This window comes from Phyllopteryx taeniolatus, chromosome 6 (genome assembly GCF_024500385.1).
Source record: "Phyllopteryx taeniolatus isolate TA_2022b chromosome 6, UOR_Ptae_1.2, whole genome shotgun sequence".
Lineage (NCBI taxonomy): Eukaryota > Metazoa > Chordata > Actinopteri > Syngnathiformes > Syngnathidae > Phyllopteryx > Phyllopteryx taeniolatus.
Window position 1 is genome coordinate 10,202,387 of NC_084507.1, and position 72,089 is coordinate 10,274,475.

General features: G+C 42.4%; 2 protein-coding genes across 2 annotated transcripts; both read right to left on the reverse strand.

The window, feature by feature from the left end:
- Positions 1–639: 639 nt before the first annotated feature.
- Positions 640–9,804, reverse strand: slc50a1 (solute carrier family 50 member 1). Its single transcript, XM_061776290.1, has 6 exons — positions 9,575–9,804; positions 9,194–9,271; positions 6,774–6,897; positions 6,541–6,702; positions 4,110–4,229; positions 640–3,513 (listed from the first exon to the last, which is right to left on the reverse strand). Exons 1-6 carry the CDS (start codon positions 9,640–9,642, stop codon positions 3,415–3,417), a joined length of 651 nt encoding a protein of 216 aa, XP_061632274.1. The 5' UTR covers positions 9,643–9,804; the 3' UTR covers positions 640–3,414.
- Positions 9,805–11,626: 1,822 nt separating this feature from the next.
- efna1b (ephrin-A1b) lies at positions 11,627–23,694 on the reverse strand. Its single transcript, XM_061776289.1, has 4 exons — positions 23,471–23,694; positions 13,610–13,905; positions 12,637–12,822; positions 11,627–12,548 (listed from the first exon to the last, which is right to left on the reverse strand). The coding sequence occupies exons 1-4, from the start codon at positions 23,566–23,568 to the stop codon at positions 12,427–12,429; spliced, it is 702 nt and encodes a 233-aa protein (XP_061632273.1). The 5' UTR covers positions 23,569–23,694; the 3' UTR covers positions 11,627–12,426.
- Between the last annotated feature and the right edge of the window lie 48,395 nt (positions 23,695–72,089).

Sequence of the window (72,089 nt, forward strand, 5' to 3'; positions counted from 1 at the left end):
GTGATTTATAGACCAGTAGCAGAACTTTAAAATCTATTCTAAAGCTGACTGGGAGCCAGTGTAAAGACTTTAGAATTGGAGTAATATGCTCTGACGTCTTTGTTCTGGTCAGAACCCGAGCTCCAGCATTCTGAATGAGCTGCAGCTATTTAATGGTCTTTTAGGGAGTCCAGTCAGAAGACCATTACAATAGTCAAGTCTACTTGAGATGAAAGCATGGATGAGCTTCTCCTGGTCAGCTTGACACATGCTTGACACATCCTGGTCTGCTTGACACATGCAAGCTATTTAAGGACTGTTCCATTTAGTACTACCCACGTTTCCAACCTGTTCAGCAGTATATTATGATCTACCGTATTAAAAGCCACACTGAGGTCCAACAAGACCGGAATTGACACCTTTCCCGAGTCAGTATTCAAACATATCATTTAGCACTTTGATAAGAGCAGATTCTGTACTGTGATGAGATCGGAAACCTAATTTAAATTTCTCGGGGAGAACATGCAAACTCTACACAGGCGGTGCCGGGATTTGAACCCCATCCCCAGAACTGTGAAGCAGATGTGCTCACCAGTCGTCCACCCTGACAGCAGTTTGGTTACAATTTAAATAAATAAATAAACAAACAAAAACACTTGGCACTTTGTCATCCTTTATTGGCAACAGCTTTCATTTATTCTTAGGTCCATTTGCACATTTTAAAAAAGTTTAAAAAAAACAAAACAAAACAAAAAAAAAGCTTGCAAAAACAGCCAATGTTAACAGTCAGCAATTAGAAAACAACAAAAAAAACAACTTATTGCCACTGATATGCATTGATATGTTGTCTAATAAGGACAGGCACAAGAGGTAATAGAGTAGAAAACTATTTTTCCGACAGAAGACAGAAGAAAGACAATGCTCCACACGAGTACCCTATATTCAAAATAGCAGCCTGTAAACAACAAAGTCTTTGGATTGTAGAAAACAATTCAATGAAATCTCATTAGATAGTAATATTAGAAAATGTTGGCGGCTCAGAAAATGTCACTTTTTTAACAACAACCACTACGAAGGAGTATTGAAAACAGATTGAAAAGAAAAATTATGCAAGAGAAAGAAAACGTAATGTTACGAGAAAATGCCCTAATGTTAGGTGAAAAGAAGTTGTATTTTTCTGAGAATAAAACTGTAATTTCTGGGCACAAAAGTTGTCATTTTACTAAAATAAATTCCTGTTGTCGTACGAGAGCAACTTCAACGACCGGAGACAAATTGCTTGTATGTTTTTTGGACATACTTGGCAAAATAAAGATGATTCTGTTTCTGATAAAATACAGTTTGATTTTTTAAAAAGAAAACAAAATTATATTTATATATATATATTTCAGTCCTCATGCATATACATTCATTAAACACTTGAGAAAATGCTTTTTTAGAGAATTTCTTAATTAAAAATTATTTTCACAGTTTATTGATTGTGAATGAATGAATTGAACTACCTTACCAAATAAAGCTTTTGACACAATTCTAATTTATTGAAATGTACCTTTTATATGATTTCTACTGCTACAGCGTGCAGTTAGCAAGCTAACTATGGCTAAACCCTGAAAGGGCATCTTGCATGGATGCCACAATTTACAACCCCAATTCCAATGAAGTTGGGATGTTGTCCATCCATCCATCCATCCATTTTCTGAACCGCTTCTCCTCACTAGGGTCGCGGGGGTGCTGGAGCCTATCCCAGCTATCATCGGGCAGGAGGCGGGGTACACCCTGAACTGGTTGCCAGCCAACCGCAGGGCACACATAAACAAACAACCATTCGCACTCACAGTCACACCTACGGACAATTTAGAGTCTCCAATTACTGCATCTTTTTGGGATGTGGGAGGAAACCGGAGTGCCCGGAGAAAACCCACGCAGGCACGGGAAGAACATGCAAACTCCACACAGGCGGGGCCGGGGATTGAACCCCGGCCCGCAGAACTGTGAGGCTGACGCTCTAACCAGTCGCCCACCGTGCTGCTCGTTGGGATGTTGTGTTAAACATAAATAAAAACAGAACCTCGCCCCATCTTTGCTTGTGAATGACTGAGCAATTCATGGAAGCTCCTTTTATACCCAATCATGGCACCCACCTGTTCCCAATTAGCCTGTTCACCTGTGGGATGTTCCAAACAGGTGTTTGATGAGCATTCCTCAACTTTCTCAGTCTTTTTTGCCACCTGTCCCAGCTTTTTTGGAACGTGTTACAGCCATAAAATTCTAAGTTAATGATTATTTGCTAAAAACAAAAAGGTTTATCAGATTGAACATTAAATATCTTGTCTTTGTAGTGTATTCAATTAAATATAGGTTGAACATGATTTGCAAATCATTGTATTCTGTTTGTATTTATGTTTAACACAACGTCCCAACTTCATTGGAATTGGGGTTGCACAGAACAGCTTGGTGTCGTTATTTAAATTCCCATGTGTTTTGTATTTTGTTTTACGCAAAGCATTGTGGGTAGATACAGTATGCAACTAGCAGGAAGTATGTGCTCAAACTTCTGTCATTTTGTGTGAGCCACAGGCTAACGTGTGCCGCTGTGTAAATAAACGGCTGACTTTCACTGAAGTGTCAGCTCCGAGGAGGCTCCGGTAGCCCGTTAGCTCCCGAGCTAGCTGATGGCTAGCCTCTCGTCAGGGTGCAGAAAGCCCTTCAACGACTCGCTGGGATGTATTCCAGCCACTAGAGGCTTTAAGTAGATATATTTTAGCAGCGCAAACATTCAGTGGAGACGCTGAACGAATGGCCTGATTTTTCATGATTTGGAAGTGTCACAAGTCATTTTATAGACCTGACAATTTTTTAAATCATTTAAATATGACAGGGTTGTTAACAACACTCTTCTTAGTGGTGTGTCAAATTTACAAGCTATACTGCCATTTATTTTAACTTTACAGAAACTGGAAGAAAGTCATAATTTTACATTAAGTATGAAATTTGCGTGAGAATTGGCATTCATTTGTTAAAATGTACACCTTATTTTCATAGAACTATGGCTAGTTTTTTCATAAAAACAAGAATTCCTACTGGTAATATGACATCTTGTGAGATTCCATCTTTTTCTCAAGACTCGTAACATTGTGACATTATTCCCGTAACAAGTTTTTCCTTTTCTCAGGTTTACTGTGAAAATTTCTTTTCAGTGTGTCCCTAGTACTCCCTCGTACCCAAAAGAAGGCACTTGAAGGGAAGTTTTATTTAAAAAAAAAAAAAAAAAAAAAAACACACCTGAAGATTTTTTTTTTTCCTATGTATTCTTGAATACATCCTTGTAAAATAAATGTTTTTCATGTAACTTTATGACATGTAGACATTGTTGCCACCTGTTACACAGTGGCACTTACTCTTAGTGTAACATGCACATTACTGTATATGATGTGGTCATATCAGCATGGATTTATAGGAAGGGCTGACGGAGGCATATCTCCAAAACAAGTAAAATCTGATGACGCTTGTGAAGATTCCAGGAAGGTTAGGGAGCTAAAATGCAAACACACAAAAAAAATAGGAATAATACACTCCAGTGGTACCTCAATTAACAATCATTAACTAATTTTTTGCCTTGATGCGAACAATGACGAGTTACGAGTGAGCTTCAGGCTCTCGAGAGCTCCAACGAATTGAAAAAAAAATAGAGCGATGAAGTGGAACCTCTTTGTGGAACCATGGGTTACTAACACATCGGTTTACAAACTTATTTTTAGGCTTTACATGATCAGGATTTTTGGGGCCGATCAGCGAGTTAAAAAAAAACGATAGCCGATCACTGATCCGATCACAAGATGGAGGAATGTGTCTATTTAAATGACCTGTTCATTTACTGTATATACTCGTGTACTTAATTGCTCAAAAAATTATATTTACGGATGGAACGGATTAAGCATTACGCATTTCCATTCATTTCAATGAGAAAATGAGGTTGATTTGAGAGACGAGTAATTTGCGTTACAAGCATGGTCAAGGAATGAATTAAACTAAACTTAAAACTTATTCTAAACTTAAGTCGTGGCACCACTGTAATAATAATAGATAGAGGTAAATAATTGTGTGTGTGGCATGGTGCAAGTGTTTCATACCATGATATAATTATCGTTCAACTGGAAGCCGTAGAAGAACCAGGAAGTGGAGGTGAAGAACGTGGCTACTGTCAAAGGGAAGGACAAGCGCTCCACGTTACCACTACGCACTATGGCCACCTAAATGAGAGGACCACATAAAATATAATCACCAACACTTCTTGCAATAGAAGGAGTAACCTTAACAAAGACTTCAAAGAAGAAGATAAACAAGTTAAACAATTAAACAAGTGACATGAAGCAAGCAGAATCAAAGCAGTGAGATATGAATAACCAGATGTTTCTTGACAGAAACGTTGTAATCTTTAAAGTAGTGCTGCGTAATTAATGGAATTTTAATCGTGATCGCGGTTTTGGCTTGACATGGTTAAATGAGCCTGATAGTCTGCAATTTTTTCCCCCACCTAAAATGCGGGCACTGCTGCATATGAAAAGTGCTTCAATTTGCAGCAGTGCCCACAACCTAGTTAGCCAACCGCCAAGGGGCGAATTCATAGTTAAGACTTCATTAAGCTCAGCCAACTTCAAAATGAAAGCCTCAGATACAATTGCATTCATGTCCAATGTAGTAATATATGAAGCTTTTATTTTGAAGTTGGGCCTCTCAGCACGTTGGCGAAAAGGTGGCATGTCACGGTAAGACACTTTTAACGATCGTTGTAGCAGCTGCCTTGACTTCAACTTTTCAGCTGGCCTGACCAACCACAACGAAGAATTGCTGTGAGTAAATGGAGAGGGAAATCACAACTGCTGACTTCTTTGCAGTTTGTGACCGTGCGACTGACCAGTGGTCAAGCAGAACAAAGGAGATTTACCATCCTTGACAAGTCACTATATTGACGATGGGGATTTTCAAATGAAAAGCCAGTGCTTCCAGCCCAAAGCTATTGCCTTCTATGCATTAACTGTATTTGGTCCATTAAGTTGCAATTCGTGATTGCACTTTGTAAAAGCACATTTTCTAGCTAGCCCTTGCTAAAGTAGAATTTTTTGGGGTAAATTGTTTCAATTATCTTTCAAATAGTCCTATTTAAAGATTCATTTTGAACTGAAAATGGTTACATATTGTTTGTGAAAAATTCGTGCCATAAAAAATAAAGAAAGAGAAAAAGTCTAAATATGACAGCATTTAACATGAAAAAAATCTACTAAGAATTTTTGTTCATTTTATGTTTTAACATTAACCATGGTTAACCACTGTCTGCACCATTAATAAGGCTTTTAATTTTCATTTAGATTTTTTTTCCAATGGGAAAAATATTCAACTCAGCAATAAACACAAAATTTCAATATTCCATCCATCCATTTTCTGAGCCGCTTCTCCTCACTAGGGTCGCGGGCGTGCTGGAGTCTATACCAGCTATCATCGGGCAGGAGGCGGGGTACACCCTGAACTGGTTGCCAGCCAATCGCAGGGCACGTACAAACAAACAACCATTCGCACCTACGGGCAATTTAGAGTCTCCAATTCATGCATGTTTTTGGTATGTGGGAGGAAACCGGAGTGCCCGGAGAAAACGCACGCAGGCACGGGGAGAACATGCAAACTCCACACAGGCAGGGCCGGGAATTGAACCCCGGTCCTCAGAACTGTGAGGCTGACACTCTAACCAGTCGCCCACCGTGTCGCCCAAAATTTCAATATTCGTTTATTATTTTAAAATAATCTAAATTATTGAAATTATATAATAATAATCTAAATTATTGGTATTTGAAATAGACTTTCTGCGTGTTAAGGATTAATTGTGGCAGTTTATGCTGCTGAGTATTTCTTTCTACTACCGCAAGTAATAAGAAGCACCAAAAGTATCCTTACTTATAAGTATTTTAGACACTCAAATAAGGAAAGGATTTCTCACTAATCAAGGGGTGCTAAGTGGCAACACATCACGAGGCCGACTTTAACAAGTCAACCTGCCGTCTCTGAGCGGATAGGGGCCCAATGGTGAGGGAATAACAGGAAGATGCAGATGAGGAGAAGAATGGCAGGAAAGTGACCGGCTCGTTTCTGAATGTGAGGCAGATGGAGGAAAGGAGACAAACAGGATCAGAGACAAACACAACCGGAAAGAAGACATCTGATGGGCCCCATGACACCTGACTCTTCTCTGCTAAATAAATACAAACACTCCGTGAGCTCTTACTCAACAATATCTTAATACTAGGGTGGTGGAAAACACACTGCAAACTACAGCCACAATAAAGTTCAGAAATGCTTTTTTTTTTTAAACGGTCTTTCTCTATCACATCATATCGGATTTTCACCTATTGGAGGTGGATTTAGAATGCACCCCTGCATATAGTGGGGTTCACTATACTGTATTTGCGCCACAGCATATCACGCGTCTATTTCAACGGTGAATGACGCACGATACGACTAGGTCCATATGTCACTCTTGGACATTCCTTCACTTAAGTATAAGTTTCTTACCAGGTCGGCAAGCGGTGACAGGTACACGCTGACGGTGGCCACGCTACAGACGAGGCCGAGCTGGTTGAGTTGCACGTCGCCCGGAGGGAGAAACATTGTGAAGTACAACCCAGCGCTGGTCGCCACCACTCCGACTGCAACTATTCGTAACAGTACCTTTCTCTGACAAAACAAAACACAGCTGTAAGGCACACATAGAGACACACAAACATGATGACAGCTACCATGCTGACCTTCTGTTTTGTGTACTTCAAGTATACGATGATGTAGAGGGCCTGCAGTAAAGCGCCAATAAGATTGACCACAATAAGTGTACGGTCTCTCTTCAGCATCCCATAGCATAACCATCCGAGGTTACTGTGAGAAAAAAAAAATATTAAGAGGGAAGGTACACTTGTACACATGTAAGCCCTGTCATGTCTGTGTTACAACACACAGTTTAGGCTTTGTTGCCTTTTTTGTGATGAAATTGTTGTTAGGCTAATAGCATAGTTGCCTAAGTCATATTTGAAAGTTTTGAGAAAACGAGAAAAGCTATTTTTCACAAGTACTTTGGTATTTTTTACTGATTTGGAAAAATTAAGTTTTAAATGACTTAAGCAATTACTGTATGCTATTAGGCTAACAATTTTTTACTGCCACCTCAACTGCAATGATCGTTTTGACATTTTCAGGCGAAAAAAAAATCATGTTTTGGGGTCATTGTGCCATCATATGAGGACAGACTGACAAAATAATAACAGATCTGGAAATATGAGTCGATGTGGTTTGCTGCGTATTGATTTTTTTTTTTTTTTTTTTTTTAAACAAAAAAGTGAAAAAAAACATTTTAAAGAAAACTTTTTTGGGCCATTATGAGGACATATTGACAAAATCAATCCAAGTCTGGAAAGCACAGATAAAGCCATTTAATATATGATGCTGGTATAGTGTATAGTTTTTTTTGTTTTTTTGCACATGCCTTTTTCACTCTGTCAATGGGTGCATTTTAATTGTTTTTTGATAATAGCAATGTTTTGATCACCTTGTCATCATATATGGACAGATTAAACATGATTATGATGTAGAATGTGCTGTGAGGGACTTTCATGCGATGTTTTATTTATCAATGATTTGTGACCTTGTTACTAGTGAACTAATGAGGTCTCCAGAACATGAACATGAAAGCACACAACATAATGGATCATGTCCACAAAATTAACATAATTTTTGATACTGCGCAGGGAACTCATTTACAACAACATTACACACACTAGCCCCCCCTTTTTTTAATGCACTACATACATTGATTTTTTCAGGTGCTAGGGGTGAGGGCTCCTCTCTCGGGCCCCGTGGCTGACCATCTGGGTGCCCCCTTATCGTCCTCCTGTTGGGCGCCCCAATCCACCCTCTGGCTGGACGGGAGCGGACTACAGTGGAGGGGCCCGCGGGTTTGGGGGGCCCCTGCGCTTTTGCATGCTTCTGTGGCGCCACCGGGTGGACCGCCATGGGTCCCTTGATATGGGTGGTGTCTTGTCCGCTGGTCCGTTCTCAGGTGGGGCAGTGGGACCACCCTCCCACCCCCTCGGCGGGGTGGGGTGGGGTCCTCACTCCCCGTTGTGCTGGCACAACAATTCCAGGTCACTTCTGACGTTTATCGTGCTTGCGAGATGGTGTCAATTCAATTGCATGTGTCCGAAGACACACACCCCTGTGACTCAGTTGCTTGGTGTGGGACTACTTTCTAATTGCTATAAATAACTCTGATGACCATGTCTTGGAAGGTCCCCTCACTTGCACTCAGCTGATATTGAAGTTTAGAATTTACATAGCCACTCTCACCACCTTCCAGTTGTACAGCCAAGTCCATTACCCTTGTTTTGTTCACTTCCCTCCTGTCCTATATAACCTGGTTCTTCCTTAACAGGTTGTAGCACTACTGCCCCGTACAATACTCGAACCCAATACGACATTGTATTTTGCCTAGAAGGATTTATTTTGGGCGGCACGGTGAGCAACTGGTTAGAGCGTCAGCCTTACAGTTCTGAGGACCCGGGTTCAATCCCCGGCCCCGCCTGTGTGGAGTTTGCATGTTCTCCCCGTGCCTGCGTGGGTTTTCTCCGAGCACTCCGGTTTCCTCCCACATCCCAAAAACATGCATTAATTGGAGACTCTAAATTGCCCGTAGGTGCGAATGGTTGTTTGTTTGTACGTGCACATTCGAGTTGGGATAGGCTCCAGCACGCCCGCGACCCTAGTGAGGAGAAGCGGTTCAGAAAATGGATAGATGGATGGATTTATTTTGCTTATCGTGTTTACTAGTGTCTTTTGTTGTTGTTTTTTTCCCTGTCATCTCCTTTTCTTTCTGTCACTCTGCTTTAAAACCTCATTCTGAAGTTTTTGTTAAACATCCATCATAATACAAAAGAAAAAAAACCAGTGGCAGTCTAAAAAAAAACTCCACTGTTGCACAGTAAAACTGATCCGGCATAAAAGAGATACAGAATCGCCATTCTGCTTGACCTAACAGCCAAATAGGACAAGTCAAGACATTAAAATAAATAAATAAATAAATAAGCAGCAAGACTCCACACTTTAATCCATCATCGTGACTGTTTACATGTATCGGTAGGTGCTCTTGTTTTGATTAGAAAATTGCTCAAATCGTACATACTTGACACATGTGGTGAGGAAAGGCAGAAATTGGATGTTGTCTGTGCTCTTGGATGTTTGCATCTTGTTTAGGTCGACTCTGCGCACACACAAACACACACACACACACACACACACACACACACACACACACACACACACACACACACACACAAATAAGGTAACGTCAATGTCGAAGGGATTTGTGTCATCGTTAATCTAGTAAATATTCATCACTGCAAATGACAGCTACTCCAGTTCAAAAAGTTTTCAACGCGTTTAATCCATGAAATAAATCCATGTCATCTGGCAGACGCAATGTTAAAAACATTTGCACAAAATTATCATTCGTATGGAAACGAATTTAAAGTTTGCCACGCCGCAAAAACAGAATTCCACTTACAATCCAGTCGAGAACATCCCGAGTGTGAACACGATGCACGCCCATGATAAAAGCTGCAGCAAATCCATAAAACGGACAAAAAAATAAATAAATATTCTAGATATTTGAAGTGTAATGTCTGCTTTTTTTGTCTTTTTTTTAAATTTTGTCTTAACAAGCAGAATTCTGTAGGCTTCTCTTCCGTCTGGATTTCCGTGTTTGCAATCAATTGATCGGTGACTCTGCGCTGCGATTGGCTCTTTGCCGAATCACGAGGTGTGAAGTCGGTCCAATGAATGGGTTGCTGACACGGATCCGCCTGACGTCACCGTGTTGACAAATCCGCGAGGATGAGTTTTGATTTGGTGGACGAACGGTAATATTTAACTAAGCAAGTTTAAACAGTGTAATACGATCAAAATAACAGTTTCCAGTTTTAGTAAACATATTATAGAAAAAATATAAATTTGTGGAGGTTTAACTGAAATATTTCTGACATGTTTAGCGGACAGTTCATTAGGTACACCTACTGCATGAAATCCAGTACAAGAGCTACCGTGTAGTTAAAAATGCTCCTTTCACAAATAATATTTTGTACAGTAAATCTATTTTTGTGTCATGTAAGCCTGCAGTTTTGATGGACACTGTCCAAAATGTATTCATTCATCATGTTTATTATGGTGTTACATTTTAATTGCACTGCATTTTACTGATACAGTCTACAGTATTTAGGAAAAAAGCTTTATTTTAGTATCAAATAAATGAATAAATGAATCATCAGCTGTTAGTAGTACTTAATTACAATGTAGAGTACAATGCTCGTTGCCCTGACAACACTCTTGAACAACTCTCAAGTTTGACATTTACCTCCAGCCCTTGAAATATAATTTCCACTCCCTAACTGTCTTTGCTTAATTTTTACATTTTATTTGACATTTTATTATTGTGTCCCCTTTAGTGTCTTTGTGTTATCATGCTATTTGGAAAAAACCCCATTTGGAGATTGTAGTATCTAAAAATATATATATTTGAGAGTTCTTGTAAAACCCAAGCATTCAATCCTGTTTAAAAATTTTTATTTTTGTTTGACTTTATGGCACCGCGGTGGAATAGAGGTTAGCACATCTGCCTCGAGTCGAGAGGGCCTGTCTTCGAATGTGGCTCAGGCCCTCCTCCTTCTCCTCTTGCTTGTGTGGGTTTGTGGGTTTTCTCTGCATAGGCTACTCCAGTTATCTCCTACATTCCGAAAATATGCATATACAGTAGGTTCATATATGACACTAAATTACCTATTAGTGTGAATTTGGCTATATGTGTATGTGCCCTGCAATTGGCTGGCGACCAGTCCAGAGTGTACTTTGGCTGGGATAGGGGCCAGCTGCACCGCCACCCTAAATGACGACAAGCACGATAGAAAATGCATGGAATTTGGACATTATGGGAGACTGGCATCTGCTCGGTGATGTCATTGTTGCTTTCACACATAGCGTGGACATGAGTGTTACATTGTACAATGTATCTGAGACTTAGCTCATCTCTGGTGAGTACGTATCAAGCAAATATGCCATGATGGTGGGAAAGCGTCTTTATATTCTGGTTTGGGATGTACAGTATATGTTGCATGGTTTTACAGAGGATAGCGACTTTTGACAGTTTTCAGGCAATTCTGAGGTTTTTGACGGCTTGTTTGCCATCCCTCTTTTTCACTCCTATATGTGGGCACGTTCTCATCTTTCGTCTGCAGAGAGGATGTATGGAGCAGTAAAAGAAAGAGGTGAAAAAGGGACAAAAAAAAAGGGTGCAAGTGAGGAGGCGAGAGTGACACCTTCACACCCGCTTGCTAGTGTGCTCGCAGGCCTCTCGTCCTGCACCGTCCGCGACATCGCACCCCTTCATCATCCCCCCCATCCATGTTTGGTTTGCAGTCTGTGAAATTGAAGCCAGCGCAAACTGCGGCAGACGGGATGAAAGTCGTGGAAAGCCGAGGCTGTGAGAGGTTGGGAAAGACCTGTGGGCGGACTTGGATCGCATAGGTGGGGATAACTTTGCCATAACGGGGGCAAAAACAAGACATTTATATTACAACACTTTCTTTTATTCCACAAATTTTTCACATCTTAATACAATATCTTATAGTTTATCTATGTACACATTTACATATTAAACACATAGAAAATGACTTTACAGTGTATGTTTTTCAAGAAGTCCCTTCAGTCTGAGGTTTGACAAGTGGGGGGGTCACATCTGTAAGCATGTACCATGAGAAGACTGACTAAACAACAATGCACTAATAAGGTTGCATTATTTGACCATTTTGCTCCCATTCTTGGGTCTCAAGGACTCATGACCATTTGGCAGGGACTGAAATTAAACATTTTTACATTTTTTGTTTAGCTGATTTAGGTTCTAGTAAATCTAATGAAAAATGTAAAACATCGTAATTGCAGAATTCACTTGTGTTTAATGCAGTACCGGAATGAGAATGTTGTCGTAGTGAACAGTGGTACACGGATTTGAGGCTTGCGGAGATGAGTGCTACACAATAACGTCACAAAATAAAACATCCTAAATAACACAGTGACAGCGGCTGACACAGGAACTGGAGGTGTACCTACTGAGTGGTATGGAAAAAACAACCTTAAATTGCTCCCCCCAAAAAAATGCTGCTTCATCAAAAAACAAAATGGAGGTCCTCTTCTTTGGAGTGATCCACACTCCACATTCACATCACAACACACACACACACACACACACACACACACTCTTGTCTTTGTATAAAAGGTCTGTATTCATTATATATAAAAAAAAAAAAAAAAAAAAAGTGTCCGTGACCCCGGTGACCAGCACTGGGCTGTTTCGCAATGTTTTTTTGTTCAGTGTAGCATCGCCCCTAACAAAACCGGAAGGAGCGTCAAGACGAGCGAGCAGGAGACGAGCCGCGTTACTGAATTTCCGATGCTCCTCTGGACGTTGGGCTCCATCGCGGTCGGGTCGTCTGAGAACACGAGAGAGATAGTAAGTGAGCGTGTGACTTCATGACTCGGTAATGTGAAAACGTGTGCAGCAGCCCGTAGATTCCTCACCTGCCGGGAGACGATTGGAGAGGTTGTGAACGCTGCCGGAAGAGACAGACTTGACTTTTGACGCGTCCAAGCTCTTCTCCGTCTCTGCCTTGGATTTGCCCGTGTGAGTCTTTGCCGAGCCTTTCTGTCCAGCCACGGCCACTTTGAGCCTCAGACAGTCCTGGCCGTGGTGATGCATCGGCTTGGCTGTTGGGAGCACACACAGAGGGAACGTTGATTAATATTATTATTATTATTTTTTTTTTTAAACACGATAAAACAGTGGAACCTCAAAAATTGTACAATTCAGAATTTGAAAGACCCAGCACATGCATTGCTTCTTGTGGCTTATTTCTGTTTATGGCTTCAAATGGTGAGTAGTTTTACTTAATTTTAGTATGAGACAGCGGTTAACTTCTTTTTCACGCTTGTATGGAAATAAGAATGTTAAAATTTTACATTTGTACCAATTCTTAACGAACCAGAGAAGATGACCATATATGGTTAACTATTCTCTCTCCAATATGTGTCTTCTCAGGTGCCTTCAAAGAGTGAGTAGTTTTACTTTACTTTAGCTGTATGAGATATCTATTAACTTGTTTTTATACTTTTATGGCTTAATTTTGTTTTAAATGTTACTTAAAACACTTTATAGCAATTATACTAGACACAGATGTGTGCCATAAATATTTGAATGACTGTTAAGAATGTCACAATGTTACATTTCTACCAATTTTACTAAGCAGTGAAGCTTTCTATTAACGGTTTCCTTTTCCCTCTCTATTATGTGTATGTCAAGGCTTCGAAGAGTGAGTAGTGTTATTTTATTTTTGTTTAACTTGTATGCCAGTTAAGAATTTGTACCTCAAACTTTGCACAGTTAATAAAGGTTTGGTTTCATTTGGACTTTTTATGTGTTTTTCACGACCATCGTGAACCGTGACCGACCTAAAGGATTGCTCTGTACTCATTAATATTTACGTTAAATACTTACAGATATAATAATAGCTCTCTCCCTGCCTGAACTCCTTGCCCAGGGTGAAGGGGGTGAAGCGCTGGAACTTCTCAGAGAACTTCTCGGGGGCGTGAGGGGCGAAGGGCCGCGAGCACTCCCAGCGCAGCTGGTCGAAGGAGTGCGGCTTGCACACGTCGTAGTCCTCCCTCTCCACCATGTAGAGCACGTAGCGCTCGGCCGAGTGCGGTGGCACCTCGCCGTGGGCGTAGTGCGGGCAGATGATGTCCAGGTAGTCGTTAATGCGGACTTCCACCGTGTAGTCGTCCCAGAGGAAGCTGAGGGGAGATGAGAAAGAGCTGTTTAATGACCAGGGGCCTCACAAATGTTTTTATTGCAAGCAACCACGTTGACACTAATAATTAGGTTTAATTAGTCGTGTCGCAATGCAACGCACACCTGTTTACCCTCTGGTGCACGTGCAGAGTGTTTGTGTGGTTCAGTGTTGTAGCATTAAGCGCTAATTAGTGTGACAAGTCAAAAGAGGCCAGTCAGGCCGGACTTGTTCAGCCTTGGCGCCGTTCCGCTCACACACCTTACACTTACTCTCGCTACCAAAACACCACTGCAACACTTTTCTTTTTTACAGTCTCAATGTTTTCCTCCACTTTGCTTCCATCAAAGACAGAGACAAAAGGGGCGTGGTTCCGTCAGACTGACGCCCTTCTGCTCTCTTTTCATCTTTATTCCTCCTTTAAGTTTTATGGCGCTTTTCAAGCCTCACCGTCTCCACTTTGCTCACTTCCTCCGATGTGCTGCGATTTCTGTTGCTCTCCGGCAATGTGTGCGCGTGTTTCTGCTAGAAAGGCAAACTCTTAAGGCGCTATTTTGTCATTCAGTAAATGTGGACGAGGGTTTTGCAGCGAGTGAAAGCGACAAGAGCTCCTGTGTGTCGTTTGAGTGTCAGTCGGCATCAAAGTGCAGGACGTGGTGCCTCTTTACCCCCCTTCCCAAACCCCTCCTGTTGTTGTGGCTCCTGCTCAGACCCCGTGGCCAAAGCACAGACACAGTGGCTCCAATCACGGGCCTTTAACCCCTCCTTCCTGCCCCTGCGTTTGTGTATATACATCTGTATGTGTGTGTGTGAGCACTAACCCACTAGTCAAAACATGCTTTGTTACCCAAGCACAGTTCTAAACTTGTTAGGCAGGCCTAATAGGCTGATCAGCCCCCCACCCCTCCTCTATGCTATGCCTCAAAACATATTTCACATTTATTCAATATCAGCCTCAGCTCCATCGACTACTACGCTTTCTGTCCTCACGAGTAAGACAATTCAGCGAACTAGTAGAATGACTAGGGTGCATACTAGTAACATGTAGTTGTTCTATTAGTGCACAGGAATGTCATACTGTAGTTGAAAAAAACCTTACTGGTAAGTCTTTCTACTAGTGCGCCCTCGTCACTCTACTAGTGTGTGGGACTGTCTTACTAGTGAGGACAAGGACTGTATAAATACATGTACCTTAAGCTGGATATCATAGCTGGAATAAATGCTGTTTTAGCAAAGGCATAAATTGAGACTCTAATTGGCTAAACAAGCTTTGTTTTCCAACTATAGACTTCTATATAGTGGTGTGCCCAAAGAGGACTAAATGGATAGTGTTGCCAATTCCATTCACACCATTCATCATTGGGGGGAGGGGGTCTCCTTTTATTTAACTCCTCCGCAGCACATCCAATGGCCAGGCTAATTAAAAGCTGTTAAGCGGTCTGGGGCCAATGTGTTGACTAGAAAAGGAAGGGAGGAGAAATGAAAAGGGCGTAATTCAACCCTTCCCCTCCCTGTAGACTGGAGGCCTTCGGGGCCCCTCCAACCTCTGTACCTTACCCCCTGTGGAGCTTTCACTTTACCATGATTGGAGCGGATGTGTCGATCGTATGAGCTCATCCAGAGTGCTTTTCTCGCAATTAAACCAGACTTCAGTCAGTGTTGCGGTTGTTTTGGAATTTAGCAGAAGGGCCATACGATGCAACAAACAAACACGTTTATTCTGATGTATTATGAGCATTCATGGGTTCAATATTTCTCCTTGGGGGATGGATAGATGGTTTCATTTGTTTTTGAAATTCGGATCAAATGTTCTCAAGCCCTTAGGTTTCCCGGGCCGTTACATCTGGCCCATCAAAGCGCTCTCGGCTGCTGTGTCTCTCGCTGCCACAGGCTGACACTTCTCACGGGGGTGAGAGTCGCGTTAACGTGATACTGAAGCTGCGTCGTCTGTATGTGGGGCCAGGTGTGTGTATGTGTGTGGGCTCACTTTGTTGCAAAAACAATTTTGCTCAGGATTCCCGTGTGCGATTCTCACGAGAAAGCGCTCTGAAGATCCACATTCATACATTAACAGAGAGGCCCACACTTCAGTCTGGTTGCATTTTCACTCATGACAATTAAACATTAATAAGGAACATTGCAACAAGTAACTAGGGATGCAGTTATTGAATATTTTTAGACGCTGTGGTGGTACACATTGCACATTATCTTCTTTGTTGAGTGTGAAATATCCCAAACTTTAGACATTCTGTCTTTTATGGACTCTTTGCTCCTAACTAGCTGTGATGACGCCAACTTATTTCCATAAAGAGTGTGGTGGGTGCCACTGCGATAACATTACCCCATGTTGGAAAATTTCCCCTGTGACGCATCAAGGCAGAGATTTTGCTTCAACCCTTTTTTGTTATCTAATTATTTGAGTTCTTTGAATAATTGTCGCAGCCCTACTGGTAACACCGAAGAAACAGAACTCGGTCATTAACTGAGGACCCCATTACAATGCAAAGTTTGAAAAAAAGTGTACAGGTAGTAATGCTTGATGGAAACAGGAGAGTGTGCTCTCAAAGAATAAGTTAGAGAATGCAATGCACTGAAGTGAAGTGTAGGGCCTGGTGCAAACCTGGCTATTGAGGGCAACTCATGCCGCCGGCTCATGAACGCATCTGTTTATTAAGGTCGGCTGTCTGTTTGTGGCAGAGGTAGGTCAATTCTCACTAATGAGATTTCTCGCCAGGCACTTTTTGCACACAAGTGTCTATAACATTTGTAGGAAGCAGCCGAGCTTGTTTCGCCATTGTCACATTCTGCCGCCACATTTTTTTTTTTACTTTAAACCCAACCCCCCACCACCCCAACCCCCGAAAAAAAGCCACCCTTTCCCCGTTTCACCCTGACCGTGCTACAGTGCCTCCATTTGTCTCTGGAGCACTTGGCTGGCCGGTTTGGGTCAAACAACTGACACGCTCTTTCACTGGGGAACACGTGGGTCAGGAGGTCAGAGTTCACGGTTGCTGTGCTTCACACACACACACACACACACACATACACACACACCAGCGTCAGAGTCAGCAGCAGCACACATATCTGTTTCACACGCGCAGAACCGCAGTCAGCAACAGTGAAACACTAAACAGATGAACCTACGATGCACCCTGCCACTGCCATTTGCTACTCAGATGATCTGAAGTGTGTGCGCACGTACTGGAATGTTACGACAACGGGGTTGTGGTTTGGACGGTTTAGTGCCAAGGACCCATACTCGGATGTGCTCATTTAATACCCTATTAATTCACTGTGGTGGGTCAGATTTCTGCCTCTTTAGCGCCAGCAAAGGAGCTGTCAGTGGTTCTTCCACTATTGGATCATTCCATTACAGCCAACTGACATTAGTGTATTCAGCTTCCAACAGTATGCAGTAAGGGTGGGCATAATAATAGTTGATTAATGCATCATTACTCATTGTGTCACTCAGGTGGAGCTAATTGAGTCTTTTTTGAAATGATTGTGACAAAATGGAGTGCACAGCAGAGTTGTCTAAAACTAGCTTTGCTGTCAAAAGAACAACATGATGTGAACAAACCTTGAAAACAGTGATTCCCAACAATTTATTGATTGCAATTATTATTTATTGACTACAAATTGGTCATCTATCTATGCCAGCTACATACAGCGACAGGCAGAACAATTGTTGTTCCACTAGACCAGGGGTGGCCAACTAGTCAGAGACTAAGAGCCACTTTTCTTCCTGTGTTACTGCAAAGAGCCACATACACGGGTACACATGAACATCATCTTTTAATCATGTATGCACGCATACACAGACCTCTGCTCAGCCAGATCTAATGAAAATAACCACACCAACATGATAATATCAGTAATTTTCAACAGTTAACATTGTGTCTCACACACACAAACTCTCAGTTCAAGCAAGTCCACAAACAATAAAAGAATAATTTTCAATAACATCTTTCTCTTACTATGCTGCTTAGTGAGACTTCTGGCATTCCTTATCTTGAACAATCCTCTTCAAATCTGGCTTGTATTCTGTTGTTGCCACTCTAAGCAATTCTTTCAAATGAGTGTCAGTCAGAAGAGATCGATGCTTTGATTTCACATGTTTCAGGGTAGAAAACACAGACTCGCAGACGTACGTTGACCCAAACATGGACAGTATCTTAAGCGCAGCTCGTTTGATGTTGGGGTATTTTTCAATTGGCACACTTTTCCAGAACTCAACGGTCCCTTCCCTTAAAACAGTTTTCAGTTGATCCTCCTCACAAAGGTCGATCATCTCCAACTCAGCCGCAGCCTCATCTGTGACGAGCGGGGCTTTCAAACAGTCTGGCTTCCAAGCCAGCTGATATGATGCAAGCGTTACGGTCTCTGAGTGTTTTGTAATTTTTTTGAAAAACTGCACCTGCTTTTCAAAGCGACCAACTTGTTCTTGCGAAGTTCAGTCCCTTTTGGAAATTCCTGTTCGATGTTAGGGTGGAGTGAGCTGAAGATTTGAAGCTTTGAAATGCGCTAATGCTGCGTGACATATAAGGCAGATCGGCTTGCCATTACGTTTAACAAAAAAATATAAACTCTCCCACTCTGGCAAAAACGTCCTGTGTTCTTCTTCATATTTTCGTTTGGATGTGCTTTTTTTCCCTGCCATTTCAAGAGGTAACTTGTCGGAAATTGTTTACAACACAAATGATGTCACACCAAAGATTCTCTCGTCGCTCGTTTGACGTCACTCAAACAGGCTTACATGGTCAGTGTGCCATCTAGCTGTAGGGGAGTGAATGACAGCGCCAGCCAAGAATTTTTGACGCATGTCATGTTACAGCTCCTGAAGAGCCGCATGAAACTAGTTAAAGAGCCGCATGAGGCTCGCGAGCCGCGGGTTGGCCACCCCTGCACTAGACAGAATGTACAATTAACCCGTCTAGCCATCCTTATTTATGCATACTTGTGTGAAATTTTCATTTGGTGGTGGTCCGTGAGAATTTTTTTGAGAATGTAAAATATGTGCCTTGGCTCAATAAAGTTTAAGAAATGCATGTTTACGACCATCAAAAGGCATGGAAATGAGAGTTCAGAACATTTACAGAGATCCCCCCATCCCATTAAAATCTATTAATTGTTGATTTCCCATCAAGGAAATGCAGTCAAATGGCCATCCTAGTATGAAGTGCACCTCCAGACTTCTTTTTGCACAATGTTTCCTGAGGGGATGACTAGCCCAGCCCAATTCTATTCACTATTTGCACTTCAGCGCTTTTATGTATATATATATATACACATACAGTCCATCTCTTTGGCATTTGCAGAATACGAGGGTTTAAAATTGTCACCGCCACCATTTTATGCTCATTCAAGTCCCCAAAAATTCTCCCCTCCCTTCATCCATCACTGTCCACTCTCTCCTCCTTTCGTCTGCCTCTCCTTTATTCTCACAAATGAGACCAACCCCCCCACCCCCCGTCTTCACCTCTGGCTTGTTCTGTCGCTTAATGCTGACTTAATATACCAGGGCTCTTCATCCAGGCTAATTTCTCAACACTGAGTTCACCCTTCTCTCACCCTGTGCCCAGACATCCACTCCTGTCCTCTTTCCCCTAAATCCTTTTACCAATCCCCACTTTTTTCACATCCTCACATTCTGTCAGCCATGACTACCAAAAGGCTAAATGGTATCATCTTGGCTGAACACAGTTGAGGGGTTCCCTGGGAGATAATCCATGTCTGTGTGGGGGGATAAATTCTGCAAGATGTTTGCATTAAAACTCAACCCGAGTTGAATTAATGCTAAACAAAACCATCCAGTGGAGCTAAAACTGGCCTTTAGGGGGCGATGGTGGGCTGCAGGCAGGATTTGCAAAACTATGTCTGAAATGCGGCGGCACGGTGGTCGACTGGTTAGAGCGTCAGCCTCACAGTTCTGAGGACCCGGGTTCAATCCCCGGCCCCGCCTGTGTGGAGTTTGCATGTTCTACCCGTGCCTGTGTGGGTTTTCTCCGGGCACTCCGGTTTCCTCCCCATCCCAAAAACATGCATTAATTGGAGACTCTAAATTGCCCGTAGGCATGACTGTGAGCGCGAATGGTTGTTTGTTTCTATGTGCCCTGCGATTGGCTGGCAACCAGTTCAGGGTGTACCCCGCCTCCTGCCCGATGACAGCTGGGATAGGCTCCAGCACGCCCGCGACCCTAGTGAGGAGAAGCGGCTCAGAAAATGGATGGATGGATGTCTGAAATGCGGCGGCACGGTGGACGACTGGTTAGAACGTCAGCCTCACAGTTCTGAGGACCCGGGTTCAATCCCCGGCCCCGCCTGTGTGGAGTTTGCATGTTCTCCCCGTGCCTGCATGGGTTTTCTCCGGGCACTCCGGTTTCCTCCCACATCCCAAAAACATGCATTAATTGGAGACTCTAAATTGCCCGTAAGTGTGACTGTGAGTGTGAATGGTTGTTTGTTTGTATGTGCCCTGCGATTGGCTGGCAACCAGTTCGGGGTGTGTCCCGCCTCCTGCCCGATGACAGCTGGGATAGGCTCCAGCACGCCCGCGACCCTAGTGAGGAGAAGCGGCTCAGAAAATGGATGGATGGATGTCTGAAATGCAATGAATGAGCAGCATACACAAACATATAACGCATGCCTGGCCACACATATTATACTAGTAGAGTTGAAAGGTGCCCTGACCACCTCCAGTGGAAAAATACCAGGGCCAAAACAGAGAAGGGTCTGTGTGAAATGGTTGGGGGAGAGAGACAGTGAGTTGGGGGGGGGGGGGGGGAGGAGGAAGTCTGGTGTACAGATAAGGAAGTGAGAGGAAGAGCAGAAAGAAGGAGAGGACAATCAGAGAGCTGGAGTACATCCACAGACAAGTGAGTGACGGTCAAAAAATAACTTAGCCTTGTTATTTACTTTTTTTAAAATGTATACTCTCAGAAAAAGGGGTTGCGTATGACTCCATTACTGTCATTAGTGACACAATACACTAATGTACCCGATAAGGCTCATTACTGGACTCTGGGGTAGCCATTAAACAGTGAACACCCACACATTCACAAATTCAAATTTTTTTGTTTTGGAACCTCTCCAACATGTTCTCAGGTTAGAGGAATAACGGTATTGCTTTGCTGCTATCTTGTAACAATTTGGTGACATGGAACTATGGTGAAGAGAGTTGAGGAGCTTCATTTAGACAAAAGTAGTACTTTGCTGTCATCTTCTGGCATTTATAGGCAATTATAAAAGTTTTTAGGGGGCATTTTCATTTTTCGCGGCAGGTCTTGGTCCCTTTCTCCCACGAACAGCAGGGGCTCACAGCACAAGGCCAAAACAACATCTAGAGTGGATATATAAAGTTTTGGAGTCACCCAATCTGAGGAAAAACTTATACCATATTGAAAACCAGCGCACAAGAGATGTCCTCGCAAGCTGAAACATTTGGAGCACTTCTGCATGTGCCATGCTGACAGAATCCTAGCCAAAACAGAGAAAGTAGAATTATGTCCTTACTTTCCAAGTATTAAAACCATATTGGAGATTATGCAAGGATTGCTCCTGGTGGCTATTTTTGCCTCATAGATTAAGCCAGTGGGATGATAGTTTTGTGTCTATGGGTCAGATGGTCAGATTACAAACAGTCTGTAATCTATGTTAGTGTGTGTTCTCATTCTGGCAGGATTAAACGGCCCCGCGAGCAGACAGGACACAGACTGGTTATGAAGAGGGGAGTGTCGAGAGTGGAAGAGTTGGAGGTTGGCTGGGGGGTTATCTTCCCTCTAAACTCCATTGCGCGTGCCGAGACAGGCCTGCCGACTGCCTCTGCAATCATGGCCAGACGTAAAACTGGAGTCCTGAGTGACACAAATCACGGTAATGCACGGGCGGGATGAGATTTAGGAGTCTGCAGCAAGTTTAGGAAAAAACGAAGAGCAAACAGGTACTCATAGAAAACCTCTCAAAAACACACAGCACTGGAATGCTCCCTGATGCTAATATTAACGTTGAAGTCCACCGGCCCCTCTCTTGCCACCCTACAGTGTGTGTAAGTGTGATTCACACATTTATCATGTCTATGTGACGATGCCTGAACTGATGGCCACTCCCTATTTTACTCTGACGTGCGCACAATCACAGCAGCCCACAACTAATCTCCAATCATTTCCCGTTCAAAGTTGGCTGGAGGCAGAACCAAAAGGTTCTATTCAGTAATGCCACTACTCTGACACACACAAGAAGAGGCATGTAATATGAAAAACAAGACTAGACCCGACTGTGAAAAACACGCCTCGCCACCTGTCATGAAGGAAAAACACACACACACGCACTAAATCATTACTGGACACTGCTCCAACACACACGCACTCCTACATGAATGGGCAGACTGCTGCCATCTGCTCAGCGTCCTCATCCCTAAGACAAATCACCCGATCTACAATCGAGAGAGAGAATCAATTTGCATCACTTATCCACAGTCACGGCGCAGTCAAAGGGTGCTGACGGATTTACTGAACCCCTTCAACAGGTGACCGATTGATCACCAGGGGGCGGAGGCCAGATTGAGGATGAAGAGGATTCCGAGTCGGAAAGTGTGTTAAGAGTTCATCTATGTTTAGAAGCTGCAAAAAAAATGGATCACCATTTTGGTAATATAATGACCACTCCTGTTATTTTCCATTGTACAGTGGTGGTGATCCCACAGTGAGCGGGCCGTGTATGACCTGTGAGTGCATTTCATTGCAAACTTCACAAATAAAATCTGATAGGAAAAGCTATGAAGCCCATTTAAACCTCCAGGAAACTGGACTGAGCCCCCTCCAGGTGTAGTGACTCAGGTGGGTCAAAACGTCTGAGTCACCTCGACAGGAAAACAACTGCAAACTTTCCACCAGCTCTCTCTTTCATATTCAATTCAAGGCACTGTTGTCGTCTCTCTTTCAGACCCACTGACATGTTAAAGGTCAATTAAGAGAGCCACTAATGTAATCAAGACGGACCTGATGGGTCTTAATGGCTTTTGCCTTGGTGGTTTTTTTGTGTTTGTTTTTTAAATTTTCGATTAATCGAACGAGCAGTGAGTGGGTAGGCTATTACAGTCCTACTGAGACCAAATAAAAATTCTCTTTTTTGCACTGCTCGCACTGAAAGCTGAATAAATCGCACTCCTCCACGTCCAGCCGCATCGATCCTATTGAGTGGCCGGGTAAAATTACATTTCTGACCTCCCTGACGGCAGAGAAGTGCAATCCGCATTTTGTGCAAGAGATGCAACACTTAGTGACGCTTCTTTTGCAAGTCTATTTATTTATTGCCATTAAACTGGGCAGTGGTGTTCAATATTGTGTAAAACCTATCTGGACTGTTGCTGCTTGCATTGGAATAAGGCAGATGCAAAAACCAAAACATAAACAAAACAAAATAAAACCCCAAAAGTGTGTAAATTGAATGGATGGTGGTATTTAGCTGACGTTGAACGCCTTCAAAGGACGCGAAAGAGGAGCACGTTACTGACTTGAAACGTCTTCAAAGGACATAAACGAGCAATATTGCGCACGCACGTTGACACTCACTTCGGGTTGGAGCTGTTCCAGTAGACGCTGTGTCTCTCCGCGCAGGCGAACCAAGCTCCGACGCTCAGCACCAAACACAGCACGCTCGCCAAATCCATGGTTGAGCTTCTCAGCGAGCAAGCAGCGCTGGAATAAATTCTCGCGAAGGTTGAAGTGCGTTGACTCGAAGCTGCTCACTCGTTCCAATCACCGGAGCGAAATTCTACTACTTGCTCAGAGCGCGACGCTGATCTGTTATGTCTTCTCGCGACCCCGCCCCTCATCCCGAAGACAGCCAATCACTGCGAGGTGACTGCGAGAGTGCCCCGCCTACCAGCGGGAGCAAGTGCAGACGCGCCCTCCAGCTGCTGGGAAAACAATAAAATAAAAATTAAAATAAAAACCTCCCAAAAACAACCATGAGGAGTTGTAGAATTACAGCGTGGTGAAAAATAATCAACAAGACGCAAGATATAAAAACAGTTAGCTGTATCATACAATCAGTAAAATAGGATGGAAACGTAAATACAGCTGGGAGACAAAATGCAAGTCACAAATACATTTGTAAAATCATACAATCAATGTAAGAAAAGGGGAAAGACTAAAACAGAAAGGAATGGTCAGTAAAAAGTAAAAGAAGAATACAAAAAGTTGTCTTTGATTCACAGTTGCGTGAGTGATTATTGGGACGCAACATACAGTACAACAATACTTCATGACTGTACTTTTACATTTGTCAGGCACAGGTATCTGTACTTAAGTATTTATTTTCTAACGTCCTGTTACTTTTAAAACTACTTTTTTCTCCTTCCTCTATCGAAATAGGCTCTTTCCTTTTTTGTCAAAGATGTAAATAGCAGTAAAGGCAACCTCTTAATCGAGATCTTGGTGACATAAGGCGAAAAAGAAAAACACAGAGACAGCAGCGACATGGAAGAACGTGAACCAGGATGCATTAAAGGGGATCTAAGCAGATGTTGTTTCCAAATACATTAAATATGCTTGAAGTGCTGAAAACATATGCAAAGACTTATACCAATATACAGCTGAATTGTTGAGCTATAGCTTAAGCATCTTTTTTACCATTAGAATTTTGCAGATTTTGTGGGCGATGCTAAAACACAGCTCCGTGACATCACGGGGCTGGCCCATAAACTTTCTAGCGCGAGTTCCCTCCCCCACTATATAAGGACAAAGTGACGTCGATGTCGTCTGGCTGCTCAGTTGTGAGTTAGCTGTGCTTGGCATCCACAACAAGGCCCATTTACCAGTCCAGCGTGCAGTTAGCAAGCTAACGACGGCTGTACCCCGGAAATGCGTCTTCGCCGGATGCCTCAATTTACAGAACAGCTCGGTGATGTTTTACTAAGCTCCCAAGAAATGAGGAAATTAAAAATCGATGGATTGAGTTTTTAAAGACACACGCAGATGGCGAGCTGAACATCGAACACCACCATCCCACTCTGAAGTGCGGATTTTACGACTGATAGTTTTGTCAACTTTCGCCAGTCAACATGGCTTCGTAGGCAACTTGATACTAGTGAACGGGGCAGTGCCGAGTGTCTTAACTACCTGGGCTTCCTCCTACTGTCCCGCTGTCGTCAGGTGCCGTGTTCGGCTGTGACATTATGTCACCAACAACAAGGGTAAGTTGACTTGTGTGCTTATATTTATGATTCTAGTCCACACTAACCATTACATTTTTGACATATGAGCTATCACCCCCTCTGTATGTTTGATTCATTTTGACGCATCCTTTCGACACGCCCAGAGCGTCTTATTATTCAAGTTTTGTAACCTGATTTTATGTACTTAGCATTGTTTTTAAATTCATTCAAATGTGACATGCGTGTTAACATTACTCTTCTCTGTGGTGTTTTGAATTTACATGGCATTTTTTGGGCCTGCTTAGTGCTACTTTAACAATGATTCGGAAAAGCAAGATATTCCATTGTTGCCCGTCCATGGCCTTGTTTAAGACAATTGTTTGATGTTGTCGGCGACAAGAACAATTTGTGCAGAATATGTTGTGTTTTGTGCTCGCCTAAAAAACACCAGTTTATGACTAATAATAACTACTAATCTGAAAAAAAAAAACAGACAGGTAAGAAGTATTTTTTCAAATGTTATAATTAGCTAAATATTATTTTTCTTAGTTCATAACATTAGCAAAGCTATGGGAACAACTTATTTTGATGGCACAATAGCCTGAGCCAACGTCAGCTAATGTAGCCATTCCCCCCTTCTCAAAACGAAATATATGATAAAAAAAATATAAAAGTTAATGAGAGAGAAACGTTTTTTTTTTCCATTGTGCCAAGTTATCAAAATGGGTTTTATATATAATTGACAGTAAATATTCATCTTCATATTTGACGTTTGTACTCAGGTAGTCTGTAGTTTTTACTTTTACGTAGTAGGGGTACTTTTGCCACTACTGGAGCCTGATGAAAAGAGTCAACAAGGTGTAAGATTTAAAAATAGTTAGCTGTGTCATACAGCCCGTAGAATACGATGGAAACGTAAATACAACCCCAATTCCAATGACGTTGGGACGCTGTGTTAAACATAAATAAAAACAGAATACAATGATTTGCAAATCATGTTTTCCCATTCTTGCTTGATGTATAGCTTCGGCTGTTCAACAGCTCCGTTGTCGTATGTTACGCTTCATAATGCGCCACACATTTTCAATGGGAGACAGGTCTGGACTGCAGGCAGGCCAATGAAGTACAACTGGGTTGTATAACTGGGGAGCATGCAGTGTTTTTTTCCAACACAACTTCCAAAGGCATTTGTTAAATCACACAATCAATGTAAGAAAAGTGTGTACTGTAAAACAGGCAGGAATGGACAGTAAAAAAACAAACAAAACAAAAAGTTTTCTTCAAAGCGAAGTATGTACGTGCTGTTACTCTGAAACCAAATGTCTTATTAAGGTGCTGGTGCTACCAGCTGCCCTAAAAAAATAGCTTCAAAGTATCTCAACTGCAGTGATAAACAAATTTTGACCTTCCAAATATGCAAAACATGTCTAATTGGTTGGGATTCAAGCAAAAACTGGACTCAGTTCAACAGCGGTGGGTAATGGTGTACTGCAAACTTTTTCAATTTTTATTCAGTCTATCCATTCATCCATCACTCCTCTATATGGCCTATCCTCATTAGGGAAGTGGATGAGATGGTGACTATCTCAGCTGACTTTGAGTGAGAGATGGAGTACAACCTGGGCTGGTCACCGGCCAATCACATTGCACATAAAGTAATACAAAGGCTACCCCTGTTCAAAGGCCAGGTTTTGGTAATCTAAAAAAATTTGAGCAAATATGTCATTTCAAAACTTTTCCCACTATAATGGGACCGATAACCTGTACAATTCAAGTGAAGCTCTTTCTCTGAGCTTATCCTAATGTTGTATGAGTCATTGGTTACCCAATGCTGGTGCAATGTGTTAATTTCCACACGTTAACTCCTGGGATTTGCTTTCCACACATTTTGTTAAAGCACGTGGAGATGTTGTAACACTATTGGTTCGTGTGTGTATATTGTCATTGACATATTGCACTGTAATGCACTAATCTACAAAAACAGACTGTCAACTTGACTGCTTGTGTGAGAAGCCTCCACATAAGAAGAGTGTAATTCCAAAGCTTCAGCCGTCGAGGCAGACTAGTGTGCTGATTACATTTTGTCAGGTAGTAAAGAATTATTACACTCTTATCAGTCTGATCTTGTGGTCTCCTCGGGCCGCGTCCCCAGACGGGACTGCGAAAAACACGGCCACAGATGGAGTGGATAAAGTCCAGGCCGTGGTGTGTCACTGGGATTGTGGCCCCAGCAGGAGAAACTTCCCTGGGGCAGGGATGGAGCCCAGCCTGGGTCAGCTGGCTCGGTCTCCAATAGCTGCGGGGGGAAACAGGAGGGGGTATTGTCTGTACATGAATGTACATAGAGGAGTGTGTGTGTGTGCGTGTATGGGGTGGGGGCTTGTCTGGCTGTCCTTAGGCTTGGCTGGGCAAGCACACACACGCAGTACTACACTGACACAGGATCCCTCACACATACACTCAGGGGGTGTTCATCATGGCTGTGGGAGATATTGCATTCTAGTGACGGGAAAAATGACAGAAATGATGTGTGAGGAAAAATACTGACACAAGTAGTTAATTAAGGAAAACACTCACAGGCCACTTCATTAGCTCCGAGTTCACTCTTTATCCCTATTATTTATTTGAATTAAAAAAGTATTAATATTAATTATTCAATTATTATGGTGGCATGGTGGCTGACTAGTTGGCATATCTGCCTCACAGTTCTGAGGACCACAGCTCAAATCCGGCCTCGCCTTTGTGGAGTTTGCATGTTCTTCCCGTGCCTACGTGGGTTTTCTCTGGGTACTTCGGTTTCCTCCCACATCCCAAAAACATGCGTGGTAGGTTAAGTGAAGACTCTAAATTGCCCATATGTGTGAATGTAAGTGCGAATGGTTGTTTGTTTGTATGTGCCCTGCGATTGGCTGGCGACCAATTCAGGGTGTACTCTGACTCTGCCAGAGTCAGCTGGGGCAGGCTCCAGCATGCCCGCGAACCCAGTGAGGATAAGTGTTATGGAAGATGGATTGATAGATGGTAACACCGAGAGCTGTTTCTAATATTTTGGTTACCTTATTGAGCTACACGAGAGGGACAAAATACTAGAAACAGCTGTGAAGATGATATAGCACAGTTGCTACACTGCTGGAAACCTACAGCGGAACCTCTAAAGTTGCGAACACAATCCTTTTCAGGAAGCTATTCAACTACGGGTTTGTTGATATTTCAAACAAAATCTTTCAACAAGAAACAATTGAAATAGAAATCATCTGTTCCAGAGTTGAGAGTTTCAGTACTGTGCCATCTGTACAGTGTAGTTATCCCATCATAAAACCTTTAACCTCGGCAGGCAATGTTCTAACGTTCTTAACTGTCCTACAAGTCTAAAAGTAAGTTAAATACAGGCTAATAAAACATACAAAGTGATGAATTGGGTAACGGGTAACTCAGATGATGCCTGAATGTGGAAAGTGTGTGCCTGGGAGGCGAGTCTCTCAACACTCACAAATTATTTGCACAATTTTCAATTCCGCAAATATATCTGTGATTTATACGTGTTTTTTTTGTTTTTTTTATGTTGTGTGTGCATTTATCATGACTTCTCATTTTAAATTATTCAATTGTACTTGTGAATTGTTGAAGTTGCGTTTGTGGATCAGCGGGCACGCGCATTTATTTTTGAGACAAACGTAACGCAGTTTTCAATTTGAGAATATTCACACTTGTGGGAAGGCCCTCCCCCTCCATCCGCTCGGCGGCAGTGTTGCGGATATATTTGTGAATTTGAAAAACACGTGTGAATTGCGGATATATTTGTGGATCTAAAAAACATGCAAATCATTTTGAGACATAGCTCTCCCTATAGCATTGGGGCTTGGTTACTCCCCCTTGCGAATAGCGAGGCTTCACTGTTCAACTCTGTCACTGTCAATCAAAATGGAGGATCATCATCTTTGTACTGGTTGTGTTTTTTGACACAGCTCTTGTTTTGGATCACTCATGCAGGTGTGGCCCAATGAACGCTACAAACCCCGAAATAGAATCAAATAGAAAAGGTAACCAATCCACCTCAACTGCAAACTGGTGTGATCCAACAGGGCACTGTGTATTGGTTACTCAGGGAATGTATGAAATGCAAATAGAGTTCCAAAAGCTTCTGAACCAGCCAGTGACTCACAGGGTTCAGACTACCAGCAATTGGATCGCCCACTTTTCACTGTCACTCACACACCAAAGTGGGTGTACAGCACATGTTAAAAGGGTCCCACTCCCTCCAGCTGGATTGGAACACCTCCGACTGATCATTTAGACATTTGCAATCCACAAATACACCTCGTCTCAGCTGAGACAGACAAGTATCAGACGGTGGGGATCTCCCTTCCTACACAGTCACGGAAGATGAGCAATGTTTTGTAGATCCAATGCCAAAAGGTTGCTGGGTAACTGAAACACTAAAAAAAAAAAAACCCACACACAAAAACTGTTTTAAGATGACAAAAAAGCCTGACAGATTACAGACATTTGAGGGAAGACCTGACCGCCTTGTATAAAACTTTCCGGAAAACTGGCTTGTTTATTTCCTGGGGATTTGTCTCCAGGCGGCACAGTCTGCGGCAGGTGTTGTTCAACAAGCTATGGGAATTCCATAATTACATAACGTATAATTATGTCAAATGAAAACAAAGTGTGTGCTGCTTTTGAATGCAGCTCCCTTTTTCTCTATAGAAAACATTGTTGTTGTTGTTTTTATTACAGAGGTTAATACAAGGGCAACGCGTAGTGCCATGCAGCTGTTTTTAACCCTCTCAATGGACTTTTATTTACCAGCCGAGCTTCTTGATCCACTTTGTCAACATTTCTCTTTCTTGTGCGCACCACCTGTCAAACCTGCACCTCCAGGTTGTGCTCAGCGACGAAGCAGAGAGCTGCTGACCTGCGTGAATACCTTGTTGTTGATCATGCATGCACGCTGATGCTTGTCACCTGATTGTGTTGCTGTGTTAGTCCTGCAAGGCCGACATTCAGCGCAGTTCTCGGCACTATGACGAGAGCGGTGTCTGTCTTCCTGTAAACGGCCTGCAAACTGCATGAGGCAGTGTTTATACAAAAGTCACGTTCTCTCACCGATTAATCAGGTTATATCATTAAATATTAAACACTGTGGGTAGATGACTGAACCAAACATTGACTATTTCATTGTTTTGTCAAACTAATGTAACTTGAAAACACTTTATTCATATTTTGACTTTATGCTCATACAATTACAACTTTATTCACATTACGACATATTCATATACTACAAAAGGATGACTTACATCTGTAACATCTTACATCTTGTTTGACAATTTTAGTCTCAAAAGACCTCTCTCTCATATTACAACTTAATTCTCATAAAAAAGAATTGTTTTTCTAGTAAAATTACAACTCTATTCACATAATTCCTTTCCTTTAAAGTGCTTGTAAAGCAATTTTTTTTCTTATAAATATATTAAATATTAAAGGTAAGTGTTGAAACCGTGCAAAGACTAGGAACAATTTAGGACTGAATTGTAGAGCTATAGCGTTGAGTAGTTTTCCGTAGCAGCTGTCCGTATTTTGGGGGCAGGGCTAAAATCTAGTCCGATGACGCAAACAGGCTACGTTGCAAACTTTCTAACGTGAGTCGTCCTCCCCCACTGTATTTAAGTACTGAGCACTTTCTGATGTTATTCATCGCAATTACGTGTTAAGGCCTCTTTATACTCCCGCGGTTGCGCGGCCGACAACGCCCGCATTACATCAGGTGACCGACGAATTTCCCCGCGCAGCACCTCTGCGTAGCTTGCCGCGCACCCGACAAAAATAGTTGATTGGTCCGTTTTAGTCACATGCTGTGATGACGTACCAGCGTGCCCATTGGTTCTACATACCATCCTAGTCGCCCCCTTCTCGATCGATTTTGCAGCATAATTAAACGTATCATCTGGTCATCTAGGTCCATTTGTTCTGTCGCGGTCGCCATTATTGTTCGTCATAATATTAGCACTTCATGTAGGATGACTAATTCTCACAAAATACACCTTTTTACTCATAATAGTATTTTTTCTCAACTTTTTTTTGCCTCATATCACCTTATACTCTTGCAGAATAAAGCCTTTTTTTCCTCATATGATCTATTCAGTAAAACGACTTATCACATTACAACTTTTTTCATGTTATGACTTTTCATGTAAAAAGATGGTTTGTACGTGTAAAAATATAATTTTTCTTATATTACGACTTTTGTCTAAAAAGTTTACATCTCTCTCTTAATATTCCAAATTAATTTTCATAAGTGATTTTCTAGTAATTCATTTTTACAATAATATGAATTATTCAAATGATTTATTCTCACAAAATTTCAACTCTTTATCATAGTAGTATTTTTTCCCCCGATTTTTCAATTTTTTTCTCATGTCATTATCCTTATTAAAAACACTTTCTTCTTGTAAGATTAGAACAATTTTCCTCAAAATATTATGACTTATTCACGTTCAATGAATTATTCTCATATTAGGACTTGATTCTCCTAAGATTATGCCTTTATTCTTGTGAAATTAAAGAATTTTCCTTTTAATATTATTACTTTACGACTTTAGCTAATATTACAACTGTATTTTTTATAAAACATACTTTTTTCTAGTTTAATATGACTTGTTTGTTGTAATATTGTGACTTAATTCTCATGTTTGTGTCATGAACAGAACAAAGGACAGGACCCAAAATGCACGACTCCTATTCAAATGGAAAGTTCCAAAACGAGAGGTTTAATGAACTGTCAGAGGTCGGTACACAGGCAGGCAATCCGCAAAGGGAACAGTATCCAAAAAAAGTGAGGCAAAAAGGCACACACCCATGACAATTTGTACTTCATATTTTTTTTTTCCAGCGTGGGCCTAAAATTCCCACATACATTTAAAAGTTGTTGTTTTTAAAAATGATAATTTTTTTTCAAGTAATAATTTTAGGATCAAATGAGAACCATCCATTTCTTTCATCTTCTTATGTGAGAAATGTTGTTGATTTTTTGTTAGCTTTGTTTTTAAGTGTCATATTGAGAAACTCAACGTGTATGATCCCCTTTTCCTCAAGTCGCCAGTGTTCTTATCTTATTTTTCCCACATATGCTTCTCATTGGCTAAGATGGCCTCATGGTTAGGGGTCAAAGCGCTCCCCCGTTGCTTTGGTATGCACTTGACAGAAAAAAATGTGTTTGATGAAGATTGAGATTTCTTTTAAACACCTAAAACAGCAAGATTTAAAAAAAATAATATTCACATAGCCTTGATAAGTCTTTACATGAGGTGTAACCAAATAAGGTAGCCTGGCCTTTTCACACTAGTCCTGAAGTGGAAACATAAAAACAAAAACACATAAGTATCTGACTCAACAAATATGAGCACCTGAGAAGAGAAACACAAATCAAGCTGGAGTGAACGGTTGAAAATATCGTGTGGCCAAAGGGGTGTTGGTGCTAAAAATAATCGTTGGAAATGCTGAGTGTCACTGAAGTTCACAAAGACAAAAAGGTGGTTGGGCAAATGCAGGCTGGTGCATGCGTGGATAAATTAAGGATGTGTGGGTGTGTTCTCCTTTTTTTTTTAGACCTGTTGATTACGTCTCTGACTTGTTTTCGCACATCAGCGCACGAGTTGGCCTGTTGCCTCGGCTGCAGATTTCTTGCTCACCTCCCCGACATCACACATGAATAACCTTGCCCGTCACTGGAAAAAAAAAAAAAGGTCATATGGAACATCGACATTATGATGCAATGAATGGGGGATGAAAGGAGCTAAACGCAGTAATATGCTTCTATTGACTCTGGTGGATCACAGATTGCATTTCAAATAGCGGCCTTTTGTCCAGCCGATCTTTGCCATTACCGCCAGCTTAGGCTTGTTAACACTTGGCATTGTTTCACGCACTCATGGACAGCTTGTCACCCCGCTGCCCTCTGCCTTTATCCCCGGCCCCCTGAAGGCCTGAGCCCCTCTGGCTCATTGCGGCACACTCTGACAAGCTGCTGCCTCTCTGGCACCACAAAGACATGTCTTCTGTTCCCCCCTTTCCACCCATTCATCTGCATACAGGTGGTCCTCCATTAGCACACACGAAGGCACACTTATGCTAAATAGTCCACATTGAGAAATAAACAGAGGTGGCAAAAGTACCGGTACTCACATTTTGTACATAAGTAAAAGTAAAAAAGTACAGACTTTGAAATGTTCAAAGTTCAAATGTAAAAAAAAATAAAAAAATAAAAAAATAAAAAAAGTTTAAATTGTCAATTACAGTATATACAATAGTCATTTGATAACTTGGCACAACAAAAAAATAACTGCACATAAAATAGTCTCCCACTTTTATTATCTTACATAGTGCTTGTACTTAGAGACGAAAAATAAATCATATTACATTTTGCATGTTGTCATTGAAGACCTAGCTACGTAGCATCAAAACAAAGGGTTTGCTTCGTTAACGCTAACTGATTGACAAAATAAGCTACACTATCTAATGATAACAACAACAAAATACACCTTACTTGTATGTTTTTTTTCAGTACATTAATACAGTGATGCATTGAGATACGAGTTTTGTTCTGTGACCACACTTGTAACTTAAAACACTTGTATCTCAAATCAACCTTCCCTGTTGAAATAAATGAAAATGCCCCCCAAAAGGATTTAAGGATTTTAAGGAAAACATGACTCTAGAATAGTACCTATGAGCATTGATATACTTTCTTGCTACCTTCTGTGTTTGAATATCCGTCACTTACAGCGTTATATTTTAGAACACCACCACATAGAATCAGGGATGTCAAACTCATTATTGTTGTGGCCCGCGGGTCACATTGTTGTTCCGGTTTCCCTCAGAGTGCCTTCATTACTGTGAAACCATATAAATGTTTAATCGCCTCATCATATTATTATGTAGACACAAAAAATTAATGGATAAATACTTTTGAAATCAGAAGTCAAGGATAATAGGTTGTTCAACTATTGTTCAATTTACTTTAAAGGGGTTTGGTAACAACAACAAAAATGTTTGCAATGTCTCAACCTTATTATTTATTACATAAGACAATTTTAAAATTTTAGTACAGATTTTAGCAAGAATCGTCAGCGTTCACACGCATGATTTGCTTTCGCGGGCCACATAAAATGATGTAGCAGGCTGGATCTGGCCCCCAGGCCTCGAGTTTGATACTTTTGACATAGAAGCCCGTCTTTGGTGTTCACCATTATGTGTTAGCATTAAGCTAAGCGGACATTGGTCGTTTGAAATACACGATGTGTAATTCTCTTTGTTTTGTTTAGTTTCTTAAAGACTCTTTTTTGAAGAATTGTTAACTATCTGCCAAACTGCTGCTTATTGTGAAGCGAGTTGAGTTTTCACTGCCACGATATGATCAAATGTTTGCTCTCAAGACAAAGCTAAAATTCATCAAAACAATAGCTTGTATCTCTAAAAACCTGTAAGTCGGGTCAGTCATATCTCAATGTTGTATAACGCATCCATTCTCTGTACCGGGTGTGCTGGCGCCTATCCCAGCCGACTTTGGGCAAGAAGCGGGGTACAGCCTGAACTGGTCGCCAGCCAACCAACCAACAACCATTCACACTCACATTCACACCTATGGACAAATTAGAGTCTTCAATCAACCTACCATGCATGTTTTGGGAATGTGGGAGGAACATGGAGAAAACCGACGCAAGCACAGGGAGAACATTCAAACTCCACACAGGGGAGGCCGTAGGCCGGATTTGAACATGTGGTCTTTTGGACTAACCACTTTTCACCTTGCCATACCCGCTGTATAAAAACATATGGAGAATGAAAAGAAATAAAATGGTTCTATGTGTGTAATAAAGCCAAACTATTCACATGCACACGCGCACGTACACACACGCACGCATGCACGCACACATACCTACACACAATGTAGTATTTGTGTGTTAATGTGGGCCTTTAAGGGGCGTGGCCTACACTGAAAAAAAACCCACTGCATACCTTAAAGTAATTTAAGTCGTTCCTCACATTTAATATTTTAGCTTTGATTAAATTAAAATGTTTTTGTGTGTGTATCCTGCCATTTGCCATTTATAATGTGGTTAGTTCGGTGTTAGTGTCTTTTTCTTTTCATTTTGTATTTGTGTGTTTGACTGTTTGTCTCATTGAACAAACAGCCGGAAAAAAAATTGAGTAAGCGACGGCCTGTAACTCGAAAAACTAAGTTGGGACACTTGTAACTCAAGGTACTACTGTGCCTGAAAATGTACTTACTTTGTCACTTTCCACCATTGGAAATTAACATGATTCGTGCTTTGAGTTTGACACTTAGGTTGTGCCTAACGTTGCAACACATTAAGTCACATATAGATGAAGTTCAAAAATGTGTGTGCCGTCGGGGGTAAATGAGCTTCTCCCCCCTGATGCGCTAACACTGTCTCACTATTCAGAGCAAAGGAATCATTAACCCATCTCGTCAACAGACACACTTCGTTCGCTGCCTCCCCACCACTTCTGTCCTCCTTTCTGTCTCCTGGGGACTCCTACACATGCTCCTGCACACACACACACGCACACACACACACGTGCGCACAAGCCCACACACACACGGTCAAGCGCACAAATGCACGAACATAATCCCAGTGAAATACTTAACCACGCTGCTCGGCTTTCATTTGTTCTACTGTATCTTCTTCGTCTGGCCTCCTGTCTGTTCTCTCAGCTCATCTGTTGTCTCTGCTGTCGATCCATCGTTCCCTATTCATCTGTTCACTCAGTGGTCAGAACATACCAAGTACATTTCACACTGGCTACTTTCACTTTCCAATTGCTGCCTTTTTGGTGCCATTGTTTTATTCAAGCCCGTGTGGATCAGATTTCTTCTTCTTCTTTCTTCTACCCTAAAAAAAACCTACCTCAGGAACAAATCCATTACCCTCCTTCATCCTTTCCTTTGTCCTCTTTATTTTTTTCTGTGTCTCTCTTGTTCCCGCCTCTCCACACATGCTCCTGGCCTCGGCTCTATATTCATTAGCACAGTGTTAATGATCCCAGATGGACCAAGATGAACTCGATGGGAAGCGGAATGCATGTTGCCTACACGGATGTGTGTGGGCTGCTCATGTATGCCAATATGGCTACTGTACTGTATGTCCGCATACAGTATGTTGCCAGGGATATGCATCACTCAGACCGTCTGTCATCAACTCTCAACTCTCGCATGAATCACAATTGTTGTAGATTCTGGAATAAGATGTGCTGCATTTTAATGGTAAATGGCTGATACACGAGTATATTCATCACAAAGTCAAATGAAATCAAATGTAAGTGAAAGTGATTTATTGCAAATCAGCATTATCAGCAATTATTTCTGGGTATACCACAAGGTTCTGTACACAGCCCACTTATTTTCAATACAAGTAATTTAAACTCAACATTACCTCCGAGTTCAGAAAAGACAATAACATGGACTACAGTGAAAATATAGAGGATATTTTCAAGATAAAGTACTGGCTCAAGTCCATTTATGGGAATGTCTCATTAATTATGGACTTCTGTGCTCATCACGGATTGTCCATAACGAACACCATGTTCAAGCATAAGAGTGTCCACACGTGCACTTGGCACCAGGAGACCCTAGGTCGCAGTTCGATGCTCGACTTTGTGCTCATGTCATCGGACTTGCGGCCGCATGTCTTGGACACTTGGGTGAAGAGAGGGGCGGAGCTGTCAACTGATCACCACCTGGTGGTGAGTTGGCTCCGATGGTGGGGGAAGATGCCGGTTCGACGTGGCAGGCCCAATCGTATTGTGAGGGTCTGCTGGGAACGTCTTGCAGAATCCCCTGTAAGAAGGAGTTTCAACTCCCACCTCTGGCAGAACTTCACCCACGTCTCGGGGGAGGCGGTGGACATTGTGTCCGAGTGGACCCTGTTCCACGCCTCTATTGCCGAGGCGGCCGACCGGAGCTGTGGCCGTAAGGTAGTCGGTGCCTGTCGTGGCGGAAATCCCCGAACCCGTTGGTGGACACCAACGGTAAGGGATGCCGTCAAGCTGAAGAAGGAGTTCTATGGGGCCTGTTTGGCCCGTGGGACTCCTGAGGCAGCTGATGGGTACCAGCTGGCCAAGCGGAATGCAGCTTTGATGGTCGCTGAGGCAAAAACTCGGGCATGGGAGGAGTTCGGTGAGGCCATTGAAAAAGACTTCCGGACTGCTTCGAGGAAATTCTGGTCCACCATCCGGCATCTCAGGAGGGGAACGCAGTGCACCACCAACACTGTGTATCGTGGATATGGGGTGCTGCTGACCTTGACTCGGGACGTTGTGGGTCGGTGGGGAGAATACTTCGAAGACCTCCTCAATTCCACCGACATGCCTTCCCATGAGGAAGCAGAGTCTGGGTTCTCTGAGGTGGGCTCTCCTATCTCTGGGGTTGAGGTCACCGAGGTGTTTAAAAAGCTTGGCAAGGCCCCGGGGGTGTATGAGATTCACCCGGAGTTTCTAAAGGCTCTGGATGTTGTGGGGCTGTCCTGGTTTGCCTCTGCAACATCACATGGACATCGGGGACAGTGCCTCTGGATTGGCAGACTGGGGTGGCGGTCCCCCTTTTTAAGAAGGGGGACCACAGGGTGTGTTCCAACTACAGGGGGATCACACTCATCAGCCTCCCTGGTAAGGTCTATTCAGGGGTGCTGGAGAGGAGGGTCCGTCGGGAAGTCGAATCTCAGATTCAGGAGGAGCAATGTGGTTTTCGTCCTGGCCGTGGAACAGTGGACCAGCTCTACACCCTCGGCAGGGTCCCTCGGGGAGTCCTGTGGGGGATGCTTCGGGAGTATGGGGTACCGAACCCCCTGATACGGGCTGTTCGGTCCCTGTACGACCTGTTTGGTCCGCATTGCTGGCAGTAAGTCAGACTCGTTTCCGGTGAGGGTTGGACTCCGCTAAGGCTGCCCTTTGTCACCGATTCTGTTCATAACTTTTATGGTCAAAATTTCTAGCCGCAGCCGAGGCGTAGAGGCGGTCCGGGTTGGTAGCCTCAGAATTGCATCACTGCTTTTTGCAGATGATGTGGTTCTGCTCGCTTCATCAAGCCGTGATCTCCAATTCTCACTGGAGCGGTTCGCAGCAGAGTGTGAAGCCGATATGTTTGTGTGCAATAATTATAGCGTGACAACAACACCTGGCTTTGTTTTAAAGACACTTGCTGAATTTTGATTCTGATAAAACCCAAAATGCTGCAATGTTGCTATCATTTATAGAATGTGTCTAAACATGATATTGCCCCAGCCAGGTCCAGAGAAATGTTTCCTCCAAGTTCGGCTTAAGCATTTGACCGGCCCATAACAATCCCTGTCCCTAACCTCGCAGAGACACCTTTGGAATGAAGGGGAACACAAACTGGTGTCAAAACATAATCGCAAAAACATCACCACTTGACCTAAAAAATTGCGCCTGAGGTTAAACAAATCTGCGTATATATAATTGTGCTAAGTTTGTGTGGATGCTGTCCAGCTGTGTAGTAATGTATGTCTGTATGTCTAAGTTCAATGCATTAATTCAGCAGGCTAACAACCCACAAACACGTAAGGTATGCTAACAGTTTCTATGGATAGACCTAAAGGATCAACACATGGACAAGCCCAAGATGTTAAAACCTTACATTAGTGCTCTTGCCCCCCCCCCACACACACGGTAAGGTTACAATGTTACAGGTGCAGGGGCAAAGTGCATGAATGTGCGTCATTGATATGGTAGCATTCTTGAAATGCATACACACATTGCTTGACTCTTTCCAAATATAGTTTAGAACATCCTCCGTTTGTAGACTGAATCCCATTTTACCATTGGTGGGTGGTCAGGGTCAGCAAGGCCTTCTCTGTGGGCTGAAACACAATCAGAAGCGCCAATCTACATTTACAACCTAAGTTTTAATATTTGTTCCATACAATTGTGTTATTTTTTTCCAATAGTCGTTTGTCTTCATTTGGTCACGTTTCTCTTGCCAGCATGGCTTCCTGTGTACTGCAGTGTACGTGGATGTTAAAGTCCCTATAAAATGGAAATGTATTCTAAATTTGACGCATAACAGAAAAGAGTGTTATTAACTGCCAAATTTGAATGCTTAAAATAATCGGTAAAATTAGATAATATATATATATATATATATATATATATATATATATATATCCATCCCTCCATCCATTGTCGTCCGCTTATCCGATAGTGGTGGTATTAAAAGTGGATTAAGTTGGATAAGTCCTCACCAAAGGGCCAGGTACCAACTGCATCGTCCGCCACTGCATTTTACATATTAACTAAGTTTCCAACTAACTTGCCGTCATCCATCCATCCATCCATTTTCTGAGCCGCTTCTCCTCACTAGTGTTGTGGGCGTGCTGGAGCCTATCCCAACTATCATCGGGCAGGAGGCGGAGTACACCCTGAACTGGTTGCCAGCCAATCGCAGGGCACATACAAACAAACAACCATTTGCACTCACACTCACACCTACGGGCAATTTAGAGTTGTCAATTAACCTACCACGCATGTTTTTGGGTTGTGGGAGGAAACCGGAGTGCCCGGAGAAAACCCACGCAGGCACGGGGAGAACATGCTAACTCCACACAGGCGGGGCCGGGGATTGAACCCCGGTCCTCAGAACTGTGAGGCAGATGCTCTAACCAGTCATCCACAATAAAATTGTATATTTGTCTCTGTGTGCCTTCGATTTTTATTTTTTTTTAAATCACCACCTTCTCTTCTTTATTTTTTGTCCCCAATCACTGGCATAGACACGCTCATTGCATAATTGTTCAAATGCTTAATTGTCAATTTTAGTCTAGCACTTTACATGTCAGGGGCGGGTGGCTCTTGTTCCGGTCTACTCTCACACAGAAAAAAAAAAAATCTGTCTTTTTTCTAATCATCACTACCTGTTTTCTTCACTCCTGTTGAGCAAAAATTTTAAGGTGCCTCTAGAATTAAACTTGTGTGTGCAATTACAGATAACTACTCCAACCAGCCAATTTCCCCCACGCTCAACCTCTTAGTCACACAGCTACGATTAATATGCTCTCTTATACAAGATTTCAAATAATGCAATTACTTTGAAAAATGATGGTCAAAGCATAAGATACAGATCAAAATCACACATCTGAAAGCTTTGTGCACAAGTAAGATAGTGGAAAAGATTTAAACCAAAATGTATATATACATTCAATGCTATATTAAAATAGAGTAAAAATAAATAAAATAAAAACAAAATATAACAAAATAATAATAATGAAATAACAGTTAGTACGGTGATTTGAGGTTCTCCTCAATAAAATTGGTGGGAGGTTCCAATGTTTAGTTGAGCAATCGAACAAAGGAAAGTGCTTCATGGATTTTCTAAACTTGTAATGACTTGCATTGCCATTTAAGAAATTGATTCTTCAACTCATGTCTGACTCGAAGGCTTTTGTTAAAAAAAACCTTGCACTATTACTAGACTTATTTTGAAAAGTGGCTTCAAATCTTACAAAGTAAAAAAAAAAAAAAATATCAGTCCACAATCTGCAGCGAATATGTTCCCAAATGTGGCTCAGTATTAGCAAACGCAGTTGTTTTAATGTTCACTGAAATTAAAACATCTATTCTCAAGAACTAAATCATTGAGTGACATTTTGTACAAATTAATACACTGAAATTAAAAAAATATTTTTAACCTAAACGATTGATGTTAAGTAGAAACTACACCAGACGTTTAAGACTCAATACATGTGACCGTGTAATGTTTTGTTATTTTTACTTTTTAGGGTGGGTACGAAAGTGAGAAGTGTGAGGCACATACTCTATATAAGTGTTTCCCAACATTTATTGCGCCAAGGCTAATATTTTACATTAGAAAAATCTCACAGCACACCACAAAACTACAGTGGTGCTATAAATAGCATATGTACTAAAATAAAGATGACAAATTGACTGAGTGTGAAATTTGGGCGGGCAACTGGTTAGAGCGTCTGCCTCACAGTTCTGAGGACCAGGGTTCACTCCCCGGCCCCGCCTGTGTGGAGTTTGCATGTTCTCCCCGTGCCTGCGTGGGTTTTCTCCAGGTGCTCCGGTTTCCTCCCACATCCCAAAAACATGCATGGTAGGTTGATTGAGGACTCTAAATTGCCCGTAGGTGTGAATGTGAGTGCGAATGCTTGTGTGTTTATGTGTGCCCTGCGATTGGCTGGCAACCAGTTCAGGGTGTACCCGGCCTCCTGCCCGATGATAGCTGGGATAGGCTCCAGCACGCCCGCGACCCTAGTGAGGAGAAGCGGCTCAGAAATGGATGGATGGATAGTTTTGACCAAACAATTTGATCAGACAAGAGTAATCCATGACTGGGACTTTTCATCATGACATCATGACATCATCACGCGCTGGGATTTCTTTAACTTTAATTATTACACGGCCTCACAGTACAACATCATTCTCTCGTGAAATTTTGCTTAATTATTTGTAGTGTATAAAAACATATTTCGGACAAATTAAGTGAAACTGGATAATTGCCCACAAGGCACACATGACGATGACACAAATAATGTTTTTATGTTCTATTATTTTTAGGTTTTACACAAACAGTGGTTTACCTTTTTTAAAAAATTTTTTACACTGTTCTGAAAATGCTTATCATAATACATAAAGGCTATATGAGAATGACAGGGTTTGACCCGTGAACTGATATTTCCATTATTTCCAGTAAGGAAAAATTGTGGCAAAATCCAAATAAATCAGACCAGCAGCCAGGAACGGACATGCAATGTCCCACTGTTTGTTTTTTTTCTTCATTCTAGCATGTCTGCCTTGTTTGTGGAGCATGCTGCAACAGGACCGACATTTCTGGGGATCATTTTAGGGTTTGCGGTGATATGACTGGAAAAAACATCAATTTACAAAACTGAATACACAGTAATGCTTAACGTTTCCTATGATTTATGTCAAACTTCTCAGGAAAACACAACACACAGTTGCTAGGGGTTGGAATGGTTTCTTGTGCAGATGTACAGTATGTACAACATGTTTCAGTGGGATATTCCACACCTGGTCATCTGAGGGTCATTCCCACATACTAAGAGGCAAACTTGACTTGAGTGATTTATTGACAGGCATCCACTGAAATGATCCAAGTGTCCTAAGCAGGCAGGCACTTGGCTGATGACAGCAGGTGATGGCCTGTTGGAAGGTCACATTTGGAGTTAAAACAGGCAGGGAGAGAAAGTTCAGAGGGTGGTCTCATCTCAAGCTGGAAACTGCTCACAGATGGCGTCCTCTACCGCAGTGTAGTGTTGGGCTCGAATACGTTGATTGAGTCTGACATCCATACAGACATGTTCAAAGAGGCTTTTGGGATTGGGAAGGATGTTTTCTACGCCTTTTGGTTGCAATAAGAGGGAGGTCCGCATCTCCTCATTCAAACAGAATGTTCTCATGTGATGTGGGACCTCGTTGGACTGTCAGCGAGGGAGTGAGTGAATAACCGCTGTATGTTGGCCCTGCGCCATGCACTACACCCTCCAAACTAAATGTGACGCATTGTGCGATATAGCTGAATCTGTCAAAGAATGAGAGGTTGGAAATGACAAATGAAATAAAACTGGGTGTGTTTGAGATGTTTGGCTATGCTTGTAACCACATGCGGGTGCTTCCATGCCAAACCTTCTTTCTTCACAGGCACGTCCGTGGCAAGAGACCATTATTTACTTTTGGTATTCATTTGCCTTCTTTTCCATTGAGAACCAACTTTTTGTGTATGGCCTCTCCTGGTTGACAACATCCATACTGTGGAGGCATGTAATCCTACACGACCTTCGGGGTGGTCAGGCTAGAATGGATACACTTGAAGGGCAGGTCACTGGGTTAAACAAAGACTAAGCAAAAGGAAACCACTGCACAGGGTTACTTAGCACCTCAAAGAAACCCTTGTCCAATAAAAAACAGGCAGGTGGGACTACGTCCGGTTCGAACACGCTTATGGGAAAAGACTATAAGCAGCCAAGCGGGACTGGTCAATCGACCATCCAATATTCTGTCATCTTGCCTCAGGAGGAACCTTGTGACACTGATGATTTTATGGTTTTGCAAGTGCTTTTCACCCCTTCTTCCGTCAGTGAGAGAGGAAATCCTATCATTGGATGTTATACTTAAGTGGGTTTGACATCAGTAGCTTTGGTGTGAATGACAACATTGTGGTATCCGGTCCTGGCCTGAATCAGTCAATAACACAGGCCGGATTAGGAAATGATAAAAAAAAAATGAAAATATGAGACAATGGATTATTTGATGTTTATTTTACAGTCATATCCAGTGATAACGCAACAAATAAATACATTTCAATTATATTATTTGGATGTTTTGACAGAGGTGGGTAGTAACGCGTTACATTTACTCTGTTGCATTTACTCAAGTAACATTTTGGATAAATTGTACTTGTGAGAGTAGTTTGAATGAACCATGCTTTTTACTTTTAGTTGAGTATTTATTTGAAGAAGAATCGATACTTTTACTGCGTTATAATGATCGACATGCCACTCGCTACTTTATCAGAATCAGAATCATCTTTATTTGCCAAGTATGTCCAAAAACACACAAGGAATTTGTCTCCGGTCGTTGGAGCCGCTCTAGTACGACAACAGACAGTCAATTGACAGAGAACACTTTGGAGACAGAAAGACATTGACAGAAAAAACAGTCACTGAGCAGTAAAGGGTTGCTAGTTATCTGGTAATGCCGGTACTTTTTTTTTTTTTTTTTTGACAATTGTGCAAAAAGATGCAGAGTCCTCTAGCACTTGGAGCAGTTCGAATGACTAATATTGCAATAATCCGGTGCAATGACCATTGTGCAAAGGGCGCCGAGACTTCAAGGAGTGTATGCGGTTTAAAGTGACGAGTAGTGCGATAATCTGGGACAATGTTGGTTGTGCAAATGTTACAGATACTCCTCAATCAGTGTTCAAATGGAGCAGATGCTACTCTGGCATGAGTGGCCAGTATATGCAAATAGTGCAGCATGGCGAGACAACTACAGTGAGTACATGAGTAATGTATAATTGGCCCCAGAGAAATGTGACAACGATCTCAAGTCAAAAAATTGTCAGCATGTTGTAATGGAATTGTAGGTTAGGTGTTTAAGAAGTTGATCGGAAGAGCGAAGAAGCTGTTGGAATGTCTGCTAGTTCTAGTTTGCATTGATCGGTTGCGCCTACCTGAGGGAAGGAGCTGGAAGACCTGGTGACCGGGGTGCGGAGGGTCCGAGAGGATTTTGCACCCTCTTGTCTTAGTTCTGGCAGCGTGCAAGCCCTCAATGGTGGGTAGGGGGGTACAGACAATCCTTTCAGCAGATTTGATTGTCCGTTGCAGTCGGAGTTTGTCCTTTTTTGTAGCAGCACCAAACCAGACTGTGATGGAAGAACACAGGAGTGATTCGGTGACCGCTGTGTAGAACTGTCTCAGCAGCTCCGGTGGCAGGCCGTGCTTTCTCAGAAGCATTATTTATCCATTAGTGCGTGCGTGATCTATTTTTAAACTTCATCATTGACTTCTGAATAGGGCGCCGTTGCGGCCAATCCAACGTGATCACTAGTATCATCCATCCATCCATCCATCCATTTTCTACCGCTTATCCGAGGTCGGGTCGCGGGGGCAGTAGCTTTAGCAGGGACGCCCAGACTTCCCTCTCCTCAGCCACTTCATCCAGCTTTTCCGTGGGGAATCCCGAGGCATTACCAGCCCAGCCGAAAGATGTAGTATCGCCCCCGGGGTCTCCTTCTGGAGGGACGTGCCCGGAACACCTCACCGGGGAGGCGTCCGGGAGGCATCCGAATCAGATGCCCAAGCCACCTCATCTGGCTCCTCTCGATGTGGAGGAGCAGCGGCTATACTCTGAGATCTTCCCGGATGACCGAGCTTCTCACCCTATCTCTAAGGGAGAGTCCGGTCACCCTGCGGAAGAAACTAATTTCGGCCGCTTGTATCCAGGATCTTGTTCTTTCGGTCACGACCCACAGCTCGTGACCATAGGTGAGGGCAGGAATGTAGATCGACCGGTAAATCGAGAGCTTCCCCTTTCGGCTTAGCTCCTTCTTCATCACAACGGGCCGATACAAAGTCCGCATCACTGCAGACGCTGCACCGATCCGCCTGTTGATCTCCCGTTCCATTCTTCCCTCACTCGTGAACAAGACCCCAAGATACTTGGAACTCCTCCACTTGGGGGCAGGATCTCATCCCCGACGCGGAGAGGGCACACCACCCTTTTCTGACTGAGGACCATGGCCAGATTTGGAGGTGCTGATTCTCATCCCAGCAGCTTCACACTCGGCTGTGAACTGCTCCAGTGAGAGTTGGAGATCACGGCTTGATGAAGCCAACAAAACCACATCATCTGCAAAAAGGAGAGATGCAATACTGAGGCCACCAAACCGGACCCCATGTACGCCTCGGCTGCGCCTTGAAATTCTGTCCATAAAAGTTATGAACAGAATCTGTGACAAAGGGCATCCTTGGCGGAGTCCAACCCTCACCGGGAACGAGTCCGACTTACTGCCGGATATGCGGACCAAACTCTGACTCCGGTCGTACAGGACTCCCCGAGGGACACAGTCAAACGCCTTCTCCAAGTCCACAAAACACATGTGGACTGGTTGGACGAACTCCCATGACCCCTCGAGGACCCTGTCGAGGGTGTATAGCTGGTCCACTGTTCCACGGCCAGGACGAAAACCACACTGCTCCTCCGGGATCTGAGATTCGACTTCCTGACGGACTCTCCTCTCCAGCACCCCTGAATAGACCTTACGAAGGAGGCTGAGGAGTGTGATCCCCCTGTAGTTGGAACACACCCTCCGGTCCCCCTTATTAAAAAGGGGTGATCAGTTGACAGCTCCGCCCCTCTCTTCACCCGAGTGTCCAAGACATGCGGCCGCAAGTCCGATGACACGACCACAAAGTCGATCATCGAACTGCGACCTAGGGTGTCCTGGTGCCAAGTGCATGTGTGGGCACCCTTATGCTTGAACATGGTGTTCGTTATGGACAATCCGTGATGAGCACAGAAGTCCAATAACAGAACACCGCTCGGGTTCTGATTGGGGGGGTGGGGGGGGGGGGGGGGGGGGGTTCCAACCAATCACGCCCTTCCAGGTCTCACTGTCACTGACTGGTATCATTTGACTCCAATTCACCAATCAGACAAAATAACACAGTCACAGAGAGCTGCTCTTGTGTTTACTTGACAGATTTCGAAAAACAACAGTTTTGTCATGTGGCGTAGTCTTAAATTGTGACTGCGCAAACGTGGAGATTTTAGCCCACACTTGAGAAGACAACTTGCGGTAAGTTGCAGATGTTTCTCTCTCTCTGTCTCTCTGTCTCTCTCTCTCTCTATCTATCTTTCTTCCTCACTCTCTCTCTTTCTTTCTCTCTCGCACACACGCACACACGCACACAAGCCTGTAAGTCTGGTCAGCAAACAGCTTCTTCATTCAGTCATCCATCCATCCATTTTCTGAGCCGTTTCTCCTCACTAGGGTCGTGGGCGTGCTGGAGCCTATCCCAGCTATCATCGGGCAGGAGACGGGGTACACCCTGAAGTGATCGCCAGCCAATCGCAGGGAACATACAAACAAACAACCATTCGCACTCACGTTCACACCTACGGGCAATTTAGAGTCATCAATTTACCAACTATGCATGTTTTTGGGATGTGGGAGGAAACCGGAGTGCCCGGAGAAAACCCACACAGGCACGGGGAGAACATGCAAACTCCACACAAGCGGGGCCGGGGATTGAACCCCGGTCCTCAGAACTGTGAGGCAGACGCTCTCACCAGTCGTCCACTGTGCTGCTCAGTCAGTCATTGAAGTGAATAAAGCAAATAATGTTTCTGTAGGGCCCAATGCATGTGTTTTTGTTTTTTGGGCAGATTAAATTTGAAATAGTGGCAGGTGTGTGTGGATTCCCGTATATTATTTTTTTGTAATTTTATTTGTTCTGATTTTTTATTATTTTTTTATAATCAGAACTTATTCACAAGTTACTCTTTATTTGAGTAGGTTTTTGACTGAATACTTTCTTACTCAAGTAAATATTTGGAGCACTAATTTTTACTTGAGTCATGTTATTCTAAAGTAACAGTACTCTTACTTGAGTATGATATTTTGCTACTCTACCCACTTCTGTGCTTTGACATTTGGCTCCAGAATGTGTCAGTTCCCACGGGTGTCACCATTGCTCATAGCAAGATATTACTTTTTATTTCCACTTTCGCTGCACGAAAATAGGATTTAAAATCACTGGGAAGCGCGGGTGACTCCAGTACTCGCATAATCCACCGCACAGCACCGATATGGATTTTTAGTGTCAACTTTTCAAATGAATTCCATCCGCCTCCGCTCAGCCCCTCACATTTTTGTTACAGTAAAAATTGGAGGAAATAAAATATAGCTGGCTGTAAATTACATTAAAGCAACTTTGGAGGATGGCATGAATGTGAAATTAATCGGTAAACCTCGAGGGCGAAGAAAACCCCTCGAGTCAAGCAATCTCAAGGTTGTAATATCCTGCGATGTGCTTATGTTTGCCAATAAGCAAATAAATAGGAAGCTAAGAGATCCCCCTGAGAGGTTTGCTGTAAATCTCTTATTGTTTCCGAAAGAGAGGATATGCAATGCATAGTATGGTCAGAGTGGAAGTCAACTATTTTCTCTACTGCTGTATTTTCAATATTCTTGGAGTAGCAAATTGCACATTTTCATTGTGGCAAGCTTGCTGCGGTGTGGACGCCACACTCTTATTCTTGGGACTATCGTTTTCTATCACTCTTTTGCTGGCCTCCACACCAGCGTGACCACACTGGAAATAATTGCCTAGGGACTCAGTCGTTGGTTCAATTCCCACTTCAGCTTCCACAGAGAAGCGGGGAAGAAAGATGGGGCAAGATGAACAATAGGTCAGCTCTGACATTTCTAATTACAGAGGGGAGAGAAGCCAGTTAATGCACTGTGCTTCAGACTGGCTGCTATAATTACAACCAGGCTGGCATAGACGGGCTCTGTCTATAGGTGTTAAACCCCCCTGGGGTTCTCATGAGAGGCGACGGGCTAATGAGTGCACCACACACACTCACAGTGTCCAGACAGCGCTGTGCTTTTACTGCATTCTGGCTCCCTTAATTTCCCACTTGTGCCTCCAGTGACACACAGAGATGCATACATTCTGAGAGAGGTGTGACGTTAAACATTATGAATGGGACCTGGGAAAGGGCCAATTAGGAGTGTGTGATTTTAATTATGCCATACATTTTACAGCATCCACAGGGGAACCAGAAAGCCCAGGAAATTTTAAAAGAAAGACATTAAACAGTGGAAATTGGCATGAGAGGAAATGTTCACGGAGATACATGGAGCAGGCGGCAACGGAGGAGGAAGACGAGGGACAGGGGTAAGATGAGGGTAAAGTGTAACCTGATCTCTGTCAAATTTATTTTGGATGGTCCCAGAAACAGCTCGGCGTTACCAAGCAGATTACCAAGGCACAGGAGAAGACGAAAGAGAGAGAGAGAGAGAGAGAGAGAGAGAGAGAGAGAGAGAGAGAAACAAAAAATGAAAATGTCATATGATTCGTCGTGTGCTCAGAAATTTAGCAGGGGGTCAGAAAGTCAGCTCTAACACGTGACATGTCACATTGCGAAGATTCTGAGTGAAACACACACACGCACACACAATAGTGGTAGTTGTTGGTCTCTGAGGGTTGGGTGGTGTGCGCGTTTGGGTGGGGTGCATGAGGAAACACTTTGAGGTTGAGCCATAAGCTGTTCTGCCTCTTGCTTATTTCGGCCCGCTGTAACAGATAGTGCTCAACTAAAGGAGCGCACACGCAGCCCTTTAACGACGTCACCTGGATTGTGACCCCCAAAGATCAGACCAGATAAATGCATAAATGTGTCAATGTTGCAGAGTGATTCTCTGACCTACATGCTAGTAAGTGACCATCGTTCCAGACATCTAACAATAGGCTAAGCCCTGCTTAAGAGGAACTGCACAAAACAACAACTACTGCAGCTTAAAGCTATGCTATTAGATGTATGCTAATAGAGCAGCGGCTGCTTGTGAGAATTAAGCAGAAATACAACAACAGTTATATTAAGGTCATAATTTCCACAAATACATTTCATGCCCCTTATAATGCACACTAAAGTCCAACAGTACCCAACCTTTTTTTTTTAGCTCACTGACCAGTTTCACATGAATCAATATCATTTACAGACTCTAATGATCAATAAAATATTTTTTTGTTCAGTCTAATACCAAACGGCCCATCGCCCCTCCAGAGGGTGGCATGATGAGAATGGTTGACTTACATCCGCTTCCGAACAGCAAAAGATCACTAAATGTCTCAAAAATGACGCATTTTCTTGTTTCTGTCAAGCCTGAGCGAAGGAGGGCTGAGAGACCAGTGAGTCCGGGTTACCATGGCAACTACAGACGCAGTTACTGCTATTACAGGAGGTACAACTGGTGTGGGGCTCTCAAGGGGCTGCATACAAACAAGTCTGTGAATTCATTGCGCGTGGCTTACGGTTGCTATTATGTGCAATAACAATCACTTGTGTGACAAATTGCTACAGTTACACGTGGAAGCATACGTGCATTCTGTCATTAGGACCTCTGTGAGAACCATTAGGTACGTGTCTAAGTGTGTGTGTGTGGGTATCTCACACGTGAACACAGAGGCTACTGGGAAGGATATAAAATAGGAGAGTGAGTGTATGCATCATTGTACTTGTTATCATAACTCAATAAAACTTTTATTATCTGACAAGTGTAGGGGCAAAGTTCAATGGAGTTACTCAAGAGCAAACTTTTGAGGTTGTTGTTTTGGCTTAACACAGAAAAGCACCTCAAAGTGTTTGCTTCTCTCTGTATCTGCATTAGGCTAACAAAGTATATGAAAGAACTTGTGCATGCAAGCATGAGTGCATGGCTGTATTGGCTGCAGTGCCTGCTCAGTATGTGATTTTACACACATGCAGCTTTATGTGTGCCGCCCTTAGAATAACTGTCTGACACATGAGATAATCATAAGCACATCAGCGCATGTTGTCACCCACACAGGACACATCTGGGTCATGTAAAAACTGTTTGTTGACCAACCTGCCCCTGTGGATCATGTTTTGCTGCATAGACTAAGAGGGAGATACGAATATGTATGAAATGCAAAGATAAAGTTGTATTTTACACACTTCAACTATAATAAAATGCTCATGAAAAAAATTAAAAATAAACAACAGCTGTGTATCTAGCCTTAGGGTGAGCTGATGCTGAGCAGGAACTCTGCTGTAACGCATTATTCATGACGTTAATCAACCAGACAAATGTGGTGGAACCTCTAAAGTCAGAGAAGTCTGGAAGAATATGCCACTAAAGTTGCACAAAAACAAAAGTCGAACAGACATCATGCATGATGTCGGGCAACATTTTCAGATTAGTGAGCGTCTAAAGGATTAGGTTTTCTTTTTCCATTAGATTTCAATGTTTTTTAATTCCTCCTCAATGCTGCTCTTTGTAATTTTTTTACGTTGCTGGTTGTTTTGTTATCATTAACACAAGTGTCTGTCTGTCTGTCTGTCTGTCTGTCTGTCAATCTATCAACACCACAAGCTTTTTCTTTGGCTTTTTGATGCCACCACAGAAGGCTATGACAGTGTTGCTAACCATAATACCAGGGAAAGAACTGTCTCTCTGTCTCTGTCCTGGTTGCTCAGTCCAATATGGCAAAGTCGACAAGTGGTGGGCAATGATAATAAAAGATGTACACGTATTGAGGTGTTTGGGCTTAATGAGAAATCTGATCTCACAAACATATTTCTCCACACATTGATCACTGTGTAATTCACGCTTCGTCCAAGTTGAAGAAAGTTAAATCTGAACAGTCCGAGGTGCACAAGCGACCTCAGGGGTTCTACTGTAAAGGATTTGGAGAAACAAGTGCACAACATTGCTTTTGTTCAGCGGATGTATGCCATGTTTTTTTTTTTTTACCTTGACTCTATAAAACTGTATATATATAAAAAATAACTGTGGTTTAAAGTCCATACTTTCTCTAGCTACAGGGAAGTTGATTTTCAAAATTATAGTGAGTCAAGTTCTAGCTGCACTGTTAAATAGTGGTTCGCACGTCTTCCTTACGGTTCCCAGGTGCGAAGTTCAAATCCTGGCTCCAGCCTTCGTATGTGGAGTTTGCATGTTCTCTGCGTGCTTGTTGGGGGTTTTTTTTTCCAGGTACTGGCTCTTCACACTTTCCAAAAACTGCCATGTACGATTCTTAGCTCAAATTTATTTCTAGAGCCCTGTAAAAACTGCAGCAGTAACAAAGTGCTGTACATAAAATACAATAATTAATATAATATGAATAACTAAATTAAAAATTGTGTGAAGCTGTGAGGAGATGAGAGAGCAAAATTGAAGTCTTCAGCGACCGGTATGAGGGTACCAGAATCATAGGTGTCTAAAAAATTGTGATCCCTTGGTCACAGCATGCATGCAAAGGTTCAAATCACCTGTCTCATTTAGACCTCACTCTCACTCTCTCCCTCTCTCCCTCTCTCTCTCTCTCTCTCTCTCTCTCTCTCTCTCTCTCTCTCTCTCTCTCTCTCACTCACTCACTCACTGCACTTTACTTCATTTTAGTGCCAGCTCTTGTCCCTCTCCCCATCTCCTCTAGAATGCATTATTTGCCAAATGGATGTCTGCCGGCTTCACGTTCGGGTGAATCTTCTTGTGGTTGTACTGTCATAGACAAATGGTGAAAGTCTAATTGCACTGACATTCTCTGCTCAATAAAATACAATGGCCAAGAAATTTTTTAAAATAAAACAATAAAAGACCACGGCCAAAACACTGCAATAGTGCAAATGCCCCAGGAAGACGCAAAAAGGGTAGAATGTGAAAAATAAGGGAGAAAGTAACTGTTTTTAAATAGGCTGCTGGTGAAGGCACACACAACAAGCACAAAATAATGTCTTGGCCAAAAATGCTAGAAACAGGCCAAAACGGGTTAGCACGTTGCACAACGAACACTCAATGACAAATAAGGTGGAAAAGTAAAAATAAAGGACAAAATTAGCGTCCTTCATTCCTTTTTCAGTTTCACTACTCTTTAAATTGTCCGTATGTATGGATGTGAGAGTGAATGGTTTTTTGTCTTTGCGTATGTGCCATGGGACCCTAATGAGGAGAAGCAGTATAAAAAAAATGGATGGATATTGAAGTTTTGTAATTATGATAAATGAGGTCAGACAGAACTTATTGTTTGTTGGAAGTGCTCATGTCAGCACTTCCTTGTTGTGTGCTGTACTTGAACAAACTTTGCGACACAATAAAATGATCAGATGTTGTTTATTTCAAGATAATGTTCTAAAGTTCCATTATCCAATGCCATTGAAGCCAGAGGGCAAAACAACAACAACAATCATTCCCAAGTGCTGCTTTGAAGCATCTCGTACACAAACAAGCCAGACACTTCATTAGGTATGCTAATAAATTTTGATTGATGTTAAAAGTACGAATGCATTGTATGGGTGTTCAGAAAGTTACTGTCCACTTTTCCATTTTTGTGAGCGGGTACCCTTACAGAATGAGCTGGTGAAAAATACTGGTGACCTAAATCTGTCTGCGGGCCTCAGTATGTGTCTGCCTGTGCCCCGCTCAAATTCACCAAAATCGCGTTAGACCAGCTGCGCCGGCCGTTAGACATGATCTGAGCAGGTGCAAGTTTAGGCCGAATTTGAACCACCAAATTGTCACTCCGTTAGGTCCATTATCAAGTATATGGAATCAGAGTTGTGCCAAAAAGAATCAGACAAAACCTTTTAAATTGCAAACAAAAACTATTAAACAAAACTTCTTGAGTCGCAAGCAAAAAAATTGAGATTGAGCGATATAATCAAACTCAAGCAAAAATCAAACAAACAAAAGTTATCACTTGCAATTTGCAAAACTCTGACTTTTTGCTCATGTTCCAATTTTTTGCACGAGTGCTTGCCTGACTTTTTGCATTTTCTTTTTGGTACAAAACTCTCGGGTGGGTAGGCTTTATGAGGAATGCGTCCTCATTGGCTAATTTATTTTGAGTGACAGCTAATGCCCTCGGATGTGATTTTTTTTTCGTGTCACACTTACTAGTGCCAGCGACAAAAATGCAAGATTACATTTTCGATCACCTTAAGGAAGTGTAAGTATCTATTGTATATGTTGTCAATGCTGTACTAGGAAGTAGTGATGTTGTAAAATTATGCTAGTAACATGTTCAAAGCGCACAGCCACAGTTTATCAACAGTCTAGCAGCTAATAACCGTTAGCTATAGTGCTAACGTTAGCTCCCATAATGACTCGTCCGTACTGTATACTAAAATCAGAGTACGCCGGCATTTGCACCCCGCCTCAGATGCGCTGTCTACAATAATAAGTGAATAACAGGAGTGGACACCTGGCCAGCATGCTAACGCAGCTAACGAGTGCACAGTCGTTGCGTCAGTTGACTTCATTGTGCATTTCTGCACTATTTTGTGAAACTTTTGCACGTCGAGGAGCACCCAATAAATGAAAGAATAGCGTGACACGACTTGAAGTGAACTAATTGTCAAACTCTCGCCGTGAAAATGAAACAGTAAACGAAATTTCATTCATGCTATGAATGCATGTATGGATGTATGAATGCATTCATGCATTCATGCTAACGCCTAAGTCAGTTACTAATGCCACTGCTTTTGGACCCGAATAAACAAACAAGTAATTCCTTGTCATTTATTATTCTTAGCGAATAAATGGAGTTTGCACCTTGCTTAATTGAACTATATATGTTAATAAAAATGTACACTACTCACAAAAAGTTATGGATGTTCGGCTGGAATTTCAGGATGAACCTAAAAGGCACTCGAACGTTTACAGGTGAACTTAATTTGACCTTCACTCATCTTTTGAAGGATTATTTCCAACTGTTCATTGTGTCCGTTCTTTTAGCACAACCTGCTGTTCTCTAACAAGGAGATCAACAGCAAAAAAAATAAAATAGATGTTGGATCCATAAGTCGACCAATACATTTCCTGTTTTAATTCAAATTGTTATTTAAACTGTCCTCATAATAATGCTGTTCCAACTTTGACATCATGAGACCGAGAAGACACCTTACAATTGACCAATAGTATGTCCCCATCGCAAGGCTTCAAACAGGATGTTCTCAGAGGGAAGCGGCCACGGAGCTTAGAGTGTCACAGCGTTATTAGCAGTTTGTATAAGAGATACCGAGACACTGGAAGACTCATAGAAAGGCATAGAAGTAAATGTTCTTGAAGATTTAAAAAAGAAAGAAAAAAAAAAAGAACAAACAACTGTTGTGAATTTTGCTGTTCAGTTTCTTGTTAGAGAACAGCAAGTTGAACATTGAACAGTTGGACATGTGCATTCAAAAGTTTAGAGAAGGGCAGATTGAGTTGACCTGTTAAAGTTATGGTGCATTTTAGGCTCATCCTGGAATTTTACCCCAATAGCTGAATATCCCTAACTTTAACTGAGTCTGTTCTAACATTGTCCCCGTGTAGTGGATCTCATTCAACCATCAGACAGTGGCGATGCACTTCCAGTGAATGCTTCTAAAACATACTACTCAGAGTTTTATGTATTTGCAGTATTGACAACTGTTCCCTCCATTTCCTTATCACTCTTTCAACAAAATGACATCATGTATGTGTGTAATCCACTTCTGGTCACTGATACTTTACTGTACATGCATCGGGAAACTCTACACTTGTTTACCTCACTACCTACCAGCTCTTTGCTCCATTGTCGGACTCATGCGTAAGCGTGCTGCTGCTGAGTGGGCCCGTATGTGACGGCACGCTGCGGTCAGCGTTATTCCAGGCACTGAAACGTAAAGCCTTTTTTTGACATGGGTGTAGTATCGCTGCTTGAACTGACACTCCTCAATGCCTGCTACTTGCAGCCTGCCTGTGCTCGTTGGCTATGTTTTATTGAAGCTTTTCATTTGGTTTCAGATGATGTGATGTAAGCCAGTCGAGTAGGAGATTCTTGAAGCAAAACACATTTAGCAGGAAACTAGCTTCTTCAAATGGACATTTTTTATAATGATAACTCTTCTTTCAATAAAATAATTAGTTATTGCTAAGTCTAGTAGTTATTGCAGAGAGACAAACGTCACTTGGTCTTTTGGAAGTTAGAATATACTGTATAATTGCACTGTGTGATTCAAGCAAATGAAACCAGTGTGGTCTGAGCGATAGACCATGTAGGTCAGAGGTGATAAAAGCCAAGGCATGTTGTTTTCCCTGCCATCTTCTATCATTTTAGGCTCCCATCAATCACCCCATCGCCGTTTGACCTGTTGCCATGTCTTCGTACCACAGCGTCTCTGTGTCTGTCACGACCGTTTCTGCTTGTTAGTGGCGCCAAACACAATTGTTTGTTTCCAAAGGGAAACAATTAGACCAGTGTGTGTGTTTGTGAGAGTGGGTTAGGGTTGTACGTGTGTGTGTGTGTGTGTGTGTGTGTGTGTCCAAGGCCGTAGCTGAATAAACTAATTCAGCGGCCATTTGTTTTAGCAAAGCAAGAGTTCACAGAAAATCTAAACAATAAAGGTGAGATTTTGGAGTTAAGGAATAACAAGGTTTGATATTTCAGTATTCCCCAACTATTTTTTTAAAAGCGATTTTTATGGGTTTTTACAGTAACAGTGACCGAGACCTGATGCGAATAGTGAAAATCCGTGAGTAAATGACACACACCCAAGAAGGTACAAATCACTTTTTTTCTATTAGACAGGGCCATGACATCACTAAATAAAGTTTCTCCCTTCATTTCAAGATACGTACTTGGCATCAAGATGCCAGCAAGACGGGGCCAAAGCAAGATTTCTAAATTAGACATGACTTTGGCCTGAGCACAAAAACTGCAAATAGGTGAGTTTTTCAGCAAATAGAGGATAGAGCCGCCCCCCCAAAGGAGAATTTTTAGCCATTTACTGAACGCAAGTAGAATAGTTGAACACGCACTGCAGTTGCGTTCGACCACAGCTCACACCCAGACTCACATACGTCACATGCCACCCCATCAGGCCTCACTTCTTAAAGGCACGTGAATGTACAGATGCTACAATTCGTAGTATTTTCTATAGATTTTAAGGTCTAATAAATTTTAAATGTGCTTAAAGCATGTCTGAGGGGTAAAACCTGTATATGTTCTGGCAGCATAGTGGAAGACTGGTTAGCAAATCTGCCTCAAAGTTCTGAGGACCTGGGTTCAAATAAAAAACATGCCACCTATTATTTACGCTTATCTGCTGATTTAATTAATGTAGGGTAAAACAGGAAGGTTAAATTTTGCACTGTAACATTTGAGACCCATAACGAATATTTTTTCCACCACTAGCTACACAGAGGATAAATCACGCCGCCTGACACAACAACAAGTGTCGAGAACACCACCTTCTTGAACTTGGTTACAAATCAGGTTTGGTTGCTTGTTAAGCCTGTTTTACCCTCTTGTTATTTATCAACGATCAGCAGCACTGTGCCAAAGGACCAAAACTAGAAATGCAAGGTGGGAGATGACAATCCTCCAATTGTTTAAAAAAAAAAATAATGTTTTACTATTTGTTTACTCGTGGTTGGATTTGACTAAATTACATAATACAATTCGTTAGGCACAATAATTAATCTCAAATACAGTAATCTTCTGGTTCACCTATTGTGGTTGCTGCTGTATCGTAGATTTTTCTGTTCCACACATCAAATATTTTTGTGTTCAAAGACATTTACATTGTGCTTAATAAGTGTGTTTAAGTTACTTTCAATGTGATAACAGCACGTGGAAGTTGTATTTTAAGGCTATAAACCGTTAAACAAAAGTTTCTACTATTATAATGTATTTTCTATATATTTTATGCTTGCGATCTATTTATTCTCTTTCACCGAGTTACTAAAAAAAAAAAAAAAAAAACGAGGGAAATGGCGGGGGGAAACTTCAAATGTCATGCAAAAATGGCAAATATCATGCAGAAATGGCAAACAAGGATACCGGAGAGCCAGGATAAAAAACGATTGTTGAAAGAGTTCATGAACGAAAAAAGAACAAACATTAAGAACATAAACACAGGAAACAGGCTCAACATGTAATCAACAGAAGACAACAGACTATAATGACTGGAGGAGAAATGAACAGAATAGAAGAAACTAAATTCAAAATAAGAGAGAAGAAGCTGATTGGCTGACACGAGGAGCAGCGATGACAAGACAAGTTGGAGACAATGACAAGGAAGGCATTGTAAAACTAAACAAAACAACAGATATCAATACAAAACCAAACACAATGTACATTTGAATCTCCAAATTCCAACACACAATCCTTGATTCAATTTTTGGGATGATTGCACCGGAAACATCCATCCATTTTCAACACCGGTTATCCTGGTTAGGATCACGGGGCGCTGGAGCCTATCCCAACTGACTTCAGGCGAAAGGCGGACTACACCCTGAACTGGTCGCCAGTCAGTCGCAGGGCACATATAGACACGGACAACCATTCGCACTCACATTCACACCGTCACTGATTGGGAACTGAACCCACGCTGCCCGCACCGGAAACAAAGAACCAGAAAAGAAAAAAAAATAACGTTTCAGGCTCAAACCATCACCATTCCAATAAAAAACTAACTTTTGATGCTAACGTTAGCTCTGTTGTCCGAGGTTGCTGCAACATTTTGCATTTAAAAGGTCGTTGCAACCCCCCTTAAAAAATATTTAAAAAAAAAACAAAACACTTTTTGTTATATTTGATAAAACTGTCAGTATGACTTGTGATGATGATCAGTAAAAAAAAAAAAGAAAAAGAAAAAAAAAATCCTACCTCTCTGGCATCTCTGTCCCTTTTTAAGAAAGCACGGTGTCTGAGGAAAAACAACCAAAAAGAGAAAATAATTCCATGTTTCTTCTCTCAGCTCCCTGAAGTCCCTTCATTCTGCTTCTGTTTCTTAGTTTTATTGCCCATGTTGGCAGACGAGGGATGGACATTTTTTTTTTTTTTTTTTTTGAGGTGGCAAATTTCACACATTGTTTCAGCAAAGCTCCTGAAGCCTTAGGTACTAACAGGTCAGCTCGAGGCTGCAGGGGTGTGCTTGTTCGGAGTGTGCCCGCGAATGTACGAAAAATAACTGACGACTCCAAAGTCATGTCTAGATCATTTTAATAATGTACTTCTGTCTGTACATACTGACATCTTTTAACTAATATAACAAAATGTGATTTTTTTTGTGTGTGTGAAAAACTACAAACTGTCCCTTTAAACTAGGCCATGGATGGGGAATATCTTGCTTCACCCAATTGGCCTTATCTGTCCGCAAGATCTCAATCAAGCGCTCAACTGTGGTTGACTTTATCTATGCCTCTTCATATCTTTTGCACATTGTGTCGTCATCCACAGAGATTGAAAAAAGACTACTTTGACAAACTAATGAATAGAAAGTACAGACCTGTTTTCAAAATGTACGGACTAACTAAACTAAACAACTAACAAGCTGTCCAAAAAAAATAAACAATCAGGTCAAGTACGGATACCTGAAAAATCTACTTGAGTACACAAAAGAAGTATTGGGACTTTTTACTTCCCACCCCTTTTGACATGTAATGACTGCTTGACTGCTTATGGGCCAGAAGTTAGAAAAGGGAGCAGTCAAAGCCCACACAGCTTCTTTGGCTAATGCATACAATGTCGTTTATTACCTACATGCGGACAGAAGTAGGAGGAGTAGTGCATTTGTGTGGTATTCCATGAGTGTGTCACCATACTCCAGATGTTCCCAGATTACTACTTTCCTCCGTCCATCCCTCCATCCATCTTCTTTGACCTCCTGTCCTGCCCCACTGATTTACTGCTGTTGATGTAATCCCACCTTTTAACTCCCTCTTTGTCTCTCTCACTGTCTTTATTATGCATTTGTCTGGCCATCCATCTTCCCATATAATCTCCCCTCTAATACTTACTGGTTATTTCTGGACGTGTCACATATAGAGGGAGCTGGCGTATTTATAGGCTGCAAACTAGAATGAATAGTCCTTCAATATACATGCATGTTAACATGCCGCTGATGCCAAAATGAATCAAGGGCAGCCTGCAGGATGCGTGTTAATGAGGGGATTAATCTGTGTGCGTGTGTCTCTGTGTGTGTGTTGTCTCTTTGCTGTTGTATCTGGGTGTGTGTGTAAGTGTGCGACACCAGTTCCATGTATTACCGTTTTTAATTTCAGTCACTGTGAGAATATTAAAACATTACATGCATGATTAGTGAGGGGTATAATTCACAATAATTCTGCAAGTTTATTTTTACATAAAGCTTATAAAATTTCGAGCTTGAACTAAAATTCTCTAAAATATATGGTCTTCAAACTTTGCATTTTCTAGACCGCTTATTGTCATTGGAGCCATGGGTGAGCTAGAGCCTATCCCATCTGATTTAGGATGAGATGTGGGGTACACCATTGGACTGGTGCCCAGCCAATCGCAGGGCACATACAGTATACACGAACAACCATTCACACTTACACTCACACCTTTTTAGAGTCTTCAACTAACCTAAAAAACATGTTTTTGGAATGTGCGAGGAAGCCGGATACCTGCAGAAAACCCAGGCAAGCAATGGAGAACATGCAAATTTAACACAGGAAGGTGGAAGGGGTTTGCAATTTTAAAACAAGCACTTTTTACATATTTGTTAAAACTTGCAGTATAAATTTGACGAACTTCCGGTTAGCAACAAAACTTCAAAAGAAGGAACTGGACAGATCCTGAGACGAAACAAGGGTGAACATGGGAGCTGCCTTTCAGAAGTGGAGAGGACATAATCAGATGGTTATCTTTTGTAATAAATATGAAACAAATAAATTATAATAACATTATATTGTTTGAAGATGAGTGTTTCATAAAATCAATACAAACAAAACATTTGAAGTCCATCCCTGATATTTTCCTGACAGAATTCATGAATTTATCTCACGCCAAAAAAACAAACAATACCCAGGAAACTGAAAAACCCTCTCTCTTTCTTCCTTCAATGCATTGTGGGATTATATTGCTTTTCTACTGACAAAATGAATTGTGAGAAACCTTGAGGGCACTATAAAGGGGATTAATTAGACTCAACACACATTCAAACAGCACTGTAAAATGTCAGACATGTACAGCGCACTATATAGTGGGTATGGGAGTGATTCTGTTTGTGCTGTTTGAAAAGAAGGAGTACTGAGGGAAGCTGTAGAATGCTATGTTAGCTTCTCTCACAAACTACTTGTCAATTCAGATTAAAAGATAGAGGTGTGATATACTGCATGTGTATTATGTTTTAACGTTTCATATTTCATTAGGGGTTTGAAATCTAATACCCAAATGGTTGTAAAATGTGGAATTCTGTCTACTTTGTTTAGCTCTTGTTTTTTTCTTTTTCTTTTTTACATTGTGCAGTGGTTATGGGTTAAGGTTAGGGTGAGGACAGTGTTTAATCTCTTAATGTAATAAAATTATTGTAGTTAATATTTTACATTTGTTGTATAGGAGTTAATGCTAAAATGTTACTTAAATGTTGCCTGTTATTCCCTTAATAATGTTTTTAGGGTTACAGCGGTTTAAACCAGAAACAGTTCATTATTTAAAATGGTGAAAAATTGTTTTTGAATGGGGACTAACAACCGGTGTCTCGGGACTAATTGCGTTTGACCTTGGAGACTCTATTGTATAGCATCATCATAGCAATCCATATTCCTTGAAACAAATATACAACTGCTGTCGACATCGAGGTCACGAACAGTAAATCTTGGGCTGTGATTGCATGTTCTGACAAAATAACACATTTATCTTGTGTACATAAGATAAGCGCTCATTTTCTCTTTGGGGAAGAAAAATAATCAGAGTTGGTATTTAAGTGTACGACTTTGTGTGTTTGCATTAAAGAAAGGTCATGCTGTTGGCAATTGTTTTATAGATATGAAAAGAATGAAGTGTTTGCACTTTAAAGAAACCTGACTTACCAGGTAACGTGAAGGTAGGTACAATCACCGACTGCAACATTAGAAACACCAACGAAACCCGAGACATCCAACATGAGAGCGATACATAGGGCTGGGAGATAGGGCCTTGCCTTAAAATAACCTCAGCATTTTTTTTTTTCACAAAAATATGATTTCCGATTTTAATTCAGAAAATTCTGAATTGTTTCCCCTTAGCTTATTAAAAAAAATCCATCCATCCATCCATCTTCTACCGCTTATCCGAGGTCGGGTCGCGGGGGCAGTAGCTTTAGCAGGGATGCCTAGACTTCCCTTTTCCCAGCCACTTCATCCATTTCTTCCGGGGGGATCCCGAGGCGTTCCCAGGCCAGCCGAGAGACGTAGTCTCTCCAGCGTGTCCTGGGTCGTCCCCGGGGTCTCCTCCCGGTGGGACGTGCCCGGAACACCTCACCAGGGAGGCATCCGGGAGGCATCCGAATCAGATGCCCTGGCCACCTCATCTGGCTCCTCTCGATGTGGAGGAGCAGCGGCTCCCGGATGACCGAGCTTCTCACCCCATCTCTAAGTGAGAGCCAGGACACCCTGCGGAAGAAACTCATTTCGGCCGCTTGTATCCAGGATCTCGTTCTTTCGGTCACAACCCACAGCTCGTGACCATAGGTGAGGGTAGGAACGTAGATCGACTGGTAAATCGAGAGCTTCGCCTTTCGGCTTAGCTCCTTCTTTACCACAACGGATCGATACAAAGTCCGCATCACTGCAGACTCTGCACCGATCCGCCTGTCGATCTCCCGTTCCATTCTTCCCTCACTCGTGAACAAGACCCCAAGATACTTGAACTCCTCCACTTGGGGCAGGATCTCATCCCCGACCTGAAGAGGGCACGCCACCCTTTTCCGACTGAGGACCATGGTCTCAGATTTGGAGATGCTGATTCTCATCCCAGCCGCTTCACACTCGGCTGCGAACTGCTCCAATGAGAGTTGGAGGTCACGGCTTGATGAAGCCAACAGAACCACATCATCTGCAAAAAGCAGAGATGCAATACTGAGGCGACCAAACCGGACCCCCTCTACGCCTCGGCTGCGCCTAGAAATTCTGTCCATAAAAGTTATGAACAGAATCAGTGACAAAGGGCAGCCTTGGCGGAGTCCAACCCTCACCGGAAACGAGTCCGACTTACTGCCGGATATGCGGACCAAACTCTGACTCCGGTCGTACAGGGACCGAACAGCCCGTATCAGGGGGTTCGGTACCCTATACTCCCGAAGCACCCCCCACAGGACCACCCGAGGGACACGGTCGAACACCTTCTCCAAGTCCACAAAACACATGTAGACTGGTTGGGCGAACTCCCATGCACCCTCGAGGACCCTGCCAAGGGTGTAGAGCTGATCCACTGTTCCACGGCCAGGACAAAAACCACACTGCTCCTCCTGAATCTGCGATTCAACTTCCCGACGAACCCTCCTCTCCAGCACCCCTGAATAGACCTTACCAGGGAGGCTGAGGAGTGTGATCCCCCTGTAGTTGGAACACACCCTCCGGTCCCCCTTCTTAAAAAGGGGGACCATCACCCTAGTCTGCCAATCCAGAGGCACTGTCCCCAATGTCCACGCGATGTTGCAGAGGCGTGTCAACCAGGACAGCCCTACAACATCCAGAGCCTTGAGGAATCTCATCCACCCCCAGGGCCCTGCCAACGAGGAGCTTTTTAACCACCTCGGTGACCTCAACTCCAGAGATAGGAGAGCCCGCCTCAGAGAACCCAGACTCTGCTCCCTCATGGGAAGGCGTGTCGGTGGAATTGAGGAGGTCTTCGAAATATTCTTTCCACCGGCTCACAACGTCCCGAGTCGAGGTCAGCAGCGCCCCATCCCCACTATACACAGTGTTGATGGTGCACTGCTTTCCCCTCTTGAGACGTCGGATGGTGGACCAGAATTTCCTCGAAGCCGTCCGGAAGTCTTTCTCCATGGCCTCACCGAACTCCTCCCATGCCCGAGTTTTTGCTTCAGCGACCACCAAAGCTGCATTCCGCTTGGCCAGCCAGTACCCATCAGCTGCCTCAGGAGTCCCACAGGCCAAAAAGGCCCGATAGGACTCCTTCTTCAGCTTGACGGCATCCCTCACCATTGGTGTCCACCAACGGGTTCGGGGATTGCCGCCATGACAGGCACCAACCACAACTCCGGTCGGCCGCCTCAGCAATGGAGGCGCGAAACATGGTCCACTCGGACTCGATGTCCCCCGCCTCCCCCGGAGCATGAGCAAAGTTCTGTCGGAGGTGGGAGTTGAAACTCCTTCTAATTCCACGTTTGGGCCTGCCACATCGGACCGGCATCTTCCCCCACCATCGGAGCCAACTCACCACCAGGCTGTGATCAGTTGACAGCTCCGCCCCTCTCTTTACCCGAGTGTCCAAGACATGCGGCCGCAATTCCGATGACACGACCACTAAGTCGATCATCGAACTGCGACCTAGGTGCCAAGTGCACGTGTGGACACCCTTATGCTTGAACATGGTGTTCGTTATGGACAACCCGTGACGAGCACAGAAGTCCAATAACTGAACACCGCTCGGGTTCTGATCGGGGGGGCCGTTCCTCCCAATCACGCCCTTCCAGGTCTCACTGTCATTGCCCACGTGAGCATTGAAGTCCCCCAGCAGAACGATGGAGTCCCCAGCGGGAGCGCTCTCCAGCACCCCCTCCAAGGACTCCAAAAAGGGTGGGTACTCTGAACTGCTGTTTGGTGCGTTGGCACAAACAACAGTCAGGACCCATCCCCCCACCCGAAGGCGGAGGGAGGCTACCCTCTCGTCCACCGGGGTGAACCCCAACGTACAGGTGCCGAGCCGGGGAGCAATAAGTATACCCACACCTGCTCGGTGCCTCTCACCGTGGGCAACTCCAGAGTGGAAGAGTCCAACCCCTCTCGAGAGGACTGGTACCAGAGCCCAAGCTGTGCGTGGAGGCGAGTCCGACTATATCTAGTCGGAACTTCTCGACTTCACACACCAGCTCGGGCTCCTTCCCTGCCAGAGAGGTGACATTCCACCTCCCTAGTGTCAGCTTCTGTAGCCGGGGATCGGATCGCCAAGGTCCCCGCCTTCGGCTACCGCCCAGCTCGCATTTCACCCGACCCCTGTGGCCCCTCCCACAGGTGGTGAGCCCATGGGAAGGGGGACCCACGTTACCCTTTCGGGCTGTGCCCGGCCGGGCCCCATGGGTGCAGGCCCGGCCACCAGGCGCTCGCCTTCGAGCCCCACCTCCAGGCAAGGGAAAACGTAATCCAATCATTTTTCTCATCATAGGGGTCTTTGGAGCCGTGCTTTGTCTGGTCCCTCACCTAGGACCTGTTTGCCATGCGTGACCCTGCCAGGGGCGTGAAGCCCCAGAAAACTTAGCTCCTAGGATCATTGGGACACACAAACCCCTCCACCACGATAAGGTGACGGCTCAAGGAGGGGAAAAAAAAAATAATGAAAATAAAAAAATGACAAGGACATTATTCAAATTAAGCTTTGCTTTTTGTTGTTTTTCCCCCTTCTGGGACTTGCTTTATTTCTCATGATACCAAACAAACTTTGAAAAAGTTTTCTTGTACATTAATTTGCACTACCTGCCACATAAATAATTCAAATACCTGCTTTTTTCCTTCTTTACAGATAATGTTAAATTATGTGCTTCTGCTTGGGAAAATGGCCCCTTTATCAAAAAACGTGTGGAAACGGTGCGATCCTTAATAGATTAACATTTTAAATGCTAAACAATTTAGAGATGATATTTTATGGAAAATTGACTTTTTTAATGTTTGTATACAAATGGATCTCTGGAGTGGCTGCCCCCCATAAAGTGTTAAATTAAACAACCAAATATATAAATAAATCTACATAAAATTAACTGTCATACATAGAGTTGTACAACAGGTGAGGCAAGGCGACCTTTGCCACACTGACTGTGCTTTTGTAAACCAGCTCCTCCATGTTTTTAGCAACGCTGTTAGTGCAAGCAGTGTACATGACCAAGGACACATTTTGAACTACAGGAACCAATAATAAAAATGGATTAAAATAATCATAGTCCAAATAAGTTTGAAAAAAAAAAACTGGAGCACCCATTACTGGTGAGGTATTGCATTAGCTATCTTAGCATTAGCAGTTACAGCAAGTATCATAAAAACAGTCCCTGCTAAATTTATCGTAACATACATTAATATATACATCATATTTATTTCAAAATAATAGCTTGACAAGGACTTACAGTTCCCATTTTGTTGAAAATTGTGTTATTTATGAAATTGTCCCAATTTATTTAGACCCTAGATGGCTGCCTATCAAGATACCTGACTACATTTACAAAAACTATTGTATAACAAAACAATATACAGTATATTTACAACCACAATAATAAACATATTGCTATATTAATGTGCCATTGCTCATTTAAAGGAAATGAACATTAGCACATTCATAAAGGCTGGATGTTTGCTACAGATAATGTACTGTATGTATTTGAACTCAATAAATAGTATCATGTGTCCTAAAATAGTCTGTATTAATTACATTGGAGGAACTTTGTGTATGTTCAATGGTGTGAGCTACTCAGACCCAGTCATTGCTTGTAAGATAATTTTAGTAGTTAACACAATCATTATATTCATTTACTGGCAGCACAGTGGTAGAGGCAGCACATTCACAGCTGGTAGCTGTTGGAGGTTGAAAAACATGACATCTGTTTTTTGCTTCACACAGTTACCACCTGCATGCGATGCAGCGCAGCTTTATTTCTCTTGTGACAACAATTACGAACAAAAAGAGAAAGACAGTTTTGTTTTGATCCACAGCGTGTTGTTCCCCCCCTTCAAAGAAAACAAGACAGTTAAATCGATGCTTTTGTAAGCATTCTGCAAAGCAAATTCCTTTAATGAAATGCGAGTTTGCATATGGTCATATGGGAGATAAAACAGATGGCATACTTTATACAGCATGTGCATAAGTATGTTGTGCAGTTCAATTCTTTTATTTGCCTCATGGCCCAGTGTGGCACGAGATAGAAGCGAAACACTTTCATGTGATGACAAGATGAACGCTGGCTTGATCTTTATTATGAAATATTTTTAACCTCAATGCACACAGATTATATCAGCTGTGCCGACAGAGATTAGTCACTACGATAACAATGTCTGGCGTGCACAATGGCCACTGTAACCCGTCCACACATCTCACTGTGGAGATATGGAACCAGTTCGTATTTCTGGTATGTGAAGGTCAGAGGTCAGGCCAGATCAGTGAGAAAGTCCATGGTCATGAAACCAATCGGACATAATGAGCCGTTGACTGCTCATGCCGTTATGTGCAGAATCGGATTTCAGCATTCTCCCCCATATGTGTTGCCATGTCAATCTAATCTGCACAGAACCTTCAGAATCAGTAGTGCCGGTCGATGTAACTTAAACTACATTAGCAATGGGACTGTTTCTTTAACCATGCAGATTTCAAATTCGTCCTGACAGGGCCAGAGAATCTTTTTTACATTCAATGATTGATTGGTCAGAACAAGCCAAGTTCAACTAGCAAAACATATCTAGTGCGATCTACACACATCAATGGATTTAATAATCTACATCTCTGGTGAGAATGATGTAGTTTATTTATGTTATGTTTCTGTCATGTTATTAGATAAATATTGATTCTGAACTGCTCCAGATAATGAACATTGCGAAGTGGTACTATTGCTTTTTAGTATAGTATTAATTGTTTCTATAATTGTGGCATGGTAGTGGTGGTATTAAGAGGTGGATTAAGTTGGTTAAATCCTTACTGAATAACAATAATAACAATCATCATCATCATCATCATCACCCTCATCATATTTATTTGTATAGCACATTTCAAAACTTTACAAGGTGCAAAAGAAAAGCAGTCAACAAACAAAAAACTATTGAGCAATTTACACAAGCATAGTAAAATACAAGAACAATTAAATCAGTACAGTCAATAAATAGATCATAAAAACATGTACAGGTACATGTATAGACATTTTCGGGGGCAGGTGCTCAAGCCAAAAATGGGCATCCATAGCCAATAATTGAGATCAGTGTCAGCGCCAGGGCACGTCCGATGGGAGGGCATTCAGTCGGCATAGGGGGCACATTTCGCCACTCAAAAAATGCATGTGATTCGCACGTGCAATATCCGGTGCTGTGGTCTACAAACGTGCTTCTCGCAGTGGAGAATGAATTGTCACAGATTGCTGTGGAGGTGCCAAATGCTAGGCTAAGTTTGAAAGCAGTCATCTTACTGAGCCGATGCATGTATATGTTACTTTGACAGGAAGTGACATGAATATAGGCAAATGATCAACATAGTCTTTCTATTTTTTATTTTGCTTTGATTTTCTCTTATCTTTATCTTACTGTTAGTGACGGAAATAAATTGATTCATATATTGATTAAATTATATGTAAAGATTGGCACGAAACTGTCACCAATATCAATATACCTTATCAGACTGTCACATAGCTGAACTTAAGAACTACCTTTCATTTCAAATTAGAAACCAAATTTGGGTAGTTAAAGAAAATGATTGGGGGGGTTGTAGATCAGGGGATGTCAACTGTGGGTCTGTGAAGCCCATGATACAAATAAAAAGGACTATAATATAGACTATAATAGCATGGGTGTCAAACTCATTGTAGTTAATGGGCCACATACAGCCTAATTTGATATCAAAGGGACCAGACCACCAAAATCATATCATAATTAATATAATAATAAATAATATTTCTTGAGAAAATGTTGCTTCAGTTTGCCATCTACAGTGCATGTGTGCATAATAGCTGATCAGAGTGATTATATTTTAAGGTACAAAACTTTAAGTCACAGGTATTTGGAACTTATAAATACAGTATTACTCTTTCAAATTTAAAATCAACTCATGAAGACCTAGTAATCTTTACCACTCCATTTTCTACATGAGCATAATACAGTAATACTCAAAACGATCCTTAGTCCCCACTACCACAATATGTATTTTTACACTTTCAAATTCATCCTGCGGGCCAGATTGTACCCCCTGGTGGGTCGGTCTCTATATTAGAGTAATATAATTTACAAAAAAAGTATATAGGTGTAAATAACACGTCAACATAATGTTAAGATTTTAAATGAAACAAAACTGCCGAACTTGTTAAATTTGCTAAACTCTCTGCCTGTCTGACAGGAAGAGAATGTTTCTGTCTGTGTGCTGCAGCTCGCCTTTATGTTCTCCCCTTCTCTCTTCATTAACATGACAACATCACAATTTAACATCAGTAAACAGCAATACAAGGCTCAAAAATCATGGATTTTATTAGTACAAAACCTTGTATAATAAGCGTGATGCTAGCCTGACGAGTGTTCTCTTTTTTGAGTGTGTTTAAAATGTTGGCCCAGTAGCCATGTAATGTTTTCAGCGGTGTAGTATTGTGGGTAATTTTGTACCAAAATTAGTCAAGGATTGTGGATTCCGTCCTACCTGAGTCGCAGGAAGCAGCGCTCAACTGCATGTCATGAGAGCCATGAGGGGAGTGTGGGGAGGGGCAAAGCAGTAGAATATGTGCACTGCAGATCAGTGAGGTCTTTCAAGGACTCAAATAAAAGCCTGGCAGCTATCAAATGGGTTGGGGGGAATTGATGACAGAGAGGGTTTTTATTTTTTTAATTTTTAATAATGATGAGTAAAGAAAAAAATGGGTTAAAGGCCACTTTTGCCCCACTTTTCTCATCCAGGGCAAAATGGCTAATACCGGAGCACCACTAGGGTTTGTGCACGTCCCTGCACTTAAGAAAATATTTTAAAGTAGACACTGTGTTTGCCGGCCTGATATCTCCAGGGAGGGAATTCCAAAGCCTTGGGGCCCAGATAACAAAAGCTCTTTCTCCTCCTCCTTTGGGCGTCTAAGAACTGTTAGTATTGTATTGTATTGTATTGTATGTATTTATAAATTTATAAATTACTGAATGCCCAAGTATCAAATGCACGGCCTTCCACCGTGTGTAAGTAAATCAATTTTATTTACATTGCATTTCTCACAAAGACGGCTCACAAAGTGCTTCACGTGATTAAAATACAGAATCACAAAAATTATACAGTTAATACGAGGAAATAAAATCAAGTCTTTCTGGGATACCTGCGGCCTGCGTAAACAGATGCTTTTAACTGCCGTTAAAAGTTCTATCACATTCAATTTTTTATCTTGGCGTGGGATAGTAAGTAAAATGTGTCAGCAGACCACAACGACCAATCAGGACAATGAAAGTCCATCAGATGTGTGTTGGGAATAGTCCGGTCAAAGTTCTATCAGCACTCCCCCAGTCAACGATTGAAATTGTCTGGCCACCCCACTGAGAAAATCCTGGATTTAAATAAATGACCCTAAGCAGGTTGCAACTGTAAAAGCCAAGCTGTCTGCAGCAACAATTGGATAGAAGTGGTATGGGATACCTTTAAATGTGCTGATCACATTTCTGAGACGAAGCGTGTAGAGCGTGGATGGGCCCTAAAATGGAACCCTGAGGAGCACCACACGAAAAGGGCGAGAAAGACTTTGGCTTATAGAGAACACCGACCTGTGATTGACTGGCAACTAAATCAGCGTGTAATTAGCCTTTCGTCCTAGGTCAGGTGGGATAGGCTCCAGCTCCCAGAGATCCTTAACAGGATAAGGGGCTTTAAAAAAAAATGGATCGATGGATTTTGAATATAATATTTAAGATATGATTCAAGTGTAGACTCTCATCTTAAATTTACCGTGGATCCTTGGGTTACGAATTACCCGGTTTACGAACAATTCGGGTTACGTCCAAAATTTTCGTAGAAAAATTCCCACTCGTTCCGTATTATTTTCAGTTTGTGAACATTCCTGGTATGGACGAACGGAAAGATCTATGTTGTGCTTCCACTTGTGCTGCGAGACGATCATGGACTCTGTGCATAACACATTGCTGTAAGCTGAAAACTAGTCTGCTCCGCGGCCTAAAGTGGAAATCTGTTACGCTTTCCTTGTAGGAAGTTCTGCCACTGCATCTTTGATCAGCCATTCACAAATCTAATAGTGTTTGTGACTGACGTGATAATAGAAGTCCGGAAATTATTTTATTTTCATGGATGTTATTTCTTGAATTGTAGTGTCTCTTTTATTAAGACAACAAACGGTTAACGTCAGCGTAATCACATTAAAATAGCTGTGTGTGTGTTTGCTTGGCAGAAGTTACTAATTTTATTTTGAATCTGAGAGGAAGCTGGAGTGCCTGCAGAAAAGTCACATGCGCATGGGGAGAACATGCAACTCGACACAGAGAGGCCCAAGATAAGATCTGTAACTCTATCCATCCATCCATTTTCTGAGCCGCTTCTCCTCACTAGGGTCGCGGGCGTGCTGGAGGCGGGGTACACCCCGAACTGGTTGCCAGCCAATCGCAGGGCACATACAAACAAACAACCATTCGCACTCACAGTCACACCTACGGGCAATTTAGAGTCTCCAATTAATGCATGTTTTTGGAATGTGGGAGGAAACCGGAGTGCCCGGAGAAAACCCACGCAGGCCCGGGGAGAACATGCAAACTCCACACAGGCGGGGCCAGGGATTGAACCCCGGTCCTCAGAACTGTGAGGCTGACGCTCTAACCAGTCGACCACCGTTCCGCATCTGTAACTCTAGACTGTTTAAAACAATTTTTTTAAAAAGGCATTCTCACCACATCCCCATCTTACTGCCCTCCTTTGTATGACTTTTTTTTGTCATAAAGACATTTAGACTCAAAATTAGTTGCTATTACTTCACAACCATGATGTCCTCTTTTCCCTGGATACGTCTCCAAAATAGGACATTTTTAATGACATCAGTCTGTATGTATTCTGCCACTGAGTTGGCTTGAGTTTCTCTAGTGTCTTTTGTCACACTAGCTAGTATCTAACTTTTCATTACGTTGTTTACATGTCAATCATTCCAACTGTGGTTACTCCCAGAAAACAGCTTTACCTGTGGCATCTAGTAACAAAGGTGTTTTTTTTTTCTTTAGTGCCAGATAGAATTGTTTTTCATATCAAATGTTATTTGTTATTTTGACTTTGTTATTTTTGTTATTCAAAGGAAATGTATTACATTTGACTACCATTACTTTTGAAATGAGCTTTTGCTTGAACATAGCTCAAATGGAAGTGGGTTCCACAATTTTTGAAGTTCTATCACATTCAGTTTTTAATCTTGGGGTGGGATAGTAATTAAAATGTGTCAGCAGACCACAACGACCAATCAGGACAATGAAAGTCAACCAGATGTGTCTGGTAATCTTGTTGAAGTGGGTACATTTGTAAAAAAAAAAAAAATAAATAAAAAAAAATAAACAAACAAAAAAAATCTATTCATACTATATTTAGACTTGAACAATTTCTGAGTGTACAAAGTGTACAGATGTGGCAGCGAATAGTGATACAGCTGAGCGTAAGCCATCATTTTCCAATGATTTGAGGTAACTACTAGACAGTTTGGAGAGGTGGCAGCTTAAGGATGCATGAAGCCATTGCATCACTAAGCCAATGTTGCTTTGTAATTACATGAGATAAGAAGATGACTGGAGATTTAGTGCATGTCTTGTCTAAATGAGAGAGGTTATTTGTGTGCTGGGGGGCATGGGACCAGACACTCATTTTACAGGCTTAGGCCACCATGCTGTCGGGACCGTGACTCTGATGTTCCTGTGTGGATGTGCAAACGAGTACACGTGCAGGCAAAACGCACAAATGCAGACAACTTACACACAGTATAACGGCACAATGTTGTTTTTGCTCGTCAATTTCTGTTTATTGCCCGCCAAGGGCGGACAGGGGGAAAGCCAACCAGCCGGCAACACAAATTTCATGTAACCGATGATAAAA

Excerpts from the sequence above, each read along its gene's own strand:
- slc50a1 (XM_061776290.1), bottom strand. The coding sequence starts at position 9,642 with ATGGATTTGCTGCAGCTTTTATCATGGGCGTGCATCGTGTTCACACTC. Across the intron at positions 9,272-9,574 it reads GGGATGTTCTCGACTGGATT|AGTCGACCTAAACAAGATGC; the intron begins GTAAGTGGAATT and ends GTGTGTGCGCAG. Across the intron at positions 6,898-9,193 it reads TTCCTCACCACATGTGTCAA|TAACCTCGGATGGTTATGCT; the intron begins GTATGTACGATT and ends TTTTTCTCACAG.
- efna1b (XM_061776289.1), bottom strand. The coding sequence starts at position 23,568 with ATGGATTTGGCGAGCGTGCTGTGTTTGGTGCTGAGCGTCGGAGCTTGG. Across the intron at positions 13,906-23,470 it reads TGGAACAGCTCCAACCCGAA|CTTCCTCTGGGACGACTACA; the intron begins GTGAGTGTCAAC and ends ATCTCCCCTCAG. Across the intron at positions 12,549-12,636 it reads CTCCAATCGTCTCCCGGCAG|ACGACCCGACCGCGATGGAG; the intron begins GTGAGGAATCTA and ends TCGTGTTCTCAG.